The 68,671-nt window shown below is 33.8% G+C and overlaps 2 protein-coding genes across 2 annotated transcripts; one reads left to right on the top strand and one right to left on the bottom strand.

Annotated features, from left to right (window-relative positions):
* Positions 1 to 11,073: 11,073 nt before the first annotated feature.
* On the bottom strand, positions 11,074 to 14,349 carry LOC109193267. Its single transcript, XM_019344114.1, has 2 exons — positions 14,196 to 14,349; positions 11,074 to 11,677 (listed from the first exon to the last, which is right to left on the bottom strand). Exons 1-2 carry the CDS (start codon positions 14,269 to 14,271, stop codon positions 11,463 to 11,465), a joined length of 291 nt encoding a protein of 96 aa, XP_019199659.1. The 5' UTR covers positions 14,272 to 14,349; the 3' UTR covers positions 11,074 to 11,462.
* A 16,897-nt stretch (positions 14,350 to 31,246) lies between these two features.
* On the top strand, positions 31,247 to 59,893 carry LOC109193257 (wall-associated receptor kinase 3-like). The gene is made up of 4 exons (XM_019344096.1): positions 31,247 to 32,029; positions 55,511 to 55,678; positions 55,776 to 56,965; positions 59,546 to 59,893. The coding sequence occupies exons 1-4, from the start codon at positions 31,450 to 31,452 to the stop codon at positions 59,891 to 59,893; spliced, it is 2,286 nt and encodes a 761-aa protein (XP_019199641.1). The 5' UTR covers positions 31,247 to 31,449.
* Positions 59,894 to 68,671: the final 8,778 nt, after the last annotated feature.

Here is a 68,671-nt window from a genome sequence, read left to right as displayed (position 1 = left end):
ATAAACTATTTTTTCTGATGCGTATGTATAAATATTACTGTCATAATTGTTGGAAATAATGAACCAAAATCGATTTAATATTCCAAAATATTATTTATATATACACACGAAAATATATATAAAATACTATTCGATATATATCCGAAATATATATATATACACACAAATATATATAAAATATATATAAAATGTTTGGAAAGAGGAGCACTTGAGCTCCTCTATATAAGAGGATCATTGCTCCTCTTACAAACATATAATTGCTTGCCCACTGATGGGCAAGTATTGCGAAGTCCAAAGACTCTTTTTTTTTTTTTTTAGTATTATTGACCCGACAAATTATGCTGTGTCACCGTGTCCACCTTGCAAAGTAGATACAGTTCAAAAATTGTTCATAATTATGAATATATAGTTCTATAATTATAAACATAGTGTTGTGAACATAATTATAAACATATAGTTATGTAATTATGAATATAGAGATTCAATAAGTGTAAATATGAAATTCAAAAATTATGAATATATATCCAAACAAAACGATATACAAACATTTATTACAACAACAACAACAACAACAACAACAACAACAACAACAACAACAACAACAACAACAACAACAACAACAACAACAACAATAATAATAATAATAATAATAATAATAATAATAATAATAATAATAATAATAATAATAGGGTGTTGCTATTTGCACCACCCTTTGACTAAAAATGGTATAAAGTATCATTGGAAATGTAAAAAGACTATAATTTATAATAAATATATAGGTGGTGCAAATAGTCTAATGAATGGTCAAAATGCTATTTGCACCACCTTATTAAAACTGCATTTATTAGGCCAAAATTAATTCAAAATTTAATTCATAAAAAAAAAAAAAAAAGAGCAACCATCGAAGGCTACTATGTGGGTAGCCTTCTCGCCGGAGAAGGCAACCCACACAGTGGGCTGCCTTCTCCGGTGAGAAGGCAGCCCACTATGTGGGTTGCCTTCTCCGGCGAGAAGGCTACTATGTGGGTTGCCTTCTCCGGCGAGAAGGCTACCCACTGTGTGGGCTGCCTTCTCGCCCGAGAAGGTGACGAATCTCTTTTTTTTTTTTTTTTTTTTTTTTTTTTTTTTTTTTTTTTTTTTTTAAAAAAACTCATTGGGTTGCCTTCTCCGGTGAGAAGCCTTCTCCCGGAGAAGGTGACGGGATGGAGGAGTTTTTTTTTTTTTTTTTTTTTTTTGTAATTTTTTTTAAAAAATAAATAATATTCATTGACCACATTTAATGCTGGCATTTACACCACTTATAAAGTTATTTGACCCTACTAAATAGGTGGTGCAAATAGTAAAATAGGTGGTGTAAATAGAATTACCCTAATAATAATAATAATAATAATAATAATAATAATAATAATAATAATAATAATAATAATAATAATAATAATAATAATAATAATAATAATAATAATAATAATAATAATAATCATCATCATCATAGAAGACGAAAAGGAGCCACGGGCTCCCCCCAACATCATTTTGATCCCACATTGAAAATGTTTGGAAAATGAACTCTTGAGCTCCTCTATATAAGAGGAGCAATGCTCCTCTTACAAATATAATTGTTTGTCCATCAATGTGGACAAGTATTGAGAAGTCCAAAGGCAAATATTTTATTTTTTGATTATTACTATTGACACGTCAAATTATGCTGTGGAATCGTCTCCACCTTGCAAGGTAGACACAGTTTTAAAATTGCTCATAATTATGAATATATAGTTCAAAAATTATGAATATATAGTTCTAAGGTTATGAACATAGTGTTGTGAACATAATTATGAATATATAGTTATGTAATTATGAATATAGAGATTCAATAATTCTGAATATGAAGTTTAAAAATTATGAATATATAATTTTATAATTATGAACATATAGTTTAGTAATTATGAACATAGAGTTTTATAGTTGTGAATATAGAGTTCAATAATTATGAATATGAAGTTCAAAGATTATGAATATTTAGCTTTATAATTATGAACATATAGTTCAATAATTATGAACATAGAACTGTGTCCACATTGCAAAGTGGACACAGTCCCACAGCATAACTATTCGATTCACCGTGTTACATGTAGTATCTGTTCATATAAACTTTCTCAATCTATTGAAGCCCAACGTTTCAAAAGGCTCTTATTTAAGAAACCTTATTTTAATGGCTTCTTATTTTAGTTTTTTTTTTTAATAAATTTATTAGGGGGTTTGGCTAAGATTAACCCAAAATGTATATGTGTTGTTTTAGTTTTTAGCAATTTGGAGCAAATTGCTAAGTTATTAAATAATATTTTTGATGTTTTGATTAAATATAAAATGTTAAACAGGTGAATTTTTTAAAATTTTAGAGAATTTTCCAAATAATCAAATAACAATAACAATAACAACAACAACAACAACAACAAAAATAATAATAATAATAATAATTATTATTATTATAATAATAATAATAATAATAATAATAATAATAATAATAATAATAATAATAATCCAAACAAAACTATATAAAAAATAAAATTAAAAAAAAAAAAAAAAAAAAAAAAACAAAGAGGAGTCACAGACTCCTTTTGTAAATGATGTGGGATCATTTTGATCACACATTGAAAATGTTTGAAAAGAGAGTGCTCGATATATAAGAGAAGCAAAACTCCCCTTACAAACATAATTACTTGCACATTAATGTAGGCAAGTATTGAGAAGTCAAAAGGTTCTTATTTAAGAAGCTTCAGCGTTGTCTCCTTATTTTAGTTTTTATTTATTTATTTATTTATTTATTATTTATTATTTATTATTAGTGGGGGTTTGGAAAGATTAACCCAAAATGTATGCGTTGTTTTAGTTTTAGCAGTTTGGGGCAAATTGCTAAGTTATTAAATAATATTTTTAATTTTTTGATTAAATATAAAATATTAAACAGACGAATTTCTTAAATTTTTGGTGAATTTGCCAAATAATCAAATTACAACAAAACAACAAAACAACAACAACAACAACAACAAATAATAATAATAATAATAATAATAATAATAATAATAATAATAATAATAATCCAAACAAAACTATATACAAAATAAAATTAAAATTAAAAAAAAAAAAGAATAAAACAAAGGGGAGCCACATGCTCCCTTTGTAAATGATGTGGATTCATTTTCATCCCAAATTGAAAATGTTTGAAAAGATGAGCTCTTGAGCTCCTCTATATAAGAAGTACAAACATAATTGTTTGCCCATCGATGAGGCGAGTATTGAGAAGTCAAAAGGTTCTTATTTAAGAAACCTTAGTTTTGTCTTCTTTTTTTAGTTTTATTTATTTATTATTTATTATTTATTATTTATTATTTATTAGTGGGGGTTAGGAAAGATTAACCCAAAATGTATGTGTTGTTTTAGTTTTTAGCAGTTTGGAGCAAATTACTTAGTTATTAAATAATATTTTTGGTATTTTGATTAAAGATAAATTGTTAAAATGGTGAATTTGTCAATAATAATAATAATAATAATAATAATAATAATAATAATAATAATAATAATAATAATAATAATAATAATAATAATAATAATAATAATAATAATAATAATAATAATAATAATAATAATAATACGATATACAAAATAAAATTAAAATTTTAAAGAAAATAAGAAGAAGACAAAAGGGAGTCACGGGCTCCCTTTGTAAATAATGTGGGATCATTTTGATCTCACATTGAAAATGTTTGAAAAGAGGAGCAATGCTCATCTTACAAACATAATTATATTGCTTGCCCATCAATGTAGGAGAGTAACCTGGAGGGTGTGGTTGAGTGTAAGGAACTCATCCATCGTTAACCAAAGGTCAAGGGTTCATCCTTAGATTTGGGAATGGAGCAGCGTTAAATCTCTAAGCCAGCTGTTTCACCCAAAAGAGGTGCTTACAATTTAGCAGGGGATTAGTCACTCTGTCTGACGGTGGAAACCCTGGGTTTACCAAAAAAAAAAAATCAATGTGGGCAAGTATTGAGAAGTCCAAAGTATCTTCTTCTAATCATTGCATTTTAATTAAAAATAGAATGGAAATTAAAAATTGGAGGAAAATATTCCAATAATAATATTCTACATTATCAATAGTAAATGCATATTTTAAACAATAGTAAAGGTAAATTAAAAATGGAACAGAAATATTTCAATAATAATATCTACATCATCAATTAAAAATGGAACGAAAGTTAGGTAAAAATATCACTGCATTTGATATTCTAATTGACTAATTGACTAAAAATAAAAAAGAATAATTGGCTGAAAATGAATTTGATATTACGAATTGACTGAAAAGATAAAAGGATAACTAATTGAGTGATATTCTACCATTATATATTTTCACCCAAGTAACCCGTCCTGATGGAGAAGATGTTAGCTCTAGACGAAGATGAACAAGATTGTGTTGTCACTACCAATGTCGTCTACAAAGAGGTTTTAATAATGTGTAAATATAATTGGTGATATTAATTTTTTTTTAAATGAAAAAATTGCTATATATCTAGACAGAAAGATATATCTTCCATACAAATGAATAAGGATAGCTATTCATTTCTATAACTGAGTTGTTAGAGAACGAGCACATTTGCCTAATGTATGAAAAATACTAAACAATGATAAATAAAATCTTTAAAATTATAGGACCGCATGTGTACATCTAGACATTAGCTATTAATTTGAGCAATTATTTGCACAAATTCAAGCAATGATAACATCAAAATATATAAACGATTCAAACTATATCTTTAATTGCACTATATAATATTTGATGTTCTAATTTAAATAATTATATATCAATTTATATTTTCTTAATATATTACAAAAAATCCATTCCGTGCATCGCACGGGTGCAAATACTAGTTAGAAATAAACTATTTTTTCTGATGCGTATGTATAAATATTACTATCATAATTGTTAGAAATAATGAACCAAAATCGATTTAATATTCCAAAATAGTATTTATATATACACACGAAAATATATATAAAATACTATTCGATATATATCCGAAATATATATATACACACATATATATAAAACGGACCCAAAGGTTATATATACATATATGTCTACGAAAAAGATATATCAATATATATCAACCAAAATTGGAACTTATAATCCTCTTGATTATAATTCCAATCCAACGACTATATCAAAAGAGCGAGAATTTTTGCTTAGAAGCATAATCCAAACCAAAAGAAGAAGGAGATTGGCTTGTGTTTGGGTATAGGGTTTTTAGCGCGAGTCAAGAGATCACTATTTTCTTAAAACCTTATTTGTCACCTCCCAAAAGTGCTAGAAGCGTTGTGGCCTAGGTTTCCCAGGATAAAACGTGCTACGGTTCAACGTTTGAGCACCCAAACGAACGAAAACGTGCAAGTGTGTATCTCTTTTTTTTTTTTTTTTTTTTTTTTTTTTTTCAAATTCCTGCTGCTCATCTCCCTTCTTATATAGGGATCAAGGAATGAATAACATTCATCATAGCGATTTAATTCCGTAATTGTTGAATTTAATCTGACAACGGTCTGAAAGCAGAAGGCAGAGAGTAGCCTGTTGCTGGTTCGGTCCCCCAAGGTCGAACCCATGTTGTTCCATGTTTCGGTCATAGCCAGCTGAAAGCAGAAGGCTGTTTCGGCCTCAATGCCCATGTTCAGTTACCCAGGTACCGGCGCACACGGGTCGAACCCATGTTGTCCCATGTTGTTCCATGTTTCGGTCATAGCCGGCCGAAACATCAGTTTCGGTTAGGGATGGCAATTTTACCCGCACCCAACGGGTTTCCTGTATCCCCGTCCCCACGGGTTTTAAAATACCCGCACAATTTGGGTAATGGGTGCGGGTATGGGGGGGAATTTATATACCCGCGCGGGTATGGGGGCGGGTGCGGGGGGAGGTATCCCCGCCCCGCACCCGCACTTATATATATTGTTATTAGTATTCATTTATTATATAAGTTTATGTATATTTTATAATTGAAAATGCATAATGAATTAAACTTCTTAGTTTTTTGTTTATGAAATTTGAATAAGAACAACACAATTAACGTAATGAGTAAACACTTAATACAATTTATACTATCAACACAATTTTAGTTCCAATTAAGAACTAACTTCATTGGCTCTTATTAAATTTTAGAGTTATGTTTAAACTTATAAATAAAAAAAATCAATGTGATAATTACAATTGTAGTATAAGATTTTTATTAGATTTAAGTGTAATATAAATAATTAGAGTAGAGTTGCTGGTTGGGTATTACCCGCACCCGCGGGGGCAGGTATGGGGTAGGATTTTTATTACCCGCGCGGGTGCCGGGAGTGGGTTGGAAATGCGGGTGTGGGGGCGGGGATATGTCCCCCGCACCCACCCCGTTGCCATTCCTAGTTCCGGCCTCAATGCCCATGTTCAGTTACCCAGGTACCGGCGCACACGAGAGCCCAAGGTCAAACTCATGTTGTTCCATTTTTCAGTTATAGCCGGCCAAAACTGATCAGTTGGTTCGGCCCCCAAGGTCAAACCCATGTTGTTCCATTTTTCGGTTATAGCCGGCCGAAAACCAAAACCACAATGCCCTTCGGTTCTAGCCGGCCGAAACCACAACCACAATGCCCTTCGATTATAGCCGGCCGAAACTGATCAGTTTAAACCAAAACCACAATGCCCTTCGGTTATAGCCGGCCGAAACTGATCAGTTTAAACCAAAACCACAATGCCCTTCGGTTATAGCCGGCCGAAACTGATCAGTTTAAACCAAAAGCACAATGCCCTTTGGTTATAGCCGGCCGAAACCAAACATTTTCGCTCTCATTTTGGGATTTGATTTGTGCCCCCCTCCCCTATGCGCGAGAGAGAGAGCCTCTATGCTATACTTTCAATAAGCTTCTAAAAGACTCTTGTATAAATAGTGGGGCAAATCTTCTTCCCAAACCAATGTGGGACAAAAGTTCACTTTTTCCCTCCATTTTCCCAACTCAAATGGGTCTACTTTGAGAATCAATATCTCATTCACCCATTATCCGTTTTGAGCGTACAATATATCAATCTCTTCGTCTCACTACAAAAAACCCGAATCCACTTTGACCCGACCCAAATCGGAAGTGAACCCCACCGATAATTGTACCACAAAATAGCCACTTAACATGCCATTTTATGTCATTTTTCCAACAATAATCAAGTGTTTATTACTATGGCAAAAGTTATAGCTTACTAACGAATGCACAATTTTTTATTTTTTTTTTTTATATTTGCATAGCAATCAATGTCACATTTTGATGACAGAATGCTGGACTTGGTTCACTGAGACACGACCCAACAAATATACATATATGCATGTAATGTAAATTAAATGTACATATATGTTTGTGCATGCCTTTCGCGGTAGTTCGGTCGTTGCTTGTTGACTTTCACAAAAGCCGTTACGTTGCTTGTTCGGTCTGCTCTGTCTTCTGAATCCGTCTGATATCGAACAATGTTACTTGTACAAAATTTGTGTATTAATAACTGAAAATTTTTGTATTAATAACTGAATCTCAAGGCCTTACGTTCCACAATTAACAAGAATTTTGAAAGGGAAATTTTTTTTTTTGAACAATGAAAGAGTATTTAATCATGGATTCATTGTTATCCCTTTTTTGTAAAGTTATTATTAGTTTTCAATTGATTGGGGTGTTGGATTTAGTTAATGCTGTAATGAGTATATAAATGGATTATATTAAAGATATTTATTGAATTAAGGGAAGTTTGTAATAAATTATGGCTCTATTTGGCTGTTACTATTTTATTATTTTAGAGTGTATATCTTAATTTAAGATATAGATAAACTATGAACTTTGTTTTGTAAAAAAATTGAACTTAAAATAAATTTTTGTTTAACTTATTTTGAAACGCTATAAATTATAGTATTTCAATTATGTTATTTCTTTAACTTTTATCCTTATAATTTTAGTTTTTCTTTCTCTTTCACTTTTTTTCTAAAAAAAAAATAATAATAATTAAATTTTCCTTTTTTTTTTTCCTTCCCCTTTATTTAAAATATACTTACATACATGCACACATATATCTATATATAGACACACACATCCTATTCCCTAGTTATGAAATAATGGTGGAGTATCAATTTGCATCAAAGACGAGCACTTACAAGATCTTCCCCATTCGTTTTGGATCCTAATACTATAATCTAATAGTTCAAGAATATATTTTAAAAAGATCCATTTATTACAAAAAAGTAAAGTTGATATTTTTGCAAAATAAAGCAACACATTAGAAGGTTTCTTTTCTCTCTTCTTATTTTTAGTTTTTATTATATTTTATTGTATTTTTTGTTCTTTCTATTTTAGTGATTCCATGAACTCATGGCTTATTTTAAGGTCCCACAAGATCAACTAGATCATGGCATGGGGTTAAACAAGTAATCTTAAAACATAGTGGTATATAAACTTTGTTAAAGAGAAACTTTATGGGGAAAAATCGTGATCTTAGAATATATGAGTCCCACATATCATGTATGTAATTATGCATGGGTAGAAAAAGCTTCTCTTTTTATTAAATCGAGGAGAAGGGTACCCAGGAGACAAACTACTGTCTTCCCATTGTTGTGCATATAACCATTAATATGCAATCCAACTATCAGCTTAGACTTTTAGTTGAGATGGAACACATGTTTCAATTTAGTATCAGAGTCATATCAAAGGTCACCTGATAAAAAAAAAAAAAGAAAAAGAAAAAGACTATAGTACACATGTTGCTTAGAACCCAAAAAATAATCAGTCCGCACAAGTTAGGAACATATAATCATTAATGTGCAATCCAACTATCAGCTTAGACTTTTAAAGATGGAGCACATGTTTCAATTCTTATCACGACTCTTCTATGTCTTGTGTTTAATTTAAACTAAAATATTAGATTATTATACATTTATACTTTATAATTTTCATTACGCGCACCGACATTTAACCCTATCTGCTGAGCCACTGTAATTTACATCCCTTCCAAATATGCTTTGGTTGATGGACCGAAGTGTGGGGGTCGTTGTGGTTGAGGATTCAACCTTTTGGGAGATAATAATCACCAATCGTTATGCTGTGGAACCGTGTCCACCTTGCAAGGTGGACACAGTTCTATGTTCATAATTACTGAACTATATGTTCATAATTATAAAGCTATATATTCATAATTTTTAAACTTCATATTTACAATTATTAAATCTCTATATCATAATTACAGAACTATATGTTTATAATTATATTCACAACTCTATATTCATAATTATAGAACTATATGTTAATAATTTTTGAACTATATATTCATAATTATAAACAATTTTAGAACCATGTCCACCTTGCACGATTCCACAGCATAATTTGCCGATAATCACTTAGCCAGTTAGCCGCCACCAAGAATACATTAAAAATTGCCAAGCCTATGGCCTGATTATTGTACTAAAATTAATTAAAGTGAGTGCAGCTGGGGCAGTATCTTTACATGTAATTTGGATTATTATATGTAAACCAAATTCATTCTTTTTTGAGTTATCTGAAAGTAGTTTCTTTACATTGTGCCAATTGCAGCATGCATCTCTGGATAAAATAAATAAAATAATATATATATATATATATATATATATATATATATATATATATATATATATACATACATATATATATATATATATACATATATATATATATACATATATATACATATATATATATATATACATATATATATATATACATATATATACATATATATATATATACATATATATATATATATGTATATATATATATATATATATATATATATATATATTTATTTATTTATTTATTTATCGTTTGCTTGCTTTCATATTGGGGAATGATTCTGTTTATTATTCCAGATCATCTCATCCATATGCCAGCTATATCACACTAGAAAACCAAACAAACAAAAAGAATATTTGTTTTTTTTCCCCTTAATAAAGTTCAAATTTGAAATATTTCTATAGTGCTGGCTTTTGTATTCTATACAATTATGTATGTTATTTGGATTATATGAAAAACACTTAATACTGATCAATAACTTTAAAAAAATCATAAAGAAATGAGTCGATTCAAATGAAAATAATCTTTCTTGTAAAAAGTGTTCACGGAGAAGTTTATCGAGCAAAACTGCATAGTGCATTCAGAAAATATGCGAACTCTAGAAATGTAGCAAAAACTTTTTTAGTTGCACATTTACATATCATAAGATGCAAACCTTGTTTTCAAAAAGACAAAAAAAAAAAAAAAAAAAAAAGATGCAAACCTTCTTGAATGCACTTTCACATATTATCAATGCACTTTGATAGTTCTACAAGAGGATGGGCCTGTTTGGTAAAAAATTGGCCTATAGGTCAATTTTGGCTTATTTGATCACCTATTAATTGTTTAATTTAGTTAAAATATCAATATAAATGTTTGGTTAATTAGCTTTTTGCAACTCCAAAAGGCTAAAATTAAAAATGCTACTCCAAGCAAGTTTTTCAATTAGCTTTTTCAGCTATCAGCTAACAGCTAATTTACCAAACACTTTTCTACAATCAGCTAATGTTATCAACTATTTATACCTTCTAATTAACACAATCAGCTAATGTTATCAACTATTTATACCTTCTAATTAACACAATCAGCTAACAACTAACAGCTATCAGCTAACAGCCATTTTACCAAACAGGGCCGATATGTTTTTATCTTCTACTAAAAGGTTGAATCCCTAATCCCAATGACCCTCCACACCCCGAGCCGAGAAAGCATTTGAGAAGATGTAAATTACGATAACTCAATGGCTGAGCAAACATGGCCAAATGCCGGTGCAAGTGTGTAGGTGGGTGGGGAAGGGGGGGGGGGGGATGTGGGTGTGTCCATCTTTTGCCTTTTTTTTTTTTTCTTTGGTGGGTGTGTTTGTGGTTGAAATATGTAGTTGTAGATATGATAAGTGAACAAAAACAAAGAAAAAAGAAATGAGAAATTGCAGGCATGATTAAAGAGGCATCTGGGAGCATGGAAAAGAATGTTCCCATTTAGGAAAGATAAAGACACTATGACAAGAATCCAATGAGTAATACAAAATGACTTTTTATCTTTCAATTGCCTTTCCTAGTCTGCAATCCAAATATCATCATTAGGGTTTCTATTCTCCTCTTCATCTGTAGCATCCAGAAGCCATTCATGGACTCCAAAAAGAAAGAAAAGAATTTATTAAGCTGCAGAACAAAACTGTTTCCAATTTGAAACCAGGAGAGCAAAAAGGTGTTTTGCTAGCTAAGCAAATACCAGATGGGTTTTAACTTTTAAGTAATTAAGACAATGGGTTTATGAGCATGGTCTGCGAGGCAAGCCAAATAGTGAATCTCTGTTATTTCAAACACGGATGAACACGAGATGGTCTATGCAGAAGCGGTCTTCTTTTGCTGGAACATGACGGCCCAAACGGGGACTCCAACACCAATGCTGAATGCAGTAAATACGCCAAGACTCATCTTCAGCTTCTGGTTTTTCATCCTATCCAAGTTGTACATGTGCTTTGCGTGAATGTAGAATGGCTCATCGTGGCCATGACCTCCCATTCTTTTCACACCTGTTGAGTGGATTCCTCTGTTCACTGCAAAAAAAAATCAAAATTTGTAGTTTCTGTAAGTTCAGATTTGCAAAGGCACAATGTCCACAAAGCACCATAACTTGTATTAACACAGATAAGATGTGATAAAAAACAAGCTTTTAGTGGGTTCCTCTGTTCACAGTTGGAAAATAGAAAATAGAGCAAATGGCATAGGTTGTATAAATGTGGATAAGCAATGAATAACAGTATAACCAAGTCTAACACACAATAGCCTTGATTGGAATCCACTGATTCACCAATCATATAGAACAGTTATAGGAAGCATATTTTAAAAAACAAACAAACAAACTAGACATTGGGTGTTAGACAAGGACACGGCTGTGCAAGAATGTAATGCCATTTTCTCTGCATTGATGCAAGTATGGTAATAGCAGGACCACGGTTGTGTGAATCATGGTTGAAAAAATCGCTAGGCGCTCCTCGGGCGCTTAGGGGGGGCCTAGTATTTTTTATTTTTTAAAAAATTGATATTTTTTTAATTTTTTAAGACTTGATAATTATAAACTATTTAATACTTTAATAGTTAATACTAAAATATTAAATATTAACCAAAAAAACATCTAGAGTTTGAACAATTTATGGTTATTTCACTCAAAACGATGTCATTTTGAGTGAAATAACTCATTTAAAAAAGAAGGGAACAATAGCTAATCAGCCGACTAGGTGACCTAGTCGGTGCCTAGGCAGCCTAATTGGTGCTTAGGAGGCCTAGTCGGCCACCTAGCCGGTCAGCCGCCTAGACCACCGATTATGGTGATACGCTAAGCGGACGGCCGGCCAGCGCCTAGGTGCCACTTAATCGGTACCTATGCGGGATTTTTGCAACACTGGTGTGAATATCTTCATTATATGGCAAAAAGGATTTTCAAAAAATTAAATGGCCTTAACATCAGTCAAGTATTAGTTGAGTGCTTGCTCATATAATATATACTATAAAGTTGCACAAAGAATCACTATATTTTTGCATATCCATGTAAAGGATAAGCATGTAGCATGTGCATTTAAGGGATTGGTGATGGTAGTGCACTTATCAAAGATTATGAATTGATCCTATATAAAAACAAAATTTGCATTATAATTGGTGGGCAGTTTTCCAAAAAAAAACATCTAGTTTTTAAAACTGTGAACTGGTTGACATATAGAATATTGGGGTAAAATTTATTTTTATAAAGCATGAAACTATTATAGAAGGAAATGGAAGGGAGAAGAAGTAAAACCCACAAATTGATAAAAACAAAATCTCAAATTTTTTGCTGCAACAGCTTTATTGTACCATGCAATGTGAAAACAGTTAATTTCGAAACAATTATAAATAGACAAATAGTCTAGTATAAAAATTAATACCATACTATAAGCCTTTGCACCACAAAGGTGAAAGGATCACAACTCAAAGCTTTCAACTTAATGAATCAATGAGTCACAATTGAAGCTTCTCCTATACAATAAGCCCAAAAAGTTTGTAACACGCATCAAAACTCAACAAGACAAAACAACTTTATGGAATCGGACAACTTTTGCAAGACAAAAAACATTCACATCAAGCACATAGAACCCAATAAAATTACCCAAGAAAACACTAGACTAATTGCACATTTGCACCTAGGTGAATTAAAAGTCAAAACACACAAATGCCTCCTAATTTTGGGGAATTTCTACAACACCCTATAGTAATTCGATAACAGCAACATGCAAAAACTACTAATTCGACCCAAACACGGAACCAATACCTTCATTTGATGTTTATCCATTCACCTCATTACTCCCATTTTGGCAGTAATCACATCACACCATAATGTATCCTAGAAATCTTCCTCAAACTTTGTATATTTCAGTAGAAGATGTTTGAATATGTTCATATAGACACATAATATGCACATAATACATAAAGATATAATTTTTTTCCTAACTTCTAATATTCTTCTTAAATAGCATTTTACACATATAACTGACGTTGGTGAATTAAAAGTCAAAACACACAAATAGCACCTAGTTTTGGGGAATTTCTACAACACCCTATAGTAATTCAATAACAGTAATTCAACCCAAACACACAACCAATAGCTTCCATTTAATGTTGTTTATCCATTCACCTCATTATTCCCATTTTGGCAGTAATTCACATCACACCTTAAATCTTAATACATCCTACAAATCTTCCTCAAACTTTGTATATCACCCTAGAAAATTTTTGAATGTGTTCATACAGGCACATAATATGCACATAAAATGTAAAGATACAAATTTCTTCTAACTTCTAATATTCTTAAATAGGACTTTACACATATAACTGAAATTGGCAGTATGGCACATTCATTAATCAGATGACGAATCTAAAGACATAACCAAAATCACTACCCAACAATCCAACACTCAACAACTATCGATAATCTTGATTTAAAATCTAATAATTAAGCAATCAACGAAATCTGAGAAGTAATTCACTGGATTCCGGAATGATTTTAAAAAAAATAAATAAAAAATAGAACATAATGATACTGACGAGTCTTGGGGAGAAATGAATCGGCTGCCGTTATGAGCTTGGAGGCGCACGATCTCAACCCGTTGTTCATAGCCATCGTCTCTCTTACTCGGAAGATCTCTTCTTCTGACTCGGTCGTGATTTGTTTGCGGAAAGGTGAGAGCTTTTCTGGTGCGCTAATGGCTGAATTCATTTGTCAGCAAGGTTTTATAACTATAATTGGGCTCAAAGAGGGGTCCAGGCCCAACAATTTTTCCTTTTTGTTTTTTTTTTTTTTTTTTTTTTTTTTGTTTTTAATTTTATTTAATTTTATTTTATTTATTCTTCAGGCAAATTATTATGTGGATCTGGGTACTCTTGTCTAAAATACACAACTTACATACTGAATATTCACAATTTACATACTGAATGTTCGTAATTTTATAAAACGTAAATTATAAACATTTAGTATCTAACTTGTGAACATTATATATGTAAATTGTGGACATTCAGTATATAAATTGTAAATATTAAATATGTAAATTATGTATTTTGGACGCGGGCAAGGTGGACCCGGATCTATGGTATAACTATCGTCCCGAAAGGTTGAATCCCTAACTATCAACCCAACAGAGCATTTGTGAGGATGTAAATCACAAGTTCTCGGTCCAACTGAGTATTTGGAAGGATGTAAAATCACTATGACTTAAGAGATCAACTCGCTTTGGACGTAATCTCCATATTGCTGTGGTCGAAGTTCGAACCTTGATCTCTTCAATCACACTTTTGCACACAAGTGTTTAAATATTATTATTAAAATGTTCACAATTTAGCCCGTGAATAATATGATGATTCCTTCCTTTCAAAAAAAGTATATATATATATATATATATATATATATATATATATATATATATGATTCCATAGTGTTTAAATAAACAAAAGAAAAATTACCATCTCTAACAACCACCTTAACATTAAAATTTTTATAAAATTTAACATAATTTCTTCTTCTTTTGTTTTTTGAATATACCCAAGGGTTCTATAGTTAGTGACTAATCCCCTCACTAAATTATAGACATTTTTTAAGTGGGACAACTGGCCTGGAGATTTAAGACTGCTCCATTCCCAAAGTCAAGAATCGAACTATTAACATTTATAATTTCATTAGAAATGTGTTTATAATTCATATATTGACGTTTTATTTATCATCTATGGGCGTACCCGTCAATTGGGCTCAAAGGGGGTCCAGGCCCAACAATTTTTACTATCTGATTTTTTTTTTTTTTTTTTTTTTAATAATAATATGATGATTTCATAGTGTTTAAATAAACAAAAAAAAAAAAAATAAAGTTGATTCTATTTTTCTCCTAGATTTATAGGTGTCAATTAACATTTAGTCTTTTTTAAAAAAAAAAAAATCCCCATATGATTCTAGTATTATTGTGACATAATCATTTTTGGTCCTCCATCAACAAAATTTTTTATATTTCGTAAAATGTAAAGGCATTTAGGTCTTAAATTATACGTAGTAATTTTTTTAAAAAAATAAATATAAAAATATAGCAGGTCAACCCACATTGTATAAAAAAATCAAAATGTCATTGTATTTAACGATATTTCAACGATTTTATTGACGAATGACAAAAAACGGTAAGGTCACAATAATACTAAGACCAAAAATGATGGTTTAGAAAAAAACGATTAAAAGTGGATTGTCACCTATAAATCTATGATAAAAATGGAATTAACTCAAAAAAATTACCATCTCTAAAAACCATCTTATTAACATTAAAATTTTTATAAAATTGAACATAATTTCATTAAAAATGTGTTTATAATTTCTATATAGACGTTTTTTTGTCATCATGTATATTGTATGTTTGCACTTGACCGATATGAATCTAATGAACTCTCTAATGAACTCTTTTTTTTTTCTTTTCTTTTTTTTATGCTACTGACTCTATTACAATGTAGTATCTGTTCATATACTTTCTCAACCTACTGAAACACAAAGAGCCAATAACGCCTCCACTGAAGCTAGAATTCACAAACTTCCAAATGGAAGTTCAACCCGGGTACCATTAGACCACATAGTATTGGTAAATCTAATGAACTCTTAATTTGCATCGATTTAAAAACTGAATTTAACCAAGCATGATTTACATTGGACTATTGTCCATAATCTGTTGGAAAAAGGGCTTGTAATCTGTAATACATTTGAGATACAACAATAATACAGAATACAACAGGGAACAAAAACTGGATCATTTGATATCTTCAGGCGTGTAATCACTTTCCTATAAGCTTTAAATCTCCCTCTATAAAAGCAACAAGGTTCAAGATTTAATCTTATGGGATACAAGAAGATGAATGAAATTCTCAAGTTGCTTTGTTTGAGAATTTCCTGTAGAGATGTAAGCCTATGAAGTATCTTGGTTTCCTACAAAATAATTGCTTGTAAAATGCCTGTAAAAATTGCATGTAAATTGCCTGTAAAAATTGCATATCCCTTTCAGATGTTTCTCCAATATATTTATAGATGAAAAATATATCTGTTTGGAGAAATTACATGAAAGTTGCTGTGATTTAAAACTCAACTTCCATAAGATAAGATATATCCTGATTGATATATATGTCACTGGAGAAATAATAAAATTATTTTGAGTCAGTAACTGTATGCAAAATTATATACATATATATATATATATATATATATATATATATTTATATATTCCTTACGCATGAAAACATGCAAAGAATAAATATAAATAATATCCATATATGTAGTTCAATAATCTCAAGCATACAGCTACATATACCAAGCATGTTAAGTGTAACTTTGAAGCATATAACTTCAAAATGCATAAATAGAAGAGCATATTCCAAGCACGTTAAGTGCATATTCCAAGCACGTTAAGTGTAGTATTGAAGCATATAGCTTCAAAATGCCCCAAAACCTTACGCATGAACATATCCAAACATGCATTAATACTCTCAAGCATATTAGCTATAACTCTCAAGCATATTAGCTATATATCACAAGCATATAGCTATATACTCTCAAGCATATTAGCTATATACATTTCTCCCAGTATTTTAATTAACTTTCTACCAAACTAAAATAATATTTACAACTCCACAACTCCAAATATTATTTAAGCTTTCATGGTAGTTCCTCTGAAACATTAATCTCCATTACTATATAAATTTCCAACATTCCTGTTAGGAATATAGCGGAATAATGCGGAAGCGAAGAATCGAAAATTGAGAATTATAGAAGTTAAATAATAGGAAAAATAATATAAATGACAGAATAAGGTAATTGCTAATTTAGGAGATTATAAAATATATATATATTAATCTCTAAATAGAGAATACAAAGAAAATATATATATTAAATATATACTCTACGTGAGAGAAGATAAAGAATTGAATGAATTAAAATTGATGCCTGATTACAAAGGAATTCTAGCCTATTTATACATTTCAAACTAGAGACAAATGTGGTGATTGTAAGAAGACCCAAGAAATTAGGTGAAGATGTGAAACATGGATGCTAGTTTCATGGTGAGTGGTCTTCATGATTTTGAGCCACACAATTTGAGCCACATATTATATCTAACAATTCCTCCTCCATTTATATAGTAAAGACTAATATTTTACCAAGATAAATCCAAAACTCATGCATAAATGAAAGTGTCTTAGAGATTGAACTTTCACATAGTATTATATGCGTTACATTAATTCGGATTGCAGTGATGGACGAACCTTGAATCACGCAGTCTCTTTGAAGAAACTGTTGGGTTGGGCTTCCCTCCTATGTGGTAAATAGTCCAGTTTGGACCAAGCCTTTTGTATTCAGTATATTTTTGTTGGACCTCTTCTCATGAGCCCTAATTATTATTATTATATTTATGTAATATAATAATATTTAATTTAATTAGGAATATTGAATGAATTAGGGATTATGATTGATGAGGCGGCAGCAGTAATAAGGAAACAAATTTCCTTTTATTCATTCTTCAATCTTCAACATATATATATTTTATATATGTTCTTGGTAGGAGGTTGCGGCACTGAGAGCAAAAAAAAAGAAAAAAAGGTTTCTTTTGTTTTACTCTCTTTTGTTTTCGGCAGAATAGGTGAAGCAAAAAGAAAGGGAATTTTTTTTTGGTTTGTTCTCCGTCGGCAGCGAGAAGAGGAGTTCGTTGCTGTGGATTTGCCATATTCTTGGGTACTTTATTCATCAAATATTTTGGAGGTCAGCTTATTTGTTCCAGGCACCTTTTGGGTATTCTCGTACTATTTGTATTCTTTTCATCTTACTTGTGGTGGTTGAATATTTTAAGTACGAGTTGGTATTCTGTTTAGACCGTGGAATATAGTAGAAGTCTTTGGCCTAGAGTTATTGTATTTGATGATTTGTGGATGTTTAGCTCGTGTGGTAGCCTGAAACTTTGTACCCAAGATTTATTATAGTGGATTATTTGGTTGGTGGTGGTCCCGTGGTTTTTTCCCCGATTTGGGGTTTTCCACGTAAATCTTGTGTCCCTTGTATTCATATTTATTTTTGGTTGTTTTGTATCCTCTCGTATTTGTGCACAGTGTTGGGTCTGTGATTTTCATTGTCACAGGAAGTGGGATTTTCCTAACAAAAACGTAGATATAACACACACAAGTTTTACAATCATTACAACTTACTGTAACTTGACACTATTATGGCCATGTGTCCGTATCCATTAATGAGCACATACCAAGTAAAGCCCAAACTTGTTTGAAGCGGCCACACTTCATGCTCATAGAGGCTAATCTTTTATCTCATGCACTGCATCTTGCATTCTTTCAAAAGATCAGTTAAGAGTAAAAACCCATCCCTACAACAATGCAGAACCAAGTATCACATTTTCTTTGGATACAATTTTAATTAAACTTTTGATGCTTGCAAATCACAAAATGAAGTATTCATCTACATTGAACTCAAGATCTAACGTAATAACTTAGATGTGAGTTGAGCTTTCCTTCACTTGCAATTTTAATTAGGCTTTCCGTATCCCTTCCGATGAACCATGTCCCTTGCAAGGACTCTTGCAAATGGATCCGTTAAAACCGGGACTGTACCAAGTCCAGTGCTACAACACTATAATCTAGGATTTTCCACATAGCTAAATCTCAAGCTCATGTGCCTTCACTTGCCATTATAAACACTTGTTTATATGATATGGCCATTGTAGTAGCATTGTCATAATGTACTAAACTGGTGACATCGGTTTTGGCCAAACCGGAATCTAAATAATCAAATTCCTTTAGCCAATCAACTTTTTGCATGTCAAAGCCAACGCAAGAAATTCATATGCCGTAGTTGAAAAAGCAACTTTAATTTGCTTTTAGAAACCCATAAAACAACACCTCCTCCAAGAAGAAATATCCATCTACTAAATGAGGAACAAGTTTCATGATTACACATTCAACTGGCATTAGAATATCTTTTCATGATGAAAATTTCTATTAAATATACTAAACCATAATTAATGGTTTTACTCAAGTATATCAAAATTTCTTTTAATCTCATCCACTTAGCCAACTGAACATGATGATAGATAGAATTTTAATATCCTATTAATGAACTGGTGAAATAAAATATTTAATTGATTATAACCAGAACCCACTTAATAGGTTCCTAATCAATAAATATTTATAACCTGCAAATTCTTCAACCAAGAATTTCAATCATCATGTTGAACTTATTAGCAGTTAGGACTTCTTAAAATAAAAATTTAACCTCCTCCATTTGAGACATCATCAACTTTGGAGAATAAACCTCCTCCATTCAGAGAACATCAACTTTGGAGAATAAACCATTTGATTTTAAGCTTTTAACTTTTCATGTTTCTTCTAAACTGAAGAATCATACCAACTTAAATCATAATCCATGATTTAAATTTGAACTTTCTTTTCACTGCTAACTGCCAGCCATACTAGATAAACTAGTAAACTTTTTGGCTTTCAGAATTTTAACACATTCTCAATATGAGAAACTTTGTGTTAAAGGCATTCATAAATATTATGAATTTCATTATGCATATCCCATGCATAAAACTTTATGCATCCCTTCATAAGAAATATAACAGAGTATTTCAAAGGCATTTATGACTTTATCAGAAATATTAATAACATAATAGAATTAATTTCACTTTTGGTCCCACGACTTTTGATGTTCTATCACTTTTGGTGCACAACTTTAAAATTTTTTAATTTTGGTGCCTAACTTTGTTATTTTTATCAATTTTGGTCCTTTCGGCCAAATTGACAGTGAAATGTTGTTGGATTTTATATTGTTAGGGGTAAAATCGTCATCCCAAGGAAACATCTTCAATATCTAAACAAAATCACCGTAAAATCATATCTATAGGTGTTTGATGATGAGAATAATGGGGAAGATGGGCAGAAACCAGACAGATCTATGGGATTTATAGTTTTGACCATTGGCAAACTCTTCTTTTTCTCTTAATATGATTTTTCTTTTGTTTAAATATTGAAGATCTTTTCATGGGATGACGATTTTGCCCCTAAAATATAAAATTTGGAAATATTTTACCGTCAATTTGGCTAGAAAGACCTAAACTGATAAAAATAACAAAGTTAGGCACTAAAATTGAAAAAATTTAAAGTTGTGCACCAAAAGTGATAAGAACTCAAAAGTCGTGGGACCAAAAGTGAAATTAATTCTAACATAATATTTCAAAAACTTTCATAAGGATAAAAACATCCGTGTGCTAAAATACCAATATTTCATGCATGAAAAAATAAAAATAATTCCATCTTATCATTATGCAACTCTGTATCCATGCAAATGATACCAGAAATATTTACAACACCAAACTACACTAAATTTGGCAATTTACAGCACACCAAGATCCAACATATTATACATGTATCTTGTATACTATGCATGCAACCGAGACAGAGTCTCAGTATAAAAATATTTATAAACATATCCTTGTATTTAACAGGCTATGCAAAATTCAAAAGAATCACATGCATATCTTCTAGACATAATTAATCTAGAACTTAACCAGTAAGTAAAATAAAACTTACGTACCTGCCAAGGCCGAGACAAAGAATAAAAGGTACTGTACCGATCTCATCCTGTAAATAATATCTTGCCTTGATAATCATCACTTTCGGCCTTTGATACGCTGAAACCACACACCCACTCTAGGGAAGTACACATCTTCTCATGCCAATTAATCATGGCTAACAAAGTGATTTATTTAAATAAAATCATTTTACACATCTCACTAATCATCATGGCATCACTTGATGCCCCATGACTTTAAGTGAAGATGAAAACAAAACTTGCATAACATGAATTTAATCCACATGTACAACATGTACACAGCATGCCATGAATAACATGCAAAAATCGCATGAAAAACCTTCTTGTACAATAGAAAGTGATTTCTGTCATCCGTACCACCAAATTCAAAATTCTCATTCCGAAATATTTCCGTGATTGGAAACTGTTCACGCCTGGCATCTTGTCTTCAAAACATTCAAGACAAGACCATGATCACAGATTTAGAAAATTTAAAGCTTATAGATTGTTGGAAAAATGGCTTGTAATCTGTAATACATTTGAGATACAACAATAATACAGAATACAACAGGGAACAAAAACTGGATCATTATTTGATATCTTCAGGCGTGTAATCACTTTCCTATAAGCTTTAAATCTCCCTCTATAAAAGCAACAAGGTTCAAGATTTAATCTTATGGGATACAAGAACATGAATGAAATTCTCAAGTTGCTTTGTTTGAGAATTTCCTGTAGAGATGTAAGCCTGTGAAGTATCTTGGTTTCCTGCAAAATAATTGCTTGTAAAATGCCTGTAAAAATTGCATGTAAATTGCCTGTAAAAATTGCATATCCCTTTCAGATGTTTCTCCAATATATTTATAGATGAAAAATATATACCAAGGATGTTAAGTGTAACTTTGAAGCATATAGCTTCAAAATATGCATAAATAGAAGAGCATATTCCAAGCACGTTAAGTGTAGTATTGAAGCATATAGCTTCAAAATGCCCCAAAACCTTACGCATGAAGATATCCAAACATGCATTAATACTTCAAGCATATTAGCTATAACTCTCAAGCATATTAGCTATATATCACAAGCATATAGCTATATACTTTCAAGCATATTAGCTATATATATTTCTCCCAGTATTTTAATTAACTTTCTACCAAACTAAAATAATATTTACAACTCCACAACTCCAAATATTATTTAAACTTTCATAGTAATTCCTCTGAAACATTAATCTCCATTACTATATAAATTTCCAACATAATCCACATGAAACTTTATGTTGCGGCATTACACTTCAACACTGTTTGTCATCTGCAATATAAAATAGGGACAAACTTTACACCTAGTTAATGTAACTACAAGGTTTGAAGAACGACTTTTGCGTCTGTTTGTCATTTGTTATGTTAATGAGTTCTGAACTCGTCTTTGAATAAGACTTAGCTTCTTAATTTCTCATCCATTAGAGTATTGCAGTTTGGCTCCTTAATCTTTTTATACATTGAGATATTTGCTTCATTTTATTAAAATTTTTGTCCATGATAATGATATACATGGATTAGTTATATTTATGTTAAAAGTCTTTTTAAGTCGGTGTTAAGAAATAAATTTTCTGGATTATTATTATTTTCCTAATGCGTGCCAAATATATAAAAATATTTTTTGATAATGACTGTTTACTTGCTTTGATATAATACAATTAATCATTTCTCTAATTTTTGAATGACTATGTTTGACAAATTTAGTTGAAAAGTTAGTTGAAAACTGAAAAATTATAAGTTATTAGGAGTTAAAAATTGAAGAGGCGTTAAGTTAACTGTTATGCTTGAAAGTGTTTGGTAAATTTTCTGAATTGTTATTATTTCACTAATAGCGTGCCAAATATATTAAAATATATAGCTCGTTACCCGGATGATCAAATTATCAAATTAATAATATTTGAAATAATTGAGAAATCAAAATGAGATTTTTTTATATAATGTTTTTATTTGTGTGCCGTCCCATCACAATGTATACCTTTTCTTGGTTTTATGTATATAGTTGGGGGAGACTTAGAAGAAATCAAGCATAACGTAATATTAAGGATCAGACATTGACGGAAACAAGTAAAAAATTGTCAAATTGGGTGTTCTTATTATGGTTTATACATAAAACCTTTTAGTATGTAGTGAAATTACATCACATATAACAAATGAAGAGTTATAAGTGACGTTTTTTTAATTTTATTTTTATTTTTATTTTTTAATTCCAGTTGTGTGTCATCCCATCACAATGCAAACTTTTGCTGTTTTCATCCAATGGGTTGTCGTAGTTGGGGGAGACTTAAGGAAGAGATCATGCATAATAACTTCATGAAGTTGATACATAGATAATTAAATGTCAAATATGTTTATTTAAATAGGTAATTTGAAGTATATGAATGCAAGATAATGTGGGAGATTCATTATGGTTGTCACTAAAATAAATATTCGTAACTTTGTAAAATTGATAGTCTAAAAATGATAATCTAAATAAATACTACTTTTTGTTTGAATTTTTCTAAGTCTTCTTAATTAATTCTCTTTTAGGTAACATTGTTATTATTTTCATCTTCACTATTTTTCATTTTTTTGTTGGTAGTGTGTCATTTGCAATTGAGTTACTGATGGTAGCATAGATGACAACATCATGCAATGAGATTATTGTGTAGGAAGTTGTGTATATATGACTAGGGTATGATCTTAGTTGTACTATGTAATCTTGATCTTGCAACTTCATGTTGATATTTTGTAGTGATAGTTTTTTTCACGAGTTAATTACCGAAATGGTCCCTTGACTATAGTGAAATTACTAATTTGGTCCTTGACTATTTTTTTAACCAATTAAGTCCCTCAACTTTAAAAATCTTAACCAATTTGGTCCTCCGTTTGTTTGACCGTTAGTCAACTGTTAACTTGGGACCAAATTGATAATTTCGCTATAGTTAAGAGACCATTTTGGTAATTAACTTTAGGAGTGGGTAATTCGGTTTAGTTTTCTCGAACTGAACCGTACCAAACCGAACCGAACTAATTTGGTTCGGTAATATACCAAACAACGGTATTGGATTCTTGTATACCGAACGGTTCGATAAAAAACCGATCCGAATTGTTCGGTAAAAAATTGAACTGAACCGAATACCGTTTGATTTTTTAAATAATAATAATAATAATAATAATAATAATAATAATAAAATAAATAAATAAATAAATAAAAAGTAAATCCAAGTCCCTTACTGCTTGCTCTACCGTTCAGCTCATATTCTCACGGGTATCTCTCGTAAATGTTGTATTTGATTTCTTTATGGTTTGTTATCAAAGTTCTATATTACGTGTTATGGTGTTTACATAGTCCATATCCAAAGTCTAATATATAACAAAATAGCAATCCAAAGTTCAAACGGTATTCGGTTCGGTTCGATTTTTACCGAACAAATTCAGTTTGGTTCGAGTTTTTACCGAACCGTTTGGTATACAATAATATATTACCGTTCGGTTGTTCGGTATATTACCGAATCTAACTAGTTTAGTACGGTTCGGTTCGAGAAAACTGAACCGAATTGCCCACCCTTAAAGTTAATTACCAAAATGGTCCCTTAACTATAGCAAATTACCAATTTGGTCTCAAGTTAACGGTTGACTAATGGTCAAACAAACAAATGACCAAATTGGTTAAGATTTTTAAAGTTGAGGGACTTAATTGGTCAAAAAAAATAATCAAGGACCAAATTGGTAATTTCGCTATAGTCAAGGGACCATTTCGGTAATTAACTCTTTTTTTCACCAACATGTTTCATGTGGAAGTATTAAATAAAATATTAATATTTATTATATTTGTAGAATGTTCATGAGTAGTACCTCTTATTCTATTTCCATAACTTATATATTAAAAACAATAACTCCGCAGGTAGTTTGAATACTGATGCCGCAATGTGTTCATTTCATCAATAATTTCCACATTCATTTTGAATATGTTCATTTTCAAGTTTATATTTTTAGAATTCGTATGAATGAGTGCTGTACATGATTTTACATATGTGTACGTGTGTTTTTAAATTTTTATTTATTGAATTGATACTAACTTTAGAGTTAAATTATTGTTTGTTACTTTGTGTATAAATATTTTTTAAACAGTGACTATATCTTATATACCAATTGTTTTTGTTATGAAGGTTAATGTTGATTTTACCTTTAATCTATGCAGGTTGAGTTTAGAAGATGAAATGAAGTATAAATTTATATTAGTTCTAATATATTTACAGAATGCATAATACGTATTTTACATAAAGGATCAATGAATGTAACAACAGTAGCTAGTTTGAAATTTCTTCATTTTCTAGATTTGCTAAATTGATTGCAACATTAATATAGTCTCGGTATCATTTCAATGCGTCAAGCGTGTCACGATGTTCTATTGCCTTACATTGACATTTTTAATATAATAATGGGTTTTAAATGTAGCTACGTAAGATAATGGTTCAATTAACATTTACACATTATTATCAACATAAAAACATATCAGTCCTTTAGGTGTTATGCTTGGTGTTCAATTCATTTGGTTCAACCATTATTGTTAAATAAGTTCTTTTGGATAAAGAAATATCTAGTTTAAAAAATAAGATTAGATAAGGTAGTAAAAATTTAAACATTTTAAATTATCAGAAATACAATTTACCTTTAAAGCAAACAACTATGATGTAGTCAAAAAATATTACGGGGTAGTTTCCCGCTTCAATAATTTATTGGGTTATTTGAATACTCTCTTTGTCAAACAAATTCTCTCCAAGTAGTTACTAAGATTGGCTTCAAATTATTTTTTATTTTTTTTATCATGGTATCAATAAAATACTTGGTAAATAAATATATAACATTATTTTGTATTATAAACTCTGATATTTAATTACAAGATAGTGTAAAAAAAAAGAGAATGGACAATGTTTAAATATAATCAATTAATAAATTTGAAAGTAAGGAATTTTTGCATCGGAGAAAATAAAGACAATATAACTAAGGAAATTATTTCTATCATTTAATTTATTGATAATGAAGGCACTGTAGACACTTAATTCAAAATTTAAAAAAAAATGCATATGTATTATTTTTAATTTGGTTGTAGCTACTAATTTAATTTAATAAGAGTAATAGAGTGAGGAATTTACTTTTCATCAACAACAATGAAGTCATTAATTTTTTATTATTTTTTTAAATTTTCACTCATTGTTAAGACATTGTTTTGGGATTTGTCAATTACAATTGCTATCAGTAGAGGATGATGATAAATAATTTGAAATATATAGTTACAATAGATTGATAATTTGAAATTTCCACACATTGATAAAATTTTGAGAATGATTATTTGTACACTTGTTCAATTGAAACTGGTGGTGTGTCATCATTATCGATTGTTTGTACAATGGTCCTACCGTTTAAAGTCCAGGAGTTGGTTTGTAGATTAATATCAAACATTCCAACCCCCCCCCCCCCCCCGCCCCAACACCCAACACCCAACACACAACAATTTTGTCCGATAAAAAATAATAGTAAAATATTTGTAAAGTATTTTATAATTGTATCATTATAGAAATAAATATAAAATTTATTAATACCATAATGATCTAAATCATTTCAATAATGTAAAAGCATAATTAAAATATTAAGTCTTTCAGTCTTGTTCTTAATAATCAAAATAAGATTAATTAAATAAAAAAAGGGAAAAAAAACTTAACACACACACACACACACAGATATATATATATATATATATATATATATATATATATATATATATATATATATATATGCAATAACATGATTTTCAAGGTTTCTTATTTGTAATCTTTGATGCTCAACTTTGAAAGCTATGTATATACTGTGGCAAATTATGCTGTGCATCCGTATGCACCATGCATGGTGCATACGGATGCAAAAACGACGTCGTTTTGCATCAAAACGCGCGTCCTACTTAAAAAAAAAAATCAGTTTCGATTCCCAGCAACAATATTATGTTATTCATTTTTTAGTTTATTCATTCTGGATTTTTAGTTATGAAATTCTGGATGTATAGTTATGCAATTCTGGATGTATAGTTATGCAATTCTTGATGTGTAGTTATGCAATTCTGGATTTATAATTATGAAGTTATGGATGTGTAGTTATGCAATTCTGGATGTATAGTTATAAAGTTATGGATGTGTAGTTATGCAATTCTGGATTTATAGTTATGAAATTATGGATGTGTAGTTATGTAATTCTGGATGTATAGTTATGAAATTATGAATGTGATGAAATTATGGATGTGTAGTTATGCAATTCTGATTTTTTTTTTAAAGTTAGACGTTAAAACGACGTTGTTTTTGCATTCAGATGTACCATGCATGGTGCATACAGATGCACAGCATAACGATCCATATACTGTGGCTAATTAATTGACCAAAGTTAATGTTAAATTTTATATTGTATTTTTTTAATACACTCTAACATATTCATAATATATGTTCAACAATTATGTAATTTTGATTGGGATAGAGCTCAAACCTAAGACCTTTTTTATGAAAATCAATGAGTAAGTTAAGAATAATAAATAGTTAACGGAATATTCCGTTACTAAAATTTACACTTATGGAGCATGGTTGCAGTAGGCGCTAGTCCGGCGCCCGGACATTGCCTAGCGCCTAGGTGGAATCTAGGCGGCACTAGGCGCGGGCGCAAAAAAAAACAGTGGTAGACTTGCAGTTTGACAATTTTAATGAGGTTGTTTTCAACATTTAATCAAATAACACATCCAAATAAATGAATTAATGATAATTCATAAGTCATAACATCAAAACAATGGTTTAAAAAAAAACATTAAAACAATATTAAAAATTAAAAATACTCAAATACTTTAATCATCCAAAGATTCAAAGTATCAAACTAGTCTACGAGTGTATATGTGCGCGCGCACACACACACACGCGCGCACGCACACACACACACACACACACATATTTAATAAAAAAAATAGGCCGAGCCGATCGGGTTAGCTCGACCGAAATGGACGAGTTAACTCGACTAACTTAGACGCTAGGCGGCCAAATCGGCCGAGTTAGGTGCTAGGCGGGCGCCTAGGGGGGAAATCGCCATGGTCTAGGGGCGCCTAGTGCCTAGGCGGGGCCTAGGCGAGCGCCTAGACCAATTTTTACAACCCTGTTATGGTGTGAATGTGTATTTTGAGAAAGAAATTATATAATAGAAGGTAAATTAAAGTAGGAAAATAAAATAAAATAAAATAACTAAAATCAAAATAATTTGAATTATTTATTTCATTAAATATTGAGAAAATGTACAAATTGGCCATTGAACTATTTGAGGATATCAATTAAGTCACCGAACTTAAATAAGTTCCAAATTCATCCATGAACCGGTAAAAAGGACAATTAACATTTTTAACAGGTTAACAACAAGTTTGAGCTGACTAGGATGCCAGGTGTATATTTTATTTTATAAATTATTATTATTATTATTATTATTATTATTATTATTATATCCTACTAATAAGCATTTGACCATTGACCAAGAGTCAAAATGAAATACGAAAATCCTATTTCTTCTTCTCCCTTGTACAAGTTTGTTGCCAACTTTGAACGACTCTGATCTCTCCAGCTTAGCTTCACTTTTCTCCCGCAAACTCTAGGATAAATTGGTAATTTCTTCTCTATTTTGCTGTTCTTTCTCTCTTGGTTAAGGCTTACAAAAATGTCTAAGAATTTAAAGGCAAATCTGGTGATTGCTTCTACGAGTTGCGTTATAAATTTATGTATTGTTATGCTTAATGATTATTTCAACGGTTTAGTTTATTTGATATATATTTCTCTTGCAGAAGGTGGACGGAATTTCAAGGCATTCAACTTTCGCGATGAGAAGCTGAGCCGAAAAGATTAGAGTGGTTCGAAGTTGGCGACAAACTTGCGCAAGAGAGAAGAGAAGAAATAAGTTTTCCTATTTCATTTTGAAAGTGATAAATCAAGTCGAAAGTCTTGTTCTGATCACTTTTGGTATCCGGAAAAACCTTTGTTACTATTTCCGATCACTTTTTACTTTCGAAGTGATTTAAGATCATTTTCAGGTGGTCGAAAATTCCATAATTTCTAGCCCTGTTGACTATTGGTTAAGGCAATAATAATAATAATAATAATAATAATAATAATAATAATAATAATAATAATAACAACAACAATAACAATAACAATAACAATATACATAACATCCCAATCAGTTCAAATTTGTTGTTAACCTACTAAAAATACTCTCGTGGTCACCTCATTGTCGGTCTTTGCTTCCGCCTCGAAGCCACATCGGCTTTGGAAGCCGAGATCTTGTCGCTGCAGTGGTGCGGGGCTTTCGCCAAGCATCCTTTCGCTGTTGAAGTGTACTCGCTCGCCCTCGCCACCTTGGTGATGGGAAAGCTGGCCAGGATACCATGGAGGATAAGGGATGCGGTGCTTTTTGTTCGATCTTGTCTAGACACTTGGGGCTCCACGATTAGGCATGTCTATCGGGAAGCCAACCAGGTCACAGATGCTCTAGCAACAGCTGGATTAAGCTTTCCTACTTCAATGATTTTCTGTACAGATAGCTCTTTGCCGGCAAAAGCCAAGTTAGCTCTTATGTATGATCTCAGGGGCTTTGCGCTGTAAATAAATGTTTCTTTGCTCAAAAAAAAAAATCTACTAAAAATGTTAATTGCACTTTTTTTTTTTTTTTCCGGATTCATGGATGAATTTGGAGCTTATTAAGTTCGGTGTCTTAATTGTTATCCCCAAATAGTTTAGTGGCCTATTTGTACCTTTTCTCTTAAATATTTGGACAAATATTTTTTTAGTTGTCAGACTTAACTTTATTGGCTCTCTTATTAATATAGTAGAGATTTTGTTCAAAATGTAAGTTGGTACAATTTGCAAGTTATTATTATACATAGGAGCGGATTTTGTTTTTCTTTTTTAAATTACCAATTAACTGAGTAAGATGTAAATAGGTAATCTTTCAAAAAAATAGGTAATCTTTTTAAAATTTGAATGAATCTAAGCTAACATGTAATATATGACATATACATTAAAACTCAAAGAACGAAGAAAAGTCTCCTTATTAGGTATTCTTAGTAAAGTCTTCTTTGGACTTGGTCTTTTGTTTATGTTCCCACAAGAGGGCAGACCATTACATAATCCCTATATATATATATATATATATATATATATATATATATATATATATATATATATATATATATAGAAAAACGCTCATATGCGGTCATGTCATTAGGTGTGGTCGTGTGGTCGTATCTGTGTCGTTGAATCAGTTTAATCTAATAGCAGTGGTAATTCTGAGAATTTTCGCGCGTTTTGGTAAGTGGGGGTGTTATGGTAATTACAGTGACCATTTATAGCGGGCGGGTTCCAGAATACACCAACAGTGTTGACAACATACACCAATAGTGTAATAAAACACACCACAGTGAAACACACCAATGGTGTATTCCCGTGTTATGGTAATTACAATGGCCATTTATAGCGGCCGGCTTCTAGAATACACCAACAGTGTTGATAACATGCACCAATAGTGTAATAAAACACACAAACATGTGATTTCCCTTATTCTGGTGTTTTATGACGAGTTTACCCTTGCAGTTCGCTGGGTAGGAGAATGTGCGCGAAAATACTGAAAATATCTTGATTAATATGATTCATTGGATCTATCTAATCTAATGGTCTATAATTGACCATATGACCACACCTAACAACATGACCACATGTGATCACTCCTATATATATATATATATATATATATATATATATATAGTAGCTGGAAACCAATGCAATTTACAGGTCCAACATAAACCAAAGTCGTCGTTGTTTGTTAGCATTTCAACAACATGAGCTGCTTCCTTGCACTACTACTACTTGTGTTGTGGGCAATACTAGGTTGTTTTGCTCCTACCGCCACATAAAAAACTGTTTCTTCCATAGCCAAACCAAACTGCGATGATCATTGTGGGAATGTAAGCATTCCATTTCCCTTTGGTCTGACCGAAGAATGTTCCCTAAACTCAAACTTCTCCCTCATTTGCAACACCTCCTATAATCCTCCAAAGCCATTTCTAAGTAGTACTGTGGAGGTTAGGGATATATCAGTTGAAGGGCAGTTGAGGGTCATGAAACGCATATCTCAAAAGTGTTATCAAAAGGGTGTACCTAGTCCCCGACGGCAAGGATGGTACAACTCGGGATGGTTGAAATTGTACGTCAATCAGACCGCCAACAAATTCGTCGCTGTCGGGTGCGACACTTTCGCTAACGTTTACGCCTACGGCGATGACCGGTCGTACAAAACAGGGAGTAACTGTATGGCCACCTGTAACTCCACACAGGATGTTACAAACGGGACTTGTTCCGGGTTTGGGTGTTGCGAGACAGGGATTCCTAACGTGGCCAGGAACGTGTACTATTCAGTGGATAGCTTGAATTACTATAACAACACTGCCGGTGATGTTAATAAGTGCAGCTACGCATTCGTGGTGCAAAAAGAGGAGTTCAAGTTTTCGTCCACTATGCTTACCAGAACGTGGGATGTGAAGACAGTGCCCATGGTTCTTGACTGGACCATCACGAACCAGACGTGCCTTACGGCGTGCCAAGGTAATACCACATGTGTTGCCGTCAATGGTGAGGGGTATCGTTGCGGTTGTAAGGAGGGTTATGAAGGCAATCCTTATCTCTCTCCAGGTTGCCAAGGTATGAGTATATATGCATCACATCATATATAGTCCACCCTCTTGCTGAGTCCATGTGAATAGATCTGGTCCATTAAAAACTAGAGATCAATTGTCAGATGATTTATTATCAACTGTGCAACTGTAATTAAACTGATAATGGACCAAATCTAACTATTGATCTCTAGCTTTTAATAGATATGTCCACACATAGGGATGACAATGGGTCGGGGAGGGCTACATCCATCACCGGACCCACCTTATATTTTCTCCACCCACACCCACCTTCACCCCCAACCCGCATTGGGGGGACTTTTTCAAAACCCACCCACCTCCACCGGGTGCGGGTGCCCACTACGGGTACCCACCACTTATTATCTTTTTTTTTTCAAAAAATAATATTTAAGTTATTTACACATAATAAAATAATAAAATTCATTAGTTATACTAAAACATGCATAAAATAATTGAAATAATTAAATTACTAATTTTTAAAAATAATTTAGTAGTTAAATATAAAAATAGTAAAAAGTTACACAAAGTTATAGAAACTTTTATAAATAACTACATATAGTGGGTCGGGTGGGGTTCTAGGCGGGTTTTGTACATAGAATCTGAATCCAACCCGACCCACCGCGGGTTTACTTTTTAAGACTCACCACCGATCCACCACCCACTATCACCCAAAAAAAACCCGACCCATGCGGGGTGGATTCGGGTGGATATCCGCGGGGCGGATTGAAATTGCCATCCCTACCCACACAGACTCATGGGAAGAGGTGGACTGACTTAAACAGTGGTATATATATATATATATATATATATAGTGAATTCCATTTTTGGTCCTACTGTTATAGGGGCGTTTCCAATTTCAGTCCACTTAAATTTTTTTTGCCACTTTACAACCACTGTTACTGAATGTGTTCCACTTTTAGTCCACCGTTAATATTTCCGTCAAGAAGCCGTATAATCAAAGGGTATTTTGGTCTTTTTATGTTTGTCTCTTCTCTTTTAATCTAGGCGCTTCGTCCTACTCCTCCGATATTCGAAGATGGCTCTTCGAACAACGAGAATGGGAAGCCAAAGCTACATCGTTTCGTTCGTTCCAACATGGATCGGCGAGGTTTCTTAGGTTTTAGGTTTAATGTTCTCATTTCTTTAGTCAAACATAGTCTTGGATGAGAAGAAAGGTCAAAATACCCCTAGATTACACGGCCTCTTGATGGAAATACTAACTGTAGGACTAAAAGTGGAACACATTCAATAATAGTGGTTATAAAGTGGCAAAAAAATTAAGGTGGACTAAAATTGAAAATGCCCCTATAACAGTAGGACCAAAAATGAAATTCACTATATATATATATATATATATATATATATATATATATATATATATATATATATAGGGTTAGGTTCCTGTGAGGTCAGGTCTTCCCGTGCGGTCAGTGCGGCATACACTATTAGGTATGTATAAATGCACCACACAATATTCGTAAATACACCATTATGTGTGGTGTATTTTTTTTTTTTTTTGTGTGGTGTATTTTTTGACATTTCATTCTGATGTATTTTTGAACATTGTATGGTGCATTTATGCATATCTAATGGTGTATGTCACACTGACTGCACGGGAAGACCTGACCTCACAGGAACCAAAATATATATATATATATATATATATATATATATATATATATATATATATATAATAGAGATCAAATGCGGTAATAGGTTTCAGGTATAAGATGAGGTTTAATCTAATCCTTTGATCTAATCAAAATCAACAGCCCAAATTGAAGAAAACTTATAAATAAAAGCGGTGGCAATTTGGCCTTTTTTTGTATTGGTCAAACTTAATGTGTGTCGTTTTCCTTCTTAAGATGTGTGGTTTCTGTGCTTAAGGTGCGTTAGTTCTTCAGTTGAAAATTTAAGGTGCGTTTTTAGTTAAACTTTAAAAGGTGCGTCAGTCTAAAGCTTTAGGTGTGTCTTTCCATAGCTTAAGATGCATCGTTTTCCTTCTTAAGGTGCGTCACTATTATAGTTTAAGGTGTATATGTCTAAAGTTTTAGGTGCATCAATCCATAGCTTATGGTGCGTCGTTTTCCTTCTTAAAGTGCGTATATTTAAAGCTTGTTTGTCATTTTTCTAGTTTAAGGTGCATCAGTTTAAACTTGATGCCTTGTTTTATACCTTAAGGTGCGTGGTTTTCTTTCTACATAGTTTTATATCTTTAAGGTGTGAGACAGTTAATCATTTGCATGCATGTTGACACTTTAAAAAAAAAAAAAAATTGATTTGAGCCGTTGAGTCTTAGCACATGAACTGATCCATATATATATATATATATATATATATATATATATATATATATATATATATATATATATATATATATATATATATATTCAGCTGCGTGAGTTTTGTGCTTAAGGTGCGTGGGTTTGTGCTTAATGTGAGTTGTTGTTGAAACTTAAGTGCGTGAGTTTTGTGCTTAACATGCGTGAGTTTTGTGTTTAACGTGCGTGCATGGGTTTGTGCTCAATGTGAGTAGTTGTTGAAACTTAAAAGGTGCGTGTGTTTTGTGCTTAAGGTGCGTGAGTTTTGTGCTTAAGGTGCGTAAGGCTTGTACTTAACATGCGTGAGTTTGTCCTTAACGTGCGTGTGTTTATGTTTTTAAGATGTTTTGTTTGTATGCTTAATGTGCGTGTGTTTTGTACTTTAAGTGCGTCATAGTAATGCTTAATGTGCGTTCACTCGCACAACCGCACGAGAAGCACTCCCCGCACCTTATAAATGTTTTGTACTGTTTTAATTTTCTTGTAATTGGCCTGCAGATATTGATGAATGTGATGATAGGAAGAAGAACAACTGCTCTAAAAACTCTATTTGTTCAAATACTGAAGGTGGTTATGAGTGCCCTTGCAATAAGGGTTACCATGGCAATGGAAAGGATGATTTGGGCTGCATTTCTTCTAATCATCGACCGGTCATGCTTGTTTTGGGTAAACCAATATAATAGCCTTGTTTATTATTTTGTAGCACAAAGTTTGATTGTTTCCTCTAATCCTCCTCAGAAAGAAATGTTGATGGCATATGTGCAGGTATTGCTTTAGGCACTATAGCCCTATTGATCAGTGGTTGTTTTCTGTATTTGGGGTATCGATGGAGAAAATCAATATTGATGAAAGAGAAATTCTTTAGGGAAAATGGAGGATTGGTTTTGCAACAAAAGATTTCCCAAGGTACTGCATCTTCTGGAACAACAAGAATTTTCACAGCTGAAGAGCTTAGAAGAGCAACAAACAACTATGATCAAACTAGAATCGTTGGTGAAGGAGGTTTTGGCATTGTTTACAGAGGACACCTTGTTGATGGCCAAACGGTAGCTGTTAAAAAACCCAAAATTATGGACCCAACCCAAGTTGAACAGTTCATAAATGAGGTAATTGTGCTCTCCCAAATCAATCACAGAAACATAGTCAAACTCTTTGGTTGCTGTTTAGAGACAGAATTTCCATTGTTGGTTTATGAGTTCATAAACAATGGAACGTTGTCTGAGCATCTACATGGTAAAAACAAAGCATCTAAGATACCTTGGTCGATCCGTTTAAGAATAGCTACAGAAACAGCTGAGGTCCTCTCTTATTTGCACACTTCAGCTTCTCCTCCCATCATCCACCGAGATGTTAAACCAACAAATATTCTCCTGGATAATGACTACACTGCTAGGGTATCTGATTTTGGTGCCTCAAGATTAGTTCTACAAGATCAAACTCAATTGGTAACTATGGTGCAAGGAACATTGGGTTATCTCGATCCAGAATACATGCAAACCCACCAATTAACAGAAAAGAGTGACGTTTACAGTTTTGGAGTTGTTCTAGTAGAGTTGTTAACAGGTAGGAGGGCAGTATTTTTCAACGGTCCAGAGGAGGAGAGAAATCTATCTCTACATTTCCTTTCCTCGCTCAAAGCGAATCGGTTACTCAGGATTTTTGATGACAATGTTGTATGTGAGGGAAACATAGAAGAGTTAATGGAGGTTTCCTTGCTTGCAGAGAGGTGTTTAAATCTCAAGGGGGAGGATAGACCAACGATGAAAGAAGTTGCAATAGAACTAAGTGGATTGATGAGAACATCAAAGCATCCATGGGTTAATAATTCTGAGACTGCCATGGAATCAGAGACTTTACTTATTGAGCCATCAATCCCTCTTGGATATGATGCTACTTATAATATAAGTGTATATGATAGTTTAACACATGATATGGAGTTTTCAGAAGCTACTGGAAGATAATTGTAACCACTTCATCTTGATTATTAAATTAGCTATGTTTAGTACTACAAATAATATAAATAATGAGTGGTGTGGAGTCCTTGGATTGGGGATTCAACCTTTTGGAAAGAATAATATAAATAATGATTTTTCTTTAGTTTTTTTTTCCTTAAATAATCACGGTATGTAGTTTAAATGGAATATTATATATGTTGGAATTTTTATTTGGACTCTATATTCATTTTGACTTTATATTTATTATAATTATAAAAACTTTGGGGACAACTATTTACTGTCAGTGACCTTGGTCCCTATAGGCGCCGGCCTTCCGCTTAAAATTATTTAGATTGCCTTCGCCCATATTCGAACAGTCACGAAGATGATTTTGGCCATTTTTGGTAATATTTTTTTTTGAGTTAATTACCGAAATGGTCCCTTGACTATAGCGAAATTATCAATTTGGTCATTGACTATTTTTTTGACCAATTAAGTCCCTCAACTTTAAAAATCTTAACCAATTTGGTCCTCCGTTTATTTGACTGTTAGTCAACCGTTAACTTGGGACCAAATTGGTAATTCGCTATAGTCAAGAGACCATTTTTGTAATTAACTTTAATGGTCGGCAATTCGGTTCAGTTTTCTCGAACCGAACCGTACCAAACTAGTTAGATTCGGTAATATACCGAATAACCGAACGGTAATAGATTCTTGTATACCGAACGGTTCGGTAAAAACTCGAATCGAACTGAATTGTTCGGTAAAAACTGAACCAAACCGAATACCATTTGAACTTTGGATTGCTATTTTGTTATATATTAGACTTTGAATATGAACTATGTAAACATCATAACACATAATATAGAACTTTTGATAACAAACCATAAAGAAATCAAATAAAACATTTACGAGAGATACCCGTGAGAATATGAGCTGAACGGCAGAGCAAGCAGCAAGTGACTTGGATTTATTTATTTATTTATTTATTTATTTATTTATTTATTTATTATTATTATTATTATTATTATTATTATTATTATTATATTTTTTTAAAAAAATCAAACGGTATTTGATTCAGTTCAATTTTTTATCGAACAATTCGGATTGGATCGGATAGGGTTTTTTATCAAACCGTTCGGTATACAAGAATCCAATATCGTTCGGTTGTTCGGTATATTACTTCGGTTCGGTTCGATTCGAGAAAACTAAACAGAATTGCCCACCCCTAAAATTAATTACCAAAATAGTCCCTTGACTATAGCGAAATTACCAATTTGGTCCCAAGTTAACGGTTGACTAACGGTCAAACTAACGGAGGACCAAATTGGTTAAAAAATTTAAAGTTGAGGGACTTAATTGGTTAAAAAAAATAGTCAAGGACCAAATTGATAATTTCGCTATAGTTAAGGGACCATTTTGGTAATTAACTCTTTTTTTTTTTTTTAGTACTATTGGTTATTTTTTGTAATATAGTTAGCTTATTAATTAATTTTGATTTGTTTGATTATTATTAATTGTTTGACGTAGTTAAACAATCAATATGAATATTTGGTTAATCAGTTTTTTTTTGTAACAGCTTATTGATTAAAAACGTTAAAATTCAAAAAAATCGCTCAAAGTAACTTTTTTGATAAGTTTTTTTTTTTTTTTTTTTTTTTTTTTTAAATAAATTATAATGTAATCAACTATCAGCTAACAACTAAGTTGCCAACATCTCTCTACAATCAACTAATGCTATTAACTAGTCAAACTTAATAACCAATCAGCTAACAGTTATTTGTCAAACACCCCATTTATCTTTACCTTGCTCTGGAATGATGACCCCATTGTCTTCTTCATTGTCAAGTAAAGAGGAAAAAGTCTTTTGGCTTCGCAAGTAGAACAAAAAGTACTACTTGGATTCTAAAATTTTATTCGAAATTATACTTTCTCACTTAAATTTTTGATGTGACATTTTTATTGGACTCACAAGATAAAGATATATAACTTATCAATGTTTGCTACATCAATAAATAAAAAGTAAGAAAATAAAAATTGAGAGTCATGTAGTAAAACTCGGTAGAGATCAGACTAAGGGAAAGGCTTATATGCCATGAGTAATATGTGTGATCATCTTTTAACATCTAAGTTATGCACAAATAGGCGGTTTTAGTCTTTTAGAGACTATTTGTACCACAAGTTTGTCAGTTAATAAAGTGGTTGATTTGGTCCTTTAAGAACTAAAATCGCCACTGCATGCATAACTTAGGAGTTAAAGATGGTCACGCATATAACTAAGCGATCGACTAATTAAGTCTGTACCATAGATATAACTAGAGGATCAAAAATGCAAATTGTTGGTTGTTGTTGTTGTTGGTTGTTGTTGTTTGTTGTTTGTTTGTTTGTTGTTGTTGTTGATGATGTTGTTGTTGTTGTTGTTGTTGTTATTATTATTATTATTAGAGTTAATACCCAAAATAGTCCCTCGACTATGTCGCAATTACCAATTTGGTCCTCGACTATCATTCTTACCCAATTAAGTCCTCAGCTATACAATTTTTACCCAATTTAGTCCTTTGTCAATTTGACTATTTGTTGACTGTCAAAAGTGGAAATAAATTTGTAATTTTACAAGTTTTCTCCTTCCTTCCTCATTTAGCAGCGCCAAACCATGTAGCAATAAGCTCCGATTGGGTTCTAAACCTGTCAGTACCGAAGTAGTGGTTATGCATCGGATAGCCCATGAATTTGATTTCCAATGATTTTTTGACGATCGAAATCTGATCGGAGTGTATTGCTGCATGGTTTGGCGCTGCTAAATGGAGAGGAAGGAGAAATCTTGTAAAATTATAATTTTATCCCGACTTTTGACAGTCAACAAACAGTCAAATTAATACAGAGGACTAAATTGGGTAAGAATTGTATAGTTGAAGACTAAATTGGGTAAGAATTGTATAGTTGAGGACTTAATTGAGTAAAAGTTACATAGTTGAGGACTTAATTAGGTAAGAATGATAGTTGAGGACTAAATTGGTAATTATGACATAGTCGAGGGACCATTTTGGGTATTAACTCTTATTATTATTATTATTATTATTATTATTATTATTACAATGCCACATTAATTATAAAAATACACAACTTAATACTAAATCACATTAAAAAAAGAAGAAGAAAAAAAAAAAGCTACAAGACATGTGTAGACAAATGTAACTTGTTAAAAGTGTTAATTAATTATATTTTTACAAGCTCAACAATAAACAACAAACTATATACTTAATTATGTGGCATAAGAAGTCCAATCCAAACTAAGATTAATGGAACCCACCCTATTACTAGAAACAGGTTTTAATCTTTTTATACATTGAGATATTTATTTCATTTCATTAAAGTTTTAGTCCATAATAATGATATACATGAATTAATTATTTTTATATTAAAAGTCTTCTTTAAGTCGGTGTTATGAAATACATTTTCTGAATTATTATTATTTTCTTAATGCGTGCCAAATATATTAAAATATATTTTGATAATGACTGTTTACTTGCTTTGATATCATACAAAATATAATATTAATCATTTCTCTAATTTTCGGATAGCTCGTTACCCAAATGATCAAATTACCAAATTAATAATAGTTGAAAGTAGTTATGAACAAATACTACATTATAACATAATCAATAGTACTAAAAAATAATTGAGAAATAATTGAGAAATAAAAAATGAGATTTTTTTTTTAATATAATGTCTTTTTTTTTTTAATTCTTTTATATTTTTTTATTTGTGTGCCATCGTCCCATCACAATATATACCTTTTCTTATTTTTATCCCATGGGCTGTCGTTTATAGTTGGGGGAGACTTAGAAGAAATCAAGCATAACGTAACATTAAGGATCAAGACATTGACGGAAACAAGTAAAAAAATTGTCAAATTGGGTGTTCTTATTATGGTTTGTACATAAAACCTTTGGACTTGGTTGCCTTGACTTGGTTTTTTTTTTTTTTTTTTTTTTTTTTTTTTTTTTTTTCCGAATGGCAAGAAAAACTCGTAATCATTGCTCGAAGATATGTATTGGACCTGTAATCTTAGTCCTTAAAAGATCACAAAAAGTAAATTAACCTAAGTTGACCATAATTGATAGGTTCAAATCAAGACAAAAGCTGGCTAAAAACAAGAAGCCTAATAGGGCATTCTAGCTCACTGGACTCGAACTGGATTGTTAGAGTCACTTGGTCTTTTGTTTGAAGAGGGCAGAGGGCAGGCCATTACATAATCATATATAGTATGTAGCTGGAAATAAACCATTCAAGATCGATTCCATACTATATACAAGCCAATCGTTGTAATTGTCATCATTTCCAAACTCTTTTGTCCAACAACATGAGCTCCTCCCTTGTACAACTACTTGTGTTGTGGATAGTACTAGGATGTTTTGCTCCAACCGCCACATCAAAAACCAATCATTATCCCATAGCCAAACCCAACTGCGATGATCATTGTGGGAACGTAAGCATCCCATTCCCCTTTGGGTTGACACAAGATTGTTCTTTCAACTCAGAACTCCTCATCAATTGAGATGGATATCAATGGAGGAAGGGCAGTTGAGCGTGATGAACTACATAGCTCGAAACTGTTATGCCGGAGATTTATCATCAGCATGGATCCAACTCTCAACATTCTACGTCAGCCAGAAAGCCAATAAGTTCGTCGCCGTCGGCTGCAACACCATCGCCACGGTCGCCGGCTACGGCGACCAACGGTCCCAAGGTGAGAGAATATTTCAGCCGAGTGCGACTTTTGAGAAAAGGGAGAGAATCAATTTTATTTTTTGCAGCACTTTACAAAGTTGCATAAGAGTGTTGGCTTCCCAAGTTAATTTTTGTTCCCAAGGTGAGAGAATAAATTCCATCCATCTACCCCCACTTCACCCATAAATCTGAGAGTTCTTTGACCTTTCTGAGAGAATAAATGTCATCCATCTACCCCCACTCCCCATAAATGTAAGAGTTCTTTTACTTTTCTGAGAGAATAAATTCCATCCATCTAACCCCACTTCACCCATAAATCTGAGAGTTCTTTTACCTTTCATCTTACCATAAACCTCACATACAACGGCAGAAATTGTAGAATCAAGTGAGAATCAAAAATTGTTCTCTCTTCCCATTTCGGACGCCATTTCTGTCAAAAATTATTTCTGTTATCTTCAAAGCTTCTTCCCATTGAAGAATCAAAGTGAGAATCAACACAGCATCTTCCCAAGCTTTCCTTTATCTACACTTGTGCATCTTCAGGTAAAAAAAAAAAAATAAAATTATATTTCAGTTACTAGAATTATTATTTCGTTATGATGTTTTATTGTATATTATATCGCATTGTAGCATATTATTTCTTGTTTTAGTGTTAAAATGAAGTTTATGAAAAAAAATTCGGATTTTGATGTATTTAGTGTTTATAACATTTATTTAACAGAAAAAATGTTGTATATAGCTACTGTAATTACTCGTACTTGACATAATTTTTTTAAATGTGGTGTATATATTTGTTGTTGTTAAAGAAAAAACGAAAAGAGGATGTTAGTTGTTTAACAAATGAATAGATCACCCGTTTATTGGGAGTGGTAATTAAAAAAAAAAATCGGGTTTCTCAAGTCCGACTTAGATGTTTAAAAAATATATATATTTTAAATGCCGTATATATATATATATATATATATATATATATATTTTATGTTTAAATGCAGTTATTATTTATTTATTTGTTAAGTCAGAATTTATTTTTTCGATTTGTCTCCATATTAAGTAGTAGATTGAGTATATTATTATAATTTAAACCGGACTGATGAAGTCCGAACCAAAAAAAAAAAAAAAAAAATTCTGAGTGTATAGAATTATAAACAGGAAAGGTCAGAATAGGTTCGCTGGTTACGAGAATTGCGTAAATGAATATTTGGACCCCAGAGAAGGAAAACCGACGTTGTGTAGTCCGATTTTATGATTAAAGAGAATCGATGTTCTGGAGTCCGTTTTATATTTTTTTTATTGTTTTTTAAATACATTCGGACCATTGAGGTTCGAATGTATTCATATAATTAATTTTGTTTTATTATTATTTTTTTTAAGAAATGCGACGAATGTATTCATAATATTTTTTTGCCGAAGAAGGTTCATGCTCAGTATGTGTCTATACTTCATATTATAATTCGAAGAAGGTTCATGCTCAGTATGTGTCTATACTTGATATTATAATTTGAATTTAGATGAAAAAATTGGATAATTAAAAATATAAACAAAGCATTATTTTATTGATGATTCAAAGTAGGACAGTTTGGGAAAGAATGACTTGTCCTCCGACAATACCTACATCTTCTACTTCGATTTGAAACGAAGTCCATTTCATTTGGATACCTACGTGTGCGGCGCTGGCCTCGTTGATTTGGTTGCCTAGCAGAAATCGGTGAAAGGCAAGTAACTGGACCGGTACACTGAATTCTTTCGTCTACGGGGTAAAAATTACCGGCATAACAGTTCCTGTAATTTTCAACCGAGTAAACATCTGGCACTAATGGGCCGAATCCTTGCCCTCGGTAATTGCATGCTGCAATCACATGTGCACAAGGTAAGCCGTTGACGTTCCACAAGCCGCAGTTACACGTACATTCCGTTAGATTCACTTGAAAGTGATATTGTTGACTTCGGAAAACGTAACCAGTATTTAGGGCAACACCATAGATTCTGAGGGCGTCATTGTAACGTTGAACGCTTGCACCGCTTGCCTCATTGTTTCGAGCTGACAAATCATCGGTAATGTTTGTCGTGAATTGCAGGCCGTGTTGCTGCATCCCCTCTCCCGCAGTACGCTTGTCGGCAAACATAGTCTGTAACTTGTGAAAAGTCATTCGGACTATTGCCGTGACGGGTAACATCCGACAACACTTTAGTGAATTATTTAGTGACTCAAACGGATTGGTCGTCATGATGCCGTACTGGTGACCATCGTCGTGAGATAATGTCCACTTATCGACATCAATATCGGCAAGATAGGCGTATGCAGCGGGCCATTTGATTTGGATTGCCTGCATGTGTTGAAGGAATTGATCCCTTGTCACAGCAGTATCAGACTACCAGCTTCCCACACAAGTTTTCGTAACCGCCTATTTCTGGTCACCCTTGACATGACATTGCTGCGAATGTGTCTTAGGCAAAATCGGCGTTTGACACGGCCCCCCTTCAATTGTTCGACGGAATTAAACGCTGCATCGATTCCAGCGTGTCTATCCGAGACGATGCACATGGAATTGTGATGTGGAAAGACATTTTCGGCCAGAAGTCGAAGAAACCAAGTCCAACTGGCATTATTTTCGGAGTCCACGATCGAATATGCCAGTGGATAGATTTCCTTGTTGGCGGTATATCCGCAGGCTAGCAGGAGATGGCCTTTGTACCGGTTGTACAAGTGGGTACCGTCAACACAAATAACCGGGATGCTGTAGCGGAAACCATCTATTGCGGGCTTGAACGCTCAAAATGCGTACAAGAAATTCGCGTACATGTACCCCTTTCTGCGTTATGTGTGGTCATGATTTTCACAATGGTACCAGGGTTGGACAGTTGCAACTGCCGGCAGAATTGTGGTAGCTCATTGTACGACTGCCGGTAATTCCCGTACTGCATTTCAATGCATTTGTGTCTGGCATACCAAGCTTTCCGGTACGAAATGTCGACACCATATCGTTGTCTCACATCCTCTTGGATGTGTTTTATTTTGTACCGTGGATCCGCAGTGATCTTTTGAAAGATCAAATCACATATTAATGAGCTGGTGCACAGTTTGTCCGCGGGCCGCTGGTTGAATTGAACTGTGCACTCGTGGGGCTGAGTGTACTTTGTGACTTGCCATTCAGTAGATGCCCCATGCAACTTCTTTGCGGATAATGTCCACGGGCAAGATGGTGTTGAGATATAATGTGTACAGGAGACCTTCCAATTTGCCCTTTTTTTGTGGTTGGTGACGTAGTCCCGCCCGTGCAGCATATTGTATGTTCCTACTGCTTTTTTTAGCGTCGGAAAATCCGGGAATACCATTCCTTTTGCAATAACATTTGTGGAGGGGTCGTATGATAGGGTTTCATCATCGTCCCTCTCCGTAAAGCCGTATGCGAATGCAGTTGTTGGAGGTGGTATCGGTGAGTGGTAAGATGGAACCGTAGAATCTGGCAATCGATGACCCCGACCTCGATTCATTTGAGTAGTTACATTCATTGAATCGAAGTCGAATGGAACTGACTCCTGTATGTCTTCGTGGTCTGTACTTCCTGAACTCTCGAACGGTATGGACTCATCAGGTTGATACGTGGCATCACTTCCTGATGAACTTTCCACCATTGTTGACTCAGATGGAAGTTCCTCTGGTGGATCGACATCGTTAACTCCGAATCCGCCACCATAAATATCTCCTGTCTGAATGTACACATGTAACTCTCCGTTTGGCATTGTTTGTCGTATGAAGTATTCCCAGTCTCTTTCTCGCGCAACGTGTAGTAGATAGTGTGTGCTTCCCATTGTAGCATCCACTATCACTCTTCCAATCAGCTCAACATTGTCCTCAATGTTGATTCCCATTGCTTGTCTGATCATTAACTCCATAGGAATGAGTCTAATATTTGATGGTATTGGAATAACTACTCGAGGCTGGAGTGAATAATTTATCTGTGGCGGTGCCCCACTGGTTTGTATTTCCCCACCCCGAAAAAACGAAAACATATGTAGATATAGCTTCCATTTTAAAAAAATTGCAGTTCGAGAAAATTGAATTTGGCTCTTTCTAAATATGAGATTCGCAAATGTTGTGGTGCAGTTATGGGGCTTGGTTGATTTGTTCGTATAGTAGTGTGGTATTTATAGTAGTGTACTAGAGTCCGAAATAATTATATTTAAATGTCCCTAACAGCTTTAGTTGTTTGTATAGTAGTGTTCTATTTATAGTAGTGTGCCACAGTGTAGTCCTTATTAGCTTTATGAAAGTGTAGTCCATATCACAATGCACTTTTTTATAAAATCACTTTTCAGTAAAATAAATTTCGTGAGACTCCAACTATTGTCAAGTAGTGCCAATTACTTTTTTATTTTTTTATTCTGATAGTGTTGTCACTATCAAAAATTACATTTTATAAAATAAATTGGAGTATGGAAGGAAAATATGATAGGGTTGGTTTATGCGTACAAAACATAAAACTTAAACAAATGCCAAACAACAATGGAGTAAACTCATGCAAATATTTATTCAAACATTATGTTAACTTATTTGGAAAGTAGATGTTTAAATTCTTCAACGATTGCATCCAGTTTCATCGCGTGCTCGTGATTCTCACGTGCGAGTTTATCTTGCATACGAGCTAAGATTTCCTCATTTGAATATGTGTTTGTATTCGGTACGGTGGAGTTGGAACTTGAAGCGGAATTAGAACTACATGCTCGGGAATCATGTCATTGACTACTTATGAATCTGTTGAAAGCTTGAATGGCTTCATCCCTCGAGTTGTATGAGTTATACAAGTTGTCGCTATAGCGATGCACTTGAGTTTTTGCATCCTCCCAATTGTCATATATTCTCGGTTGGCGACCAACAAACACAACATACGTTTTTCCCTAATAAAAATCATATTCATGTTAAAGACGAAATTTTAATTAAAAAAAATAGTAAATAAAACTATTCCGTACCATATGAATTGTTCAGATGAAGATGATGAATGCTTTGAAGTTGTAGAATGGGAACTGCAATCTGAGCAAGTAATCTTCAATGTGAGCAGGTTGCGGTGATGTAGAGCAGGCTATAAATAGGCCTATAAAGAAATTATGACTGAATATATTCCCTTAGATTGGTTTTGAGAATTACCTTATCGTGAAGAATATGTTTGGACTTTGTTGGAAAGAATATATTCCATTACAAGGCAAGAATGGTCCATTTCATCATTTCCAAGACGAATATATTCCCCGAAGCTATTGCTATGCTGCCATGAGTGTGAGAAGACTAGTCATTTAATAGGAAATGACTATTCGTATTGCTATTGTGAAAAAGTATTACATTTCCGAGGTAAAGACAGTCCATTATATTATTTCTGAGACGAATAAGTATTACATTTCCGAGGTAGAGACAGTCCATTTTATCATTTCCGAGACGAATATTTTATTTATTCACGTAAAGTCTGGAAAAAAAAAAACAAAATATATGTAAAACACGGACCCGGACGGTCCGAGTTTTACTTTTATAAAAATTAAAACCTAAAAATCGTAACATAATGTTCCGATTTTATTATTATTTTTTTGTTAAAATCGGACCGTAATGGTCCGAGTTTAACCATTCGCGGGGTCATTTCTAAGACACATATATTCCCGAGGCGCGTTCATTTCTGAGACAAATATATTCCCGAGGTACAGACAGTACATTTTGTCATTTCCGAGAGGAATAGATTCTCGACGTAGAGACAGTCCATTTGATCATTTCCGATAAGAATATATTCCGAGATTGTACTACTATTGTGTAGCAGTATGAGATGACTACTCCTTTAATATGAATGACTATTATTAACATTGGTTCTGTAATTTGAACCGAATATATTCGCTTACATTGCTTCTTTAAGTTAGAAAGATTTTTTAGAGACACTGCATATTCGCTCACATTACTTGTTGAACCCGCAAATATTTTATTTATTCACGTACATGTTGGGTAAAGTGTGAAAAAAAAAATTAATGTAAAACTCGGACCCATACGGTCCAAGTTTTACTTGGTTAAAACTTAAAAATCGGAACATAATGTTCCGATTTTATTATTTCTTTTTGTTAAAATCGGACCCCAATGGTCCGAGTTTAACCATTCGACGGGTCATTTCTGAGAAAAATATATTCCCGAGGTAGAGACAGTCCATTTTATCGTTTCCGATAAGAATATATTCCCTGATTGTACTACTATTTTGAATCAGTGTGAGATGACTACTCCTTTAATACGAATGACTAATACGAATGACTATTCGTAACATAAATTATTGTATTGCAGTATAAATACATGCAACCATCATAATAAAAAATATAACATAAGTGCCAACATATTTTTATTACCAAAGATATTCTAATTTTCAGTTGTTTGTATACACTACGTTGTGAGAGATGCAAATGCGGGCATCTTACAGTTCTAACGAATTTCAGCTACCGAACGGAGTGAAATAATTACATATTTTATTCATACAATACACAATCGGTGTTATTGTATGTTCTCATTAATGAGAGAGCAGAGACGAATAAATTACACGTTTGTCGTTTCACAAACGTGGTTAATGGTAATGAATGTTTTAGAGTTTACCATTACATTCCCCACCAGAATAAACACCGGACGTAATTTTTGCAGAGTTTTATTGATGGTGAAGTAGGTTATTAGTTCCACAATGAGGAGATCCGGTGTACGAGTTACAAATGTTTAAATTTTGTTTTTTCTCATGTTGTTTGCGGATGTATTATGATTTTCTAATATGGTGTTTCGTTTAAAAATGCAGTTTGTAGAATTACTCGCACACTCGAATCTCATGACAACATTTTGGGCGGCACAATAAGTTGGTTTATCGTTCAGTTCGTCGGGCCATGGTTCTTTGCATTGCCATACTGCATGTTTGAACACCTTGTTGAGCACGTCAACCGTACGGCACTACTATATCACGGTCCGTCCAACCCGTGGGAGTTGCATGTTGAAGCAATGTCTTGTTACGAAGACTGTGAAGAATTTCTTAATGCTTATGGAATTGAAGAGCATGACCAAATAGTCATGCGACATGTTGGTCGTTTTCAATTTCAATTTTTTGTCATAAGAAATAGGACTCAAGTTCAACTACAACATACCCTAGGTGATGGGGACAGCCGTGACATAGCTCCTGATAGTACCGGTGGAATAATTGCTGTACCAACGAGGTCGAGCATCCATCCTAGTGTTTCGATTGAATCACTTATAGGATTCCGGACATTATTGATTGATATCCGTGAGTTTTCTCGTGAACAGTCGCTACTAATAGACTTCATTGCTGCAACGGTGACTGAGAATGACTTCGTTGATCGGGTTTGAAATGGTAACGAACCCTCTTGTAGTGGCCCGGGATGCACACGATCATTTGCCATACCTGTATCAAAACAATTGTTCATTCTCGGGGCAATTGTACAATCAGTCACCGCTGCAACAATGAAGTCTATTAGTAGCGACTGTTCACGAGAAAACTCACGGATATCAATCAATAATGTCCGGCATCCTATAAGTGATTCAATCGAAACACTAGGATGGATGCTCGACCTCGTTGGTACAACAATTATTCCACCGGTACTATCAGGAGCTATGTCACGGCTGTCCCCATCACCTAGGGCATGTTGTAGTTGAACTTGAGTCCTATTTCTTATGACAAAAAATTGAAATTGAAAACGACCAACATGTCGCATGACTATTTGGTCATGCTCTTCAATTCTATAAGCATTAAGAAATTCTTCACAGTCTTCGTTACAAGACATTGCTTCAACATGCAACACCCACGGGTCGGACGGACCGTGATATAGTTGTGGGGTACGGTTGACGTGCTCAACAAGGTGTTCAAACATGCAGTACGTCAATGCAAAGAACCATGGCCCGACGAACTGAACGATAAACTAACTTATTGTGCCGCCCAAAATGTTGTCATGAGATCCGAGTGTGCGAGTAATTCTACAAACTGCATTTTTAAACGAAACACCATATTAGAAAAACATAATACATCCGCAAACAACATGAGAAAAAACAAAATTTAAACATTTGTAACTCGTACACCGGATCTCCTCATTGTGGAACTGATAACCTACTTCACCATCAATAAAACTCTGCAAAAATTGCTCGGCTCTACGTCCGGTGTTTATTCTGGTGGGGAATGTAATGGTAAACCCTAAAACATTCATTACCATTAACCACGTTTGTGAAACGACAAACATGTAATTTGTTCGTCACTGCTCTCTCACTAATGAGAACATACAATAACACCAATTGTGTATTGTATGAATAAAATATGTAACTATTTTCACTCCGTTCGATAGCTGAAATTCGTTAGAACTGTATGATGCTCACATTTCCATCTCTCACAACGTAGTGTATACAAACAACTGAAAATTAGAATATCTTTGGTAATAAAAATATGTTGGCACTGATGTTATTTTTTTTATTATGATGGTTGCATGTATTTATACTGCAATACAATAATTTATGTTACGAATAGTCATTTGTATTAGTCATTCATATTAAAGGAGTAGTCATCTCACACTGATTCAAAATAGTAGTACAATCAGGAAAGATATTCTTATCGGAAACGATAAAATGGACTTTCTCTACCTCGGGAATATATTTTTCTCAGAAATGACCCCGCGAATGGTTAAACTCGGACCATTGCGATCCGATTTTAACAAAAAAAATAATAAAATCGGAACATTATGTTCCGATTTTTAAGTTTTAACCAAGTAAAACTTGGACCGTATGGGTCCGAGTTTTACATTAATTTTTTTTTTCACACTTTACCCAACATGTACGTGAATAAATAAAATATTTGCGAGTTCAACAAGTAATGTGAGCGAATATGCAGTGTCTCTAAAAAATCTTTCCAACTTAAAGAAGCAATGTAAGCGAATATATTCGGTTCAAATTACAGAACCAATGTTAATAATAGTCATTCATATTAAAGGAGTAGTCATCTCATACTGCTACACAATAGTAGTACAATCTGAGAATATATTCTTATCGGAAATGATCAAATGGACTGTCTCTACGTCGAGAATCTATTCCTCTCGGAAATGACAAAATGTACTGTCTCTACCTCGGGAATATATTTGTCTCAGAAATGACTGCGCCTCGGGAATATATGTGTCTTAGAAATGACCCCGCGAATGGTTAAACTCGGACCATTGCGGTCCGATTTTAACAAAAAAATAATATTAAAATCGGAACATTATGTTACGATTTTTAAGTTTTAATTTTTATAAAAGTAAAACTCGGACCGTCCGGGTCCGTGTTTTACATATATTTTGTTTTTTTTTTCCAGACTTTACGTGAATAAATAAAATATTCGTCTCGGAAATGATAAAATGGACTGTCTCTACCTCGGAAATGTAATACTTATTCGTCTCAGAAATAATATAATGGACTGTCTTTACCTCGGAAATGTAATACTTTTTCACAATAGCAATACGAATAGTCATTTCCTATTAAATGACTAGTCTTCTCACACTCATGGCAGCATAGCAATAGCTTCGGGGAATATATTCGTCTTGGAAATGATGAAATGGACCATTCTTGCCTTGTAATGGAATATATTCTTTCCAACAAAGTCCAAACATATTCTTCACGATAAGGTAATTCTCAAAACCAATCTAAGGGAATATATTCAGTCATAATTTCTTTATAGGCCTATTTATAGCCTGCTCTACATTACCGCAACCTGCTCACATTGAAGATTACTTGCTCATTGCAGTTCCCATTCTACAACTTCAAAGCATTCATCATCTTCGTTTGAACAATTCATATGGTACGGTATAGTTTTATTTACTATTTTTTTTTAATTAAAATTTCGTCTTTAACATGAATATGATTTTTATTAGGGAAAAACGTATGTTGTGTTTGTTGGTCGCCAACCGAGAATATATGACAATTGGGAGGATGCAAAAACTCAAGTGCATCGCTATAGCGACAACTTGTATAAATCATACAACTCGAGGGATGAAGCCATTCAAGCTTTCAACAGATTCATAAGTAGTCAATGACATGATTCCCGAGCATGTAGTTCTAATTCCGCTTCAAGTTCCAACTCAACCGTACCGAATACAAACACATATTCAAATGAGGAAATCTTAGCTCGTATGCAAGATAAACTCGCACGTGAGAATCACGAGCACGCGATGAAACTGGATGCAATCGTTGAAGAATTTAAACATCTACTTTCCAAATAAGTTAACATAATGTTTGAATAAATATTTGCATGAGTTTACTCCATTGTTGTTTGGCATTTGTTTAAGTTTTATGTTTTGTACGCATAAACCAACCCTATCATATTTTCCTTCTATACTCCAATTTATTTTATAAAATGTAATTTTTGATAGTGACAACACTATCAGAATAAAAAAATAAAAAAGTAATTGGCACTACTTGACAATAGTTGGAGTCTCACGAAATTTATTTTACTGAAAAGTGATTTTATAAAAAAGTGCATTGTGATATGGACTACACTTTCATAAAGCTAATAAGGACTACACTGTGGTACACTACTATAAATAGAACACTACTATACAAACAACTAAAGCTGTTGGACATTTAAATATAATTATTTCGGACTCTAGTACACTACTATAAATACCACACTACTATACGAACAAATCAACCAAGCCCCATAACTGCACCACAACATTTGCGAATCTCATATTTAGAAAGAGCCAAATTCAATTTTCTCGAACTGCAATTTTTTTAAAATGGAAGCTATATCTACATATGTTTTCGTTTTTTCGGGGTGGGGAAATACAAACCAGTGGGGCACCGCCACAGATAAATTATTCACTCCAGCCTCGAGTAGTTATTCCAATACCATCAAATATTAGACTCATTCCTATGGAGTTAATGATCAGACAAGCAATGGGAATCAACATTGAGGACAATGTTGAGCTGATTGGAAGAGTGATAGTGGATGCTACAATGGGAAGCACACACTATCTACTACACGTTGCGCGAGAAAGAGACTGTGAATACTTCATACGACAAACAATGCCAAACGGAGAGTTACATGTGTACATTCAGACAGGAGATATTTATGGTGGCGGATTCGGAGTTAACGATGTCGATCCACCAGAGGAACTTCCATCTGAGTCAACAATGGTGGAAAGTTCATCAGAAAGTGATGCCACGTATCAACCTGATGAGTCCATACCGTTCGAGAGTTCAGGAAGTACAGACCACGAAGACATACAGGAGTCAGTTCCATTCGACTTCGATTCAATGAATGTAACTACTCAAATGAATCGAGGTCGGGGTCATCGATTGCCAGATTCTACGGTTCCGTCTTACCACTCACCGATACCACCTCCAACAACTGCATTCGCATACGGCTTTACGGAGAGGGACGATGATGAAACCCTATCATACAAACCCTCCACAAATGTTATTGCAAAAGGAATGGTATTCCCGGATTTTCCAACGCTAAAAAAAGCAGTAGGAACATACAATATGCTGCACGGGCGGGACTACGTCACCAACCACAAAAAGGACAAATTGGAAGGTCTCCTGTACACATTATATCTCAACACCATCTTGCCCGTGGACATTATCCGCAAAGAAGTTGCATGGGGCATCTACTGAATGGCAGGTCACGAAGTACACTCAGCCCCACGAGTGCACAGTTCAATTCAACCAGCGGCCCGCGGACAAACTGTGCACCAGCTCATTAATATGTGATTTGATCTTTCAAAAGATCACTGCGGATCCACAGTACAAAATAAAACACATCCAAGAGGATGTGAGACAACGATATGGTGTCGACATTTCGTACCGGAAAGCTTGGTATGCCAAACACAAATGCATTGAAATGCAGTACGGGAATTACCGGCAGTCGTACAATGAGCTACCACAATTCTACCGGCAGTTGCAACTGTCCAACCCTGGTACCATTGTGAAAATCATGACCACACATAACGCAGAAAGGGGTACAGGGTACGCAAATTTCTTGTACGCATTTTGAGCGTTCAAGCCCGCAATAGATGGTTTCCGCTACAGCATCCCGGTTATTTGTGTTGACGGTACCCACTTGTACAACCGGTACAAAGGCCATCTCCTGCTAGCCTGCGGATATACCGCCAACAAGGAAATCTATCCACTGGCATATTCGATCGTGGACTCCGAAAATAATGCCAGTTGGACTTGGTTTCTTCGACTTCTGGCTGAAAATGTCTTTCCACATCACAATTCCATGTGCATCGTCTCGGATAGACACGCTGGAATCGATGCAGCGTTTAATTCCGTCGAACAATTGAAGGGGGGCCGTGTCAAACGCCGATTTTGCCTAAGACACATTCGCAGCAATGTCATGTCAAGGGTGACCAGAAATAGGCGGTTACGAAAACTTGTGTGGGAAGCTGGTAGTCTGGTACTGCTGTGACAAGGGATCAATTCCTTCAACACATGAAGGCAATCCAAATCAAATGCCCCGCTGCATACGCCTATCTTGCCGACATTGATGTCGATAAGTGGACATTATATCACGACGATGGTCACCGGTACGGCATCATGACGACCAATCCGTTTGAGTCACTAAATAATTCACTAAAGTGTTGTCGGATGTTACCCGTCACGGCAATAGTCCGAATGACTTTTCACAAGTTACGGACTATGTTTGCGGACAGGCGTACTGCGGGAGAGGGGATGTAGCAACACGGCCTGCGATTCACGACAAACATTACCGATGATTTGTCAGCTCGAAACAATGAGGCAAGCTGTGCAAGCGTTCAACGTTACAATGACGCCCTCGGAATCTATGGTGTTGCCCTAAATACTGGTTACATTTCCCAAAGTCAACAATATCACTTTCAAGTGAATCTAACGGAACGTACGTGTAACTGCGGCTTGTGGAACGTCAACGGCTTACCTTGTGCACATGTGATTGCAGCATGCAATTAACGAGGGCAAGGATTCGGCCCATTAGTGCCAAATGTTTACTCGGTTGAAAATTACAGGAACTGTTATGCCGGTAATTTTTACCCCGTAGACGAAAGAATTCAGTGTACCGGTCCAGTTACTTGCCTTCCACCGATTTCTGCTAGGCAACCAAATCAACGAGGCCAGCGCCACACACGTAGGTATCCAAATGAAATGGACTTCGGTTCAAATCGAAGTAGAAGATGTAGGTATTGTCGGAGGACAACTCATTCTTCCCCAAACTGTCCTACTTTGAATCATCAATAAAATAATGCTTTGTTTATATTTTTAATTATCCAATTTTTTCATCTAAATTCAAATTATAATATCAAGTATAGACACATACTGAGCATGAACCTTCTTCGAATTATAATATGAAGTATAGACACATACTGAGCATGAACCTTCTTCGGCAAAAAAATATTATGAATACATTCGTCGCATTTCTTAAAAAAAAAATAAAAAAACAAAATTAATTATATGAATACATTCAAACTTCAATGGTCCGAATGTATTTAAAAAACAATAAAAAAAATATAAAACGGACTCCAGAACATCGATTCTCTTTAATCATAAAATCGGACTACACTACGTCGGTTTTCCTTCTCTGGGGTCCAAATATTCATTTACACAATTCTCGTAACCAGCGAACCTATTCTGACCTTTCCTGTTTATGATTCGAAAGAGGACAAGTTCTTCTTCTCCGGCGATATGCTTACCGACAAATGGGAAGTCAACAAACTTCCGATAGTCATTGACTGGATCATCCCCAACGATACGTGCAACAACTCTAGCAACATATGCAAAGGTAACGCCACCTGTGACCCTTTTGAAGGTCCTGATGGTGGATACCGATGCTCTTGTAAGAAGGGTTATGAAGGCAATCCATATCTCCATCCAGGTTGTCTTGGTACGTATAAGTTTTTTGAATGATGAGAGTGAAATTTGTAGCCACTATCTGAGTAGAGTAAATTTCACCTTGTTATTTTAATCCGCAAAAGATAACAAAAAAGTAAATCTGACAAAGTATTACAAAAAGGTAAATCAGCTTAGTTTGACCATAGCTGCATTAGGGATTAGGTGGACCATAGTTGCATTAGGGATTAGGTTGACCATAACTGCATTGGGTAAATTCCAACTTGTTATCCTAACCTGTAAATGATTACAAAGAGGTAAATCAATTTAGGTTTGACAGGTAAATCGATCAACTTAGGTTTGACCATAGCTGCACTGGGTAAATCCGACATTAATATTCTAACGTGCATCTTAGGTGGACTATAGATGCATTGAGTAAATCCCACATTGTTATCCTAACCTGCAAATGATCACAAAGAGGTAAATCAGCTTAGGTAAACCATAGTTGACCGGTTCAAATCAAGAAGGTCAATTGGTTGCACTTCTGTTAAGAGTCGAACTTGTAACCTTATGATTATCAAGTCAACAGTCTGACTAACTTGTTTTAGCCTGTTTCAATCAGGCTAGGGTGTTTTTGTTTCTCATTTATTTAGATTTCTTGTTTATTGATGGCTCTGCAGATATTGATGAATGTGCAAATGGGCAGAACAACTGCTCCAGGAACGCCACTTGCCAGAATAAACAGGGGGGTTTTTCATGCCATTGCAAGGAAGGTTTCCAGGAAGATGGGAAAGGTGGCTGCCAATTACCTAGTAAACATGGAAACAAAGTGAATGCCATTGTTTTGGGTAAACACCCTTTGCTATTAAGCAACTCTTTTCATATGATTGATATTCCAATCACTCATCAACACTTACTAAAGAAATCGAGAAATGTTGATTGCAGGTGTTTCTTTGGGCACTATAACGCTGTTGATGAGTGGTTTTTGTGTGTATTTGGGATATCGACGGAGGAAATCAATGCAGTTGAAAGATAAATTCTTTAGGGAAAATGGAGGATTGATTCTGCAACAAATGATTGCTCAAGGCACTACATCTTCTAAAACAACAAGAATTTTCATAGCTGAAGAGCTTAAGAAAGCAACCAACAACTTTGACCAAACTAGAATCGTTGGTGAAGGAGGTTTTGGCATAGTTTACAGAGGACACCTTCTTGATGGCCAAATAGTAGCTGTTAAAAAACCCAAAATGATGGACCCAACCCAAGTTGAACAGTTCATCAATGAGGTAATTGTGCTCTCCCAAATCAACCACAGAAACACAGTCAAACTTTTTGGTTGTTGTTTAGAGACAGAAGTTCCGTTGTTGGTTTATGAGTTCATAAATAATGGAACATTGTCTGAGCATCTACATAGTAAAAACAACGCATCCAAAATGCCTTGGTCGATTCGTTTAAGAATAGCTACGGAAACAGCTGAGGTCCTCTCTTATTTGCACACTGCAGCTTCTCCTCTCATCATCCATAGAGATGTTAAGCCAGCAAATATTCTCCTAGATAATGACTACACTGCTAGGGTATCTGATTTTGGTGCATCAAGATTAGTTCTGCAAGATCAAACTCAGTTGATAACTATGGTACAAGGAACATTGGGTTATCTCGATCCAGAATACATGCAAACTCACCAATTAACAGAAAAGAGTGATGTTTACAGTTTCGGAGTTGTCCTAGTAGAATTGTTAACCGGTAGGAGGGCAGTATTCTTCAATGGCCCAGAGGAGGAGAGAAATCTATCTCTACATTTCCTTTCCTCGCTCAAAGAGAATCGATTATTTAGGATTTTTGATGACAATGTTGTATGTGAGGGAAACACTGAAGAGTTAATGGAGGTTTCCTTACTTGCAGAGAGGTGTTTAAATGTGAAGGGGGAGGATAGGCCAACGATGAAGGAAGTTGCAGTAGAACTAGGTGGATTGATGAGAGCGGCAAAACATCCATGGGTTAATAATTCAAAAACTTCCTTGGAATCACAAGCTCTACTTACTGAGCCATTGATCCCCTTTGGCTATGATGCTACTAATGCTACTTTTAGTATGACAACTGCATATGATAGTTTAAAACATCATATGGAGTTATCAGTAGGCAGGGACGGAGGCAGAGGGGGGCAGTTGTCCCCCCTCACCCCACCCCCACCCCATATATAATATTTGTATGTATATATGTATATATAGTATAGGTGTTAGTATTAGTATAAAAAAATTAGTAAATGTTAACAAGTAAGGAATTAGAGTAGTTAATAAGGTATGTGTTTGTTAATTGGAAAGGTCTTGGGTTCAAATCCTTGCATTAACATGTTTTTGAGTCCTACCCCTATGGCCATTGTTTCATATTATGTTATAAATATTTTTATAAAGTTTTGATGTGTTTTATTTTTCGCACATATCCAACAATATTTACAACTATATTTTTTAAGTAATGATTATATAAAAAAAAATCTTAGGTAACTTATTTTTTTTTAAAAAATTATCTCTTTTGTTTTAATGTTTCGCTTTTACTGAAAAAAATTTCTGAATCCGTACTACTTCTTCGCCCCCCCTCAATCGAATTTCTGGCTCCGTCCCTGTCAGTAGATGCTGGAAGATAAGTGCAACTACTTCATATTGATCAGCAAATTAAATTATCTATGTTCAATTCTGTAAACAAAATAATGATATTTTTTTGTATTGTTTTTCATTCTAATATGTAATAATTACAGTAGTTTAAGCCAACTGCTATCTAGTGTGATGATATTTCTGTTAACATTCTAAATAAATAATAAGTATAAAATAGATATTACTTCCTCCGTTCCATTTTATGTGTCTGGTTCGGTTAATGAGGCTTGATTGAAGTTATTTTCAATTCAATTTTTCATAATATTAAGTTTAGTATTAGTATACAAAATTTATATATTTAAAAACTACACTAAAAGTACGATTAAACACACAAAAAAAAAATCAAATTTAAAAATAAGTAAAAAAAAAAAATTTGACCAATGAATAGTAAGTATGTCAGATAAAATGGAACTGAGGGAGTACCTTGTAAAGAACTATGAGTATTTAAAAAAAAAATAGTGTTGTTTAAATCAAATATTAATGTTTAGAAGATTTAGAATTTCGGTTAAATCGGTTAAGCAAAAGGTCAATTGACAGTTAATCGAATTGAATTAATTGTTTGCACACCTCTAGTAAAAAGTGTCCTAAATTCTGATATCAAAGTACATACTACATATAGGGCAAATTATTGTCTAGACCGTGCTCCACTACCACGGTCCAAAATGACGTTGTTAAATTTTATGAGTTAGAAGATAATGTATTTTATGTGGTAGAATAATGTATATTATGTGTTAGAATAATATACATTATGTTTTAGAATAACGACACTTTTGAAGTAAGATAATATACTTTATGAGTTAAGATAATATACATTATGTGTTATAAAAATGTATGTTGCAGTGGGTCACATGAAAAAATTACGCGAAATGACATCATTTTTTATTGTGGTGAGAGTTTTCATGCAACATAATAGATCAGCTTAAGGGACATGTTTTTATATTTTGACAACTATATAGTAGTGTAAGATTAAACCTGTTGGTTTTATTGGGACTGGTTAACCATAAACCAGGTACAGAGCTACAGAACGGGGGTAGGGCGCTAGGCCCAGAACAATGCGTACAAAACCCGAGGATAGTTATGCTGTGCATCCGTATGCACCATGCATGGTTTTAAGTGAGACGCGCGTTTTTAATAAAACGACATCGTTTTTGCATCCTTATGCACCATGCATGGTGCATACGGATGCACAACATAATTTGCCAAAACCCGAGGTACAGGCCCCAAAACAATGGCCCAAATACAAAGAACAAGGCCCACAAGGTGGGCTATAATTAACTATGCTACTAGTAGGAATCGAACCCAGGTGACTGGATTGAGAGTATGAGATCAAGACCATTAGACCGTAGTGCCTGTCGTAATTTCGTTGCCCTTAGCTAAGGATCCAGGACCCCTATTTATAGCCTGCCCCCTCTCCTCCTGGGCCTCCACATGCCCCAAGTGCTTTAGTCGCCACTCCCTACTTTTCCGTATGCCAATCCGCACGTTTACCTTGCTTCCGAAATTCCTGTTCCCCTTACGCGCACCACCCTGCACACCCTACGCACGCACCCCCAACCCGGGCGACCTGCCACAGCGCCGTAGGCAGCGCCCCTGCCACGGGGCGACGGGCCCGCGCCCAGCCACGTGTTAGGCGCACTGGGTGCGGCGTTGCCAGTGCCCCAGCCAACGTCCCGCCCTGGCCATGGGCAATGGTAGCGGCCACCGCCCCGTGCCCTGGCGGCGGGCGGGGGGGGGGGGGGGGGGGCGTCAGGCCCGCGCCCCACCCGGCGGTTCTTCCGACCACCCCGTGGCGTCCTGCCCCGGCCCAAACACTCCCCCGTAACCCTAGGCCCAATGACCCCAGCCTACCTGGTTTCTAGCCCATACCCAATATCCCCATCACAAGTCCCCCACTCCTTTTAGGTATCTTGATACCTAATTGGAGTAGAAGTAGGATTTTACTCAGTCTTTCCCCCACTCGGATTAGATAACTGGTTTCCCCCATAAAATCTCAACTACCCCCCCCCCCCTCCTATTTAAAGCTATCTTTTCCTCCCTTCACATTCATATTTCCTGGTCTCCCACTAGAATCAGCTCTCACAACGCAAACTGCCTACCCCCAATACACGTCACGCCCCCGCCCTAGGGCTCGTCACGTCGCCCACCGCGGAAACTCGGCGCACCCGCGCTACTCACGCCATGAGCTCCCACCAACCATCGCCGCAAGCCACGACTACTACTCACCTCGTTGCCTGGGGATTTTTTGGTATCACCCGTTCGCCGATCACTGCCAACAACTCACCTGCCTTCTCTAATCCGTCTCCTCGCCCTGCTCAGAGGTCACTTCCTATGTCGCCTATGACACCTCGTGCCCCCTACCACCGGTGCTTCCGTCCGTCATCTCGATCCCTCCACTCCCCGCGGCATACGTGCTAATGTTTCCTGAGCCGAACTCGATTCCTTAGACGAATGGTTGGGCCTGGATGTTGAGATCACCGTGCCCGGGGAGGACTGAACTATGTCAGACCCACCTGCGGCCGACAGGGTAGCCGTTCATTACCAGTCGATCCAGGCAGGCCTCCAGTTTCCTCCACATCCTCTTACTCGGGCATTTCTCGACTGCCATGGGATAACGCCCTGTCAGATGACTCCAAACGGTTACCGCTTCATCACCTGTTTCCTCACTCGATGCCGGGAAGTCAAGGTAGAACCTTCCCTATCTTTACTTTTACATGTTCTCAACGTGAGCCAAAGCGAGTTGTCTTTCCTCCACCTCCAGCCCGTCCCTAACTATCCCTTCGTGACCTCTCTGCCATCCCTCTCCTAAAAACTGGAAGGAGAAGTTCGTATACCTTCATTATCCCACTAGTGATTTTGGGCTGGGATTTAGTAATGTGTGGGTGCAACGCCCTCCTCTCTACACGCCTCCCGGCTATTCAGGTCTGGATACTGATAGGGCGCGACTGTGCGCCGACGGTCCTCATGACCATCGTAGGTATCATGATCCCTCTCGGCTTCACCAACTCAGCACCGGTCCACCTATGGATATGCTCCCTTTTTTTTTTTTTTTTACACTGCTTGTGTTGTACTTACAGCCTTATCTGATGTTTCTAGCTCCCCTCGAAAGTACCTCCCAAATGCTTAGAGCTTACCAGACTCGTAAACGACAGCAAGCTCCTAGCTCGGAGGCCGCCTCTGATGACGAAGATGAAGACGACGAAGGGGCATCGTCGGTGGGGCTCATGGACGACCCTACCATGGATTGAGTGGATTCCAACATTCATTTTTTGCCCGCTCAGTTCTCCCCGCTCACTCCCTTCCATGTCGTGGACTCCCCCTCTCATGAGCCTCCTTCGGCCGTGACGCTAGCTACGCCAAGCCCTCCCGGTGAGTATGACGCTCGTGACCCTCTGGCTGCCAGGATTTCGACTTGGTCGGGCCGCCCCCGCCTCCATCCCTACGATCCCGAACATGTGGATTGATAGCAGTCCCACGGCGCTTCTGGATTGATAGCAGTCCGATGGAGACCTTGAGTTCCCGCTAAGTCGGAGATTCCATGAATGTAGGTGCTCCCCCCCCCCCCACCCTCTTTTTTTTTTTGACGTGTTTTGCTTGGTGTCTCAACCCTTTGCGCAGATGGTTATGCAAACCACCGGGCTTCACCAGCGCTTGCAGGAGGCCTCTCGGGAGTATGCCGAGTTAGAGAAGGCACAACAGGGTGTAAAGCGCTCCCTCCGGGGGGAAGAGGAGGCTCGTAGACGCACAATGAGAGAACTGATCGAAAGCTTTAAAAGAAGCGCACAGGACCTTGCAACAAGAGCACAAGACCCTAGGAGATAAGCAACAGGCCCTTCAGGAGGATCACAAAACCTTGGGGGAGAAGCACCAGGCCCTTTAGGAGGAACACAAAACCCTGGGGAAGGAGCACCAGGCCCTTCAGGAGGAACACAAAACTTTGTAGGAGGAGCATAAAAAACAGCAACAGGATCATGCCAAAGCCCTTGACGATGTAGTGGAGGACTAGCAGGGGACTGAAGATTTTGCATGTGCTGCGAGTGAGGACTCATGCACACGCATGCCTGGGTTGATTCGCTGGTGGTTGGGGCATCCTGACCGCTCTGGAGAAGGCATGGTCGACAGGGCCGTTCCTAAGAAAATTGGGGTCCTGTGCGAAAATTAACATTGGCCCCCTTTGTGTATAATTGTAAATATATAAAAGATATATTGTATTGTACCAAAATATATAATAGTCTATAACAAAATTATTATTCAAAATTTCACTTGAAAAGTGACATTCTTCTTCTTCTTCTTCGGTCATATTTAGATGTAAAATTATTCACCAATCCATTGAGTCTTTCTTACAATATATATATTTGATCATAAGTAAGATTTCAACAACTTGAACTTTAAAAAACTTATTTATGCATAAACAACAGTAATGAAAATAGTCGAGACTAATTGATATTGCAATTGTAGTATCAAAATACAAGAAATTAGATTGTTATTCACCAATAAAAAAAAATCCTAGCTAGGGTTAGTTATTGAATTAATAATTTTAAAATTGTGAATAAAATTAAAGAATTAAAATATTTAATTATTTACATAATTTCATCCTTTTATCGTGAAGAATAAAAAAATTGATGATGAAAAATACACAAACAACGCATTTCAATTTAATGATTACTGAAACCGAATTCTTGCGTTGTGAATACAAATCTTGTGTGTATGCATTATAAATTTATAATAGGAATAAGAGTAATTTTTTACTCTTTATATATAATAATTTTTACAATAATCAAATAGGCCCGCCTCAATTCCTATAAGTTATAGGACTATACCTCTATACGTAAATCAAGTACTTAAGAATTAAAAATTTAAACTTTTTAGAATTTTAAACCGTCTTGATTTCTTTATCCATAAGACTAATATATAAAATATAAATATAAAATAATATTTTTTTTAATAAAAGTGCCCCAGAATTTGGGGGCACAAAGCACAATACACATATATATACTTCGTAGTTCGTATGCAATATTTGGGGGCCCTGTGCGCTGGCCCTGATGGTCGAGGCCATGTTAAGGTGGCAGTCTGTGCAAGAGTACCAGGATTTCATAGGAAGCTATGGAGAAGAAGGGAGAATGAAAATGTAGAGTATTATTTCATGCACTTCTTACTGTTGAGTTACAATATAAAGGGGGAAGGAGAGAGACGGTTACATGAGGAAGGAAAAAGATATTTTCATCTTTTTCATCCTCCAACATCTTCTTTTTCTCCTTCTCCCTTCCCGTAGGACGTTTGCTTGCATTGTTGTTTTCATTAATCGGGTCTGCATTTTCAAGAATTTCTGGCTCGACATAGACAAATAAAACACAGAGAAGAGTATTATACATTTCGTAATACATTGATTGAGCATATGTGGGAACGATATGGTAATTTTAAAAATTAAATGTAATAGTTGTTATATGTTATATTATTGTAGAATAAAAATATTATTTGCATTACAATTAAATTTTATATTAACAAATTAAAGTAAAAAAAAATTAAAATTTTAATTTATAAAAAAATAAATTATTTTAGTGTAAAAATAGAATTTAGTGTAATGAATTTTAGATGAATAGAATTTATTGTAAAAATAGGATGAGAATATTTTTGTTGATGGAAAACTTTATTGTAATGCATTGGAGTTGGCCTAAATCATTAATGTCTCCATTAATTGGTACGGTCAAGCATCCAAAACTGTCAAAATTTGACACCTTCTGAAAAGAGGGACCCATTATTACCTCGCAAAAGTTGGAGGGTCAATAATACATGTGTCAGCTAGATTGAAATAATTATTTTATATTTTATTTAAATACATAGATAAAATATGTAAAACGTTTTCTTTTGTTTGTTGCGAAATCACTGTATTGCACTACCATGGCCGAATTTGTGCCGTGAAAGATAAGCAATAATACATGATCTCAAATTTTAGAGAACTTAATATTTATTTTTGATCTAGCTACTTATGAAATAAAAAATAAATCTATAATAAACTCATAAACTTTTTTTCCAAATTACTTCTCTATCACAATAATTATGATATAATTAAATGAGAATGCCAAAATTATTCTGTGACTTAAAAGAAGAGTCATATATTTTAAAGTATTAGTGTTAAACCATTAAAGATTAAATTTATACTATTAGTATTTAGTATAACCTCATTTATTTATAACAACGAGACTAAAAATTTAAAAACTGACCCAGTGTAGTACGATCATATTCCCATAAGTCAACACGCCATTATATATATACTGTATATAGTACGTGTTAGCTGGAAACCAGGGTATAGTAGAGATCAGGCCAAACACATCTATCTACTATCTATCTACTATACTAATAAGAACCCAAGAAAGTTAGGCCTATAATGGGTAGAAAAAATGGCGGTCAAATTTTTTAATCAAATGAATGGCTCAGATTGATCAGATTTTAATTTTTTTTCTTAAGATTTACTAATTTATCCTTAATGAATATGATTTTCCGTTAACTTTTCCGTTAAATATTATATTTTTCGTTAATTTTTGTTAGTTCACCGTTAACTTACTCATTGATTTAAATAAGAAAGGTCTTAGGTTCGAACCACATCCCAATCAAAGTTGACATAATTAGTACTCTATTTTACTCTTATTAAATTAAATAATAATTTAGTAGCTGACAAAAAATAATACATACATATATATGCATTTCTTTATTAAAAAAAACAATTATTCATTATCAATAAATTAAATAAGATAAATAATTTCATTAGTTATATTGTCTTTATTTTTCTCCAATATAAAAATTCTTTACATTCAATTTCATCATTTGATTATATTCGCTACATTATCCCTACAATGTCTTTATAAAAAAAAATTATTCATTATCAATAAATTAATTAAGAGAAATAATTTTATTAGTTATATTGTCTTTATATTTCTCCAATGTAAAAATTCTTTATATTCAAATTCATCAATTGATTATATTCACTACATTGTCTATTATCTTTTTTTTGTGCACTATTTTTTTAATTAAATATCAAAGTTATAATACAAAATAATGTTATATATTTATTTACCAAGTATTTTATTAATACCATGAAAAAATTTTAAAAATATAATTAATAAAACCAATCATATTAACTACTTGAGGGATTTGTTGACAAAGAGAGTATTCAAATCTCATAACAAAAAGTGAGAACTACCTCGCAATGTCCTTGTTTGACAATCCGCAATTAGCGATTAGCGTTAGCGGATTATATTAGCGAATTTGACTATCGAATTATATCAACGATTGGTAAAAAGATATTTGAAAAAATTAGCTGTTTAGATTACCATGTAAAATGACCTAAGGGTATACATAATAATAATAATAATAATAATAATAATAATAATAATAATAATAATAATAATAATAATAATAATAATAATAATAATAATAAATGTTTAAAAAATATATATATAATTAAACCAATCATATTAACTACCTTGGGGATACTACATTGGGGAACAGATACTACTTTGTAATAGAGTCAGTAGCATTAAAAAAAACTACCTTGGGATTTATTGACAAAAAGAGTATTTAAATCATTTACACAATAAATTGAAGTGGGAAACTACCTTGCAATGTCCTTGTTTGGCAATTAGCAGTTAGCTATTCAATATTAGTATATATTTAATATTTTATGCCTTAATTTTTATTTGCTCTCCTTTATGTCCCGTATTTGGTTTCAACTATACCTATACAATTATTTTATTGACAATTATAATTAATCTTGACTATATTATCTTGCATTTTTCCCGAATTTCATCAGTTCCTGACTCAAGTTCTTGTTCATCCATCTTCATTCCAAAGGCGAACATCTCCATTGTACGATCCTTCCGTTACCCCAGAATGAAAGGGTTGATCTCGTAGTTCTTGGTCTGTGAAGATGCGTGTAAACTTAGAATTACCTATTTAAATACGCAAATTCAACATTCAAGTATCTATGCATGAACAATTCCAATATAATCTTGCATTTATATACTTTAGAGTACTTATTTAAAAAAAAATATTGGGCATTATCCCAATCGCGCAATGCGCGTAAAAAACTAGTGCCAATAATAAATATGTTGTCGTTCCTCGTACTAGTGTTGTCGGTGTTGGAAAATAGTTTGAAAATGACATAATAAGTGATTATTTTGTGGTACTAATATTAGTAGGATTTATTTTTTTATTTGGGTCGGATCAAAGTAATTTGAGTTTTTCGTGGTGAGATAAAGAGATTGATAAATTGTACGTTCAAAACGAATATTTGGTGAATGTGAAATTGATTTTCGAAGTAAACACATTTGAGTTGGAAAAATAAAGGGAAAGGTTTTAAGGTAGCCTTTGTCCCACATTGATTTGGGAAGTGGGTTTGCACCACTATTTATACAAGCGAGCCTTTCTAAAACTTATTGAATTGTGTGGCATAAAGGCACTCTCTTGCCCCTAAGGGAATAGGTGTAAATCAAAATACCAAAATGAGCCTGAAAAAGCTTGACTAGTGTGTGCTGACACCTCCGTTACAACACAGAGCAGCTCGACTCGTGGTAGTGGGCTGCTACCATTCGATCAACTCGTGTTTGGCCTATGCCAAATTTTCGTATGATTTTTTTCAACACAGAGCCGCTCGGCTCATGGTAGTGGGCTGCTACCATTCGGTCGACTCGGATTTGGCAGAATGGTTAACCTCTCGTCTCATAGTAAGACTCGGGGAGCGACCGTTCTAAGTCTTAATTCATCTGATTACAGAATTAATTCTCAAGTTAATGGTCAGCTGTAACAGGGGTTATATTGATTGAGTTAATAGCAGTTCTAAATGTCATGATTAAAAGCTATTTAATCCTTCAACTCCTATATAAGTTGTGGAAGAGCAGGTGATTTTTTGTACAACGAATCTAACCTTTCATCTCTCAAAACCCTGCTCTTCTTTCATTCTCTACCTTCTGTGTTCTTCCCACAGGTTCTAAGTTAAGTGCTCAAAACTTAGAACCATAGTACGTTTTATCTTGAAAAACTTAGGCTGCAACGCTTCTAACACCTTTGGGAGGTAGCAAATAAGATTTTAAGAAGAAAATGCAACTTGACTCATATTTACAACCTAGCCATAAAATCTCATTCGTGCCTTTGGTTAGATTTTCTAATTTTTTCAAAAAATAATAATCTTTTTCGTATGATTATTATTATATTTTTTGAACCTTTATCCCTACAGTCGGCAATTCTAGTTTTTGCTCCTACAGCCATATCAACAAGTACAAATAATTATCCCATATCCAAACCCAACTGGCAACTGTGATGATCAAAAAGTAATTATCCCATATCATATCATTATTTTAATTTAGTGAAGAAAACCCCAGGGTTCGTTTACGAACAAAAAGCTGTTATCTATTTTTTGTTTTTTAATTTTTTAGTTTTCATTTTCTGTTTTATGTTTAGAAAACTTGCTTGCTAACACTTATTTTTTCAAATTTATTTTTTTTAGATTAACTTTATAAAATTAACACAAGTTTAACTTTGAGTGAATTTTAGATCTTATATTCAAAATATTTTTACATATGTTTGGTTTAAATGGAATAAATTTAACTTTTTTTATTTTTTCCTTTTAAGTCTAATATATGTAAGATTTTTATAGGATAATTGAACAAAATTTATATCTGTATATAACATAATAGCTAAAAAAATATACCTACTAAGTTCACCTAAAATTTTTTTTTGAAAGTTACTGGCTCTATTACATTGTAGTATCTGTTCATATACTTTCTCAACCTACTGAAACACAAAGAACCAATAACGCCTCCACTGAGGCTCGAACTTATAATCTTCCAAATGGAAATCCAACCCGGGTACCATTAGACCACATAGTCCTGGTAAGTTCACCTAAAATTTAATTTAGATAATATTAATATTTTTTTAGCTAATATTTTTTTGAATATATTCATTTGAATGACATGTATATGAATATATAACTTTTACTTTGAATTTTAGTATATGTGAGATTTCAATTTTCGATATCTGGACCGAACTTGTATTACGATGTAACATAAATAAAAATATTTGAACTAATAATCTATTGAGTTCAGTCAAAATCTAAAACATTATATAGAGTTCAATTCTTAATTTTGATAATGTAAATAATGTCTAACTTTAAATTGTAAGCAAATAAGTTATGTTTAAATAAGTAAAGTAAGTAGAAAAAATAGAAGATAGTGATAAGTAAAATAAGAAGATAATGAATGTAATCATAGTAATGTGATTATAGTGAGATATAACTCAATAGATGATAGATGATTATGTTTTCCATTTAGAGAGTATTCTGAAAAATTATTTTCAATTTTCAAAATGAAAAAACTGTGCTAATAAATATGTTTTCTATTTTCTATTTTCCAGTTTTCAGAAATTTCTAGTTAGTAAACGGCCACCCAAAGTCCTCATCACTTTCGGATAAAGACGAAAAGCCTCGTCTTTGCCAAGTAAGACTGTAAGAGCAACTATACTTGTGATTTATTTAGGGTTTTTGTCCATAAAAACAAAAAATTAGAAGAGAGTTTTTAAACAAATGCGCAGAAGGGGAGGGTTTTTTTTTTTTTTTTTTTTTTTTTTTTTTTTTTGTTCTGTAAGGATGAGTTCTTTGTTGATCCTAATCAAAAGTCAAATGAAGCATTGCTACAGCACACTGTTCACTATCATGCTTTTTATTTCTTTTTATTTTTCTCACACTTTTCTCTCTCCTTTCTCTTCCTAGACACATATGGGACGACCTGACAAAAGCTATGTAAAAAGCTCAACAAATAAGATTGTTCTAAGAGTATCTACATCAGTGATGTTTAAGAAGTTTTTGCAAAAGAAAAACGAAGGCAAAGGTTTAGTTGCCATCATAGTAAAGCTTTTACTTCTTTTCTTTTACTTCTTTTTTTAAAAAAAAAAAATACCAAAATTAGAATAATAATAATAATAATAATAATAATAATAATAATAATAATAATATTATTATTATTATTATTATTATTATTATTATTATTATGCCTCATTAATTATAAAAATACACAACATAATACCAAATCACATTTAAAAAAAAAAAAAAAAAGCTATAAAACATTTATAGTTAGCAACTTATTTGTTAAAAGTGTTAATTACATTATCTTTACAAGTTCAATAACAAACATCAAATTAAATTGTGCA

This window comes from Ipomoea nil, unplaced genomic scaffold (assembly GCF_001879475.1).
Source record: "Ipomoea nil cultivar Tokyo-kokei standard unplaced genomic scaffold, Asagao_1.1 scaffold1848, whole genome shotgun sequence".
NCBI lineage: Eukaryota > Viridiplantae > Streptophyta > Magnoliopsida > Solanales > Convolvulaceae > Ipomoea > Ipomoea nil.
This window is presented reverse-complemented; position numbering and strand designations above follow the sequence as displayed.

Excerpts from the sequence above, each read along its gene's own strand:
- LOC109193257 (XM_019344096.1), top strand. The coding sequence starts at position 31,450 with ATGAAACGCATATCTCAAAAGTGTTATCAAAAGGGTGTACCTAGTCCC. Across the intron at positions 32,030-55,510 it reads TCTCTCTCCAGGTTGCCAAG|ATATTGATGAATGTGCAAAT; the intron begins GTATGAGTATAT and ends ATGGCTCTGCAG. Across the intron at positions 56,966-59,545 it reads AACATCATATGGAGTTATCA|AATCAGCTCTCACAACGCAA; the intron begins GTAGGCAGGGAC and ends GTCTCCCACTAG.
- LOC109193267 (XM_019344114.1), bottom strand. The coding sequence starts at position 14,271 with ATGGCTATGAACAACGGGTTGAGATCGTGCGCCTCCAAGCTCATAACG. Across the intron at positions 11,678-14,195 it reads TTCATTTCTCCCCAAGACTC|TGAACAGAGGAATCCACTCA; the intron begins GTCAGTATCATT and ends TTTTTTTTGCAG.